General features: G+C 44.0%; 2 protein-coding genes across 3 annotated transcripts; both read left to right on the top strand.

Annotated features, from left to right (window-relative positions):
- Window positions 1–18,771: 18,771 nt before the first annotated feature.
- On the top strand, window positions 18,772–21,173 carry LOC129856990 (uncharacterized). Its single transcript, XM_055924870.1, has 3 exons — window positions 18,772–18,895; window positions 19,847–20,033; window positions 20,232–21,173. Exons 1-3 carry the CDS (start codon window positions 18,772–18,774, stop codon window positions 20,659–20,661), a joined length of 741 nt encoding a protein of 246 aa, XP_055780845.1. The 3' UTR covers window positions 20,662–21,173.
- A 6,600-nt stretch (window positions 21,174–27,773) lies between these two features.
- LOC129853893 (C-X-C motif chemokine 9-like) lies at window positions 27,774–34,898 on the top strand. 2 transcript variants are annotated; one of them, XM_055920383.1, is made up of 4 exons: window positions 27,774–27,974; window positions 28,177–28,306; window positions 28,551–28,634; window positions 33,861–34,898. In XM_055920383.1, exons 1-4 carry the CDS (start codon window positions 27,908–27,910, stop codon window positions 34,006–34,008), a joined length of 429 nt encoding a protein of 142 aa, XP_055776358.1. In that variant the 5' UTR covers window positions 27,774–27,907; the 3' UTR covers window positions 34,009–34,898. The 2 variants fall into 2 exon arrangements, with proteins under 2 accessions (XP_055776358.1, XP_055776351.1); XM_055920376.1 differs by having other exon boundaries at window positions 27,787–27,974; window positions 33,858–34,898.
- Window positions 34,899–65,332: the final 30,434 nt, after the last annotated feature.

Raw genomic sequence — 65,332 nt, 5'->3', positions numbered from 1 at the left:
CAACAGAGACAAAGTAAAATAAAACAGCACTCACACATACCTGCGTATATATATATATATATATATATGTTGGTGAATGTTGGTGATCTATGTATTTCAGAATTACACTGTACGTTCCATGTGTGGAACCTAACTTCTTAGTTTAAACTGAGCTTTTTTGTTTAATTTCTGGAAAATGGTGTACGTATGTATGTGTGTGTATGTATGTATATGTGTATGTATGCGTATGTAGGTATATGTATATATATATATACCTACATACGCATACATACACATATACATACACACACATACATACGTACACCATTTTCCTCTCCCCGCTCGGCGCTTCTCTCACCCCATCCCGATCATTGCGTCTCTCAATACATACATTTTAAACAAACTTACAAACAGAAATTAAACAAAAAGCTCAGATTAAACTAAGAAGTTAGGTTCCACACATGGAACGTACAGTGTAATTCTGAAATACATTGATCACCAACATTCTAAGAGAATCCTTGCAGCATAATAGCTGATACCTCAGGTTCTAGGTAATTTAGATAAGGTTCCCATACTTTGTAGAACTGATCTGTTTTAGAATGCAATGTACATGTCAGATATTCCAGAGGCACCCATTCAAATAGTATCTTATGCCAATCTTTAATAGAAGGAACCTTATCACTAATCCACTGTAAAAGGATGTTTTTCCTCGCTGCAAAGGTAAGGATGTTGTAAAGCCTCTTCTTACCCACAGAAGTAACATGCCTACTAGGGAGACCCAACAGTGAAGAAACTGGGTCCAATTCTAGATCAACCCCTAGGATCTTCTCAATTTCTTGCAGAACACCAGACCAGTATCTTTGTATTTTGGTACATGACCATAAACAATTTGTTAGGGTGCCTGTATCAGTTTTGCATTTAAGACAGTGAGGAGAAGAGGAAGAGGGGCTGAAAGCATGTCTGCGATTTGGGGATATATGCAATCTGTGTATTATTCTTAACTTCTTCTGGCTGCAGGGGCAGTATTGAGTAACTTGGATAAAGGTGCCCATTTCAAACCGCCTCGTACTCAATTCTTGCTCGTACAATATGCATATTATTATTACTATTGGATAGAAAACACTCTCTAGTTTCTAAAACCGTTTGAATTATATCTGTGAGTCAAACAGAACTCATTTGGCACAAACTTCCTGACCAGGAAGTGGAAAGTCTGAAATCGAGGCTCTCTTCTAGGTCCTGCCTATAAATGGGCATGATACGTATTAGTATACATGCACTTCATAGACCTTCCCCTGGATGTCAAGAGGCGGTGAGAGAAGAAATGTAGTGTTTATCTTGGTCTGAAGTGGAATACAAGCTTTTTGTATGACGTGTCCCCCATTTCCGGTTTTCTGGAGAGCGCGAAGAGGGACTTGGATTTGCCTTCTGTTTAGCTGCCGTTATAGGCGACTACTATCTCCGGCTTTGATTTTATTTGATACATTTGACCATATCATCGTAAAGTATGTTTTTTCAATATAGTTTAATCAGATTATTGAACATTTTTTGGGAGTTTTGCCGTGTTCCGTTCTCTGACTTTGTTGACGATGGAGAGATTCGTGCCACTTGGCTAGTGTGCTTGCTAAATCGAGAGGGAAAGTGGCCGTTCTAAATCCAAACAACGATTGTTCTTGACAAAGGACCCCTTGTCCAACATTCTGATGAAAGATCAGCAAAAGTAAGAAACATTTTATGATGCTATTTCATATATCTGTCGTACATGTGAACTAGTCGTGGGCGCCCAACTTTTGGGTACTCTAGCTGTACCGAAGCTGGATGTCGTAATGAAGTAATTTTTTAGAATTCTAACACTGCGATTTCATTAAGAACTAATGGATCTATCATTTCCTATACAACATGTATGTTTTAGTTATGTTTATGAATAGCTATTCGGTCAGAATATATGTGTCAGAAAAAGTGTCCGAAAAAAATCTGGGCGTTGTGGGAAAAAGTAGCTAAGTTAGCACAATGTATAACCATTGATTTCGGCTCTAAATATGCACATTTTCGAACAAAACATAAGTGTATGTATAACCTGATGTTATAGGACTGTCATCTGATGAAGAAAATCAAGGTTAGTCAAAAATTATATATCTTTTACTGGTTTGTTACGATCGCTAACTTTTACTGCTGGGGAAGGGCTTGTGTTTTTGGCTATTGTGGTAAGCTAATATAACGCTATATTGTGTTTTCGCTGTAAAACACTTGATAAATCGGAAATATTGTCTGGAATCACAAGATGCCTGTCTTTCATTTGCTGTACACTGTGTATTTTTCATAAATGTTTTATGATGAGTATTTAGGTAATTCACGTTGGTCTCTGTAGTTATTCTAGTTGCTTTGGTGAGAGTTGTGATGGTGGCTGCAATGTAAAACTATGATTTATACCTGAAATATGCACATTTTTCTAACAAAACATATGCTATACAATAAATATGTTATCAGACTGTCATCTGATGAAGTTGTTTCTTGGTTAGTGACTATTTATATCTTTATTTGGTCGAAATTGTGATAGCTACCTATGCAGAAAAAAAATGGTGGGAGAAGAGTTGTCTTTTGCTATCGTGGTTAGCTAATAGAAATACATATTGTGTCTTCCCTGTAAAACATTTAAAAAATCAGAAATGATGGCTGGATTCACAAGATGTGTATCTTTCATCTGGTGTCTTGGACTTGTGATTTAATGATATTTAGATGCTAGTATTTACTTGTGACGCTATGCTAGGCTATGCTAGTCAGCTTTTTTACTGATGGGGGTGCGAAAGAAACCAGCTCCCTGGTATACAGAAAATACCCGAGCTCTGAAGCAAGCTTCCAGAAAATTGGAACGGAAATGGCGCCACACCAAATCGAAGAGCCCTCACTGCTGCTCGATCATCCTACTTTTCCAACTTAACCTGTTGGGGATGGGGGCGCTGTTTAGACTATTTATGCTAATGTGGCTAATTTTTTAAACGGCTTCCCACAAAATCCTTGATCGTACAATATGCATATTATTATTATTATTGGATAGAAAACAGTCTATAGTTTCTATAGGAGTTGAAATTTTGTCTCTAAGTGGAACAGAGCCCATTCTACAGCAATTTCCCTGACATGGAGTCAGATTTGAGAAACGTTGGCCACTTTTCTGAAGTCATTTAAACGGGCACTGTCGTTGCTATGACTATACGGACACTTCTTACGTCTTCCCCTGGATGCCTTTACGTGATGACGATTCCAACGGGCTCGATTGCTCGTTCACAGGCCCTACAAATGAAAAAAACCTTTAGCTAGCAAGTCTTTTCTTGCTGCGTAACGCGCGTGGAAGACACCGACCCTCTCCTGTTCCAAGCATTAGTTTAGCCTGTTATATTTCTCCGGTCATCTTTTCACTCGTTATAGGAGTTACAAACATCACAAAGTAGTTAATTTAAAGCGTTTTATAGCAATTTATATCCGTTTAGTGCGATTTTGGGACATTTATTTTTGCAACGATGTGAAAAGTTGGTCACGCTTTTCAGTTCATCCCGAACGTAGTTGACATTTCCACATGGCAAGAGGACAGCTTTCCACCAAAAGACGATTTCTCCCAAGAAAGGATCCTTTGCCCAAGATACTGATGGAAGAACAGCTCAAGGTAGGACATTTTTATTATGATAAATCGTGTTTCTGTCGAAACATTTTAGTGGCTTAGGACGCCATGTTTTTTGACGTAGCTTCGCTTGGCGCAAACTGTATTGAAAAGTAAGGATAAATTAAAAAATGTAATAACGCAATTGTATTAAGAATTAAATTGTCTATCAATCCCTGTCCACCCTATATTTTTTAGTCACGTTTATGAGTATTTATGTATAAGAGTAGATCACTGTCTAAGTGGCGCAAGGACGTTTTCTTTACCAGCTTGTCTACATTTCACATTGTCTAACCATGATTTTGGTGGCTAAATATAAACATTTTCGATCAAACTGTATATGCATGTTGTAATGTGATGTTACAGGAGTGTCATCGGAAGAATTCTGAGAAGGTTAGTGAAAAAATTAATATCTTTTGGCGATGTTGACTTTTATCGCTCACTTTGGCTAGAATCAATGCTGGGCTGCTAATTGCTATGTGCTAAGCTAATATAACGATTTATTGTGTTTTCGCTGTAAGACACTTAGAAAATCTGAAATATTGTCTGTATTCACAGGATCTGTGTCTTTCGATTCGTGTATGCTGTGTATTTTTACGAAATGTTTGATGATTAGTAGTTAGGTAAACACGTTGCTCATTGTAATTATTCTAGTCCATTTGTGATGGTGGGTGCAATTGTAAACTATGCCATCTACCTGAAATATGCACTTTTTTCTAACAAAACCTATCCCATACCATAAATATGTTATCAGACTGTCATCTAATGAGTTTTTTTGTTGGTTAGGGGCTATAAATATCTTAGTTTAGCCGAATTGGTGATGGCTACTGGTGTTGGTGGACAAATAAAAGATGGTGGAATATGCTAATGTGTTTTTAGGTAATAGATGTACATCTTTACATATTGTGTCTTCCCTGTAAAACATTTTAAAAATCGGAAATGTTGACTGGATTCATAAGATCTGTGTCTTTCATTAGCTGTATTGGACTTTAATGTGTGAAAGTTAAATATTTTAAAAAAATATTTTTTTTGAATTTCGCGGCACTGGTTTTTCAGTGGGGGGGGGGGGGGAGTGCCGCTAGCGGCACGCTGATCCTAGACAGGTTAATTGAGGAAAATAAGAACAATCTAAAAAAAAAAATAAATTGATACTGTTGCAAAGCTAACTAAAAAGCAGCATTCCCCAAATGAGGATGGCTTTGAGGAAAAGATCATGATCATTAGAAAGCAAATTACGGACTCCTCTTTAAATCTGCGTATTCCTCCAAAGCTTAGCTGTCCTGAGTCTGCACAACTCTGCCAGGATCTAGGATCAAGAGAGACACTTAAGTGTTTTAGTACTATATCTCTTGACACAATGATGAAAATAATCATGGCCTCTAAACCTTCAAGCTGCATACTGGATCCTATTCCAACTAAACTACTGAAAGAGCTGCTTCATGTGCTTGGCCCTCCTATGTTGAACATAATAAACGGCTCTCTCTGTCCACCGGATGTGTACCAAACTCACTAAAAGTGGCAGTAATAAAACCTCTCTTGAAAAAGCCAAACCTTGACCCAGAAAATATAAAAAACTATCGGCCTATATCGAATCTTCCATTCCCCTCAAAAATTTTAGAAAAAGCTGTTGCGCAGCAACTCACTGCCTTCCTGAAGACAAATAATGTATATGAAATGCTTCAGTCTGGTTTTAGACCCCATCATAGCACTGAGACTGCATTTGTGAAGGTGGTAAATTACCTTTTAATGGCATCAGACCGAGGCTCTGCATCTGTCCTCGTGCTACTAGACCTTAGTGCTGCTTTTGATACCATCGATCACCACATTCTTTTGGAGAGACTGGAAACCCAAATTGGTCTACACGGACAAGTTCTGGCCTGGTTTAGATCTTATCTGTAAGAAAGATATCAGTTTGTCTCTGTGAATGGTTTGTCCTCTGACAAATCAACTGTACATTTCGGTGTTCCTCAAGGTTCCGTTTTAGGACCACTATTGTTTTCACTATATATTTTACCTCTTGGGGATGTCATTCGGAAACATAATGTTAACTTTCACTGCTATGCGGATGACACACAGCTGTACATTTCAATGAAACATGGTGAAGCCCCAAAATTGCCCTCGCTAGAAGCCTGTGTTTCAGACATAAGGAAGTGGATGGCTGAAAACTTTCTACTTTTAAACTCGGACAAAACAGAGATGCTTGTTCTAGGTCCCAAGAAACAAAGAGATATTCTGTTAAATCTGACAACTAATCTTGATGGTTGTAAAGTCGTCTCAAATAAAACTGTGAAGGACCTCGGCGTTACTCTGGACCCTGATCTCTCTTTTGACGAACATATCAAGACTGTTTCAAGGACAGCTTTTTTCCATCTACGTAACATTGCAAAAATCAGGAAAAAAATTAATCCATGCATTTGTTACTTCTAGGTTAGACTACTGCAATGCTCTACTTTCCGGCTACCCGGATAAAGCACTAAATAAACTTCAGTTAGTGCTAAATACGGCTGCTAGAATCCTGACTAGAACCAAGAAATTTGATCATATTATTCCAGTGCTAGCTTCCCTACACTGGCTTCCTGTTAAGGCAAGGGCTGATTTCAAGGTTTTACTGTTAACCTATAAAGCGTTACATGGGCTTGCTCCTACCTATCTTTCCGAGTTGGTCCTGCCGTACATACCTACACGTACGCTACGGTCACAAGACGCAGGCCTCCTAATTGTCCCTAGAATTTCTAAGCAAACAGCTGGAGGCAGGGCTTTCTCCTATAGATCCCCATTTTATGGAATAGTCTGCCTACCCATGTGAGAGACGCAGACTCGGTCTCAACCTTCAAGTCTTTACTGAAGACTTATCTCTTCAGTAGGTCATATGATTGAGTGTAGTCTGGCCCAGGAGTGTGAAGGTGAACGGAAAGGCTCTGGAGCAACGAACCGCCCTTGCTGTCTCTGCCTGGCCGGTTCCCCTCTCTCCACTGGGATTCTCTCCCTGTAACCCTATTACAGGGGCTGAGTCACTGGCTTACTGGTGCTCTTTCCTGCCGTCCCTAGGAGGGGTGCGTCACTTGAGTCGGTTGAGTTACTGACGTGATCTTCCTGTCTGGGTTGGCGCCCCCCCTTGGTTTGTGCTGTGGTGGAGATCTTTGTGGGCTATACTCGGCCTTGTCTCAGGATGGTTAAGTTGGTGGTTGAAGATATCCCTCTAGTGGTGTGGGGGCTGTGCTTTGGCAATATATATATCTTTCCTGGTTGGCCCTGTCCGGGGGTATCATCGGATGGGGCCACAGTGTCTCCTGACCCCTCCTGTCTCATCCTCCAGTATTTATGCTGCAGTAGTTTATGTGTCGGGGGGCTCTGGTCAGTTGGTTATATCTGGAGTACTTCTCCTGTCTTATCCGGTGTCCTGTGTGAATTTAAGTATGCTCTCTCTAATTCTCTCCTTCTCTCTTTCTTTCTCTCTCTCGGAGGACCTGAGCCCTAGGACCATGCGTCAGGACTACCGGGCATGATGACTCCTTGCTGTCCCCAGTCCACCTGGCCTTGCTGCTGTTCCAGTTTCAACTGTTCTGCCTGCGGCTATGGAACCCTGACCTGTGCACCAGACGCGCTACCTGTCCCAGACCTGCTGTTTTCAACTCTCTAGGGACCGCAGAGATACTCTTAATGATCGGCTATGAAAAGCCAACTGACATTTACTCCTGATTATTATTTGACCATGCTGGTCATTTATGAACATTTGAACATCTTGGCCATGTTCTGTTATAATCTCCACCCGGCACAGCCAGAAGAGGACTGGCCACCCCTCATAGCCTGGTTCCTCTCTAGGTTTCTTCCTAGGTTTTGGCCTTTCTATGGAGTTTTTCCTAGCCGCCGTGCTTCTACACCTGCATTGCTTGCTGTTTGGGGTTTTAGGCTGGGTTTCTGTACAGCACTTCGAGATATTAGCTGATGTACGAAGGGCTATATAAAATAAACTTGATTTGATTTGATTTACTACTGTCTAAAAAGACTTCAAATAGGAAGGGAGCTACTTGTTCAGAAAGTAATTTGTAAAATATTGATGTAATTCCATCAACACCTGGTGATTTATTGTTCTTTAGATGTTTGATAGACTCTATAATCTCTTCAACTTTGATGGGTTCATCAAACTGTTTAGATTCTATATCACTGATAGAGTGAACATTATTCAGTGAGTCAAAAAACACATCTGTGGATTCCTGACAGTACGTAGAGCTATACAATTTCCGGTAAAAATTGCTGATTAATCCGGTAAAAATGTAGTGATTAATTTTTGGTAATCTGTATTAACACCATCAATGTTTAATTTATGGATAGTGTTATTTGTAGAGTGAAATTTCTCAAGTCTAAAGAAATTGGATGAACTCTGTTCTCCCTCCTCAATCCATTTGTTCCTAGATCTAATAAAGGCTCCTTCTGCTTTTAATCTATATATATTATCCAGTTTATTTTGTAACTCAATCAGTTCCATCTTCTCCTCCCCTGAGAGGCCGGCTGGGGACCTCTGAGAAAGGGAGGTTATCTTAATGATCACCTTTTCCTCCTCAGCTCGTGGTCTTAGAAAGATTACTACCATATTTTCTAAGTTATTTGGACACCTCAAATTTAAAGAGCTCCCAGTTCTTGCAATAAGATTTTTGTTCACAAGCCCTTTCCCAAAAGTGTGAAAGCAGATCTTTAACCTCAAACTTAACTATATTTACATTTACATTTACATTTAAGTCATTTAGCAGACGCTCTTATCCAGAGCGACTTACAAGTACATACATTCATACTTTTTTTTGTACTGGCCCCCCGTGGGAAATGAACCCACAACCCTGGCGTTGCAAGCGCCATGCTCTACCAACTGAGCTACACGGGGCCCCCGTGTAGCTCAGTTGGGCATCGAGCTATTTAATCATGAGCTATTTAATCATGAGCTATTTAGCTTCCAGTAGGATGCTCTACCAAGGTTAGTATCAGGGGTAAATATTTTGATATCAATGTAAATGGCCCTATGGTCTGTGAGGGGAGCAGTACAAATATTTGTAGTAACACACTCACTATCTATCAATACATTTGGATATAAGCCAAAAATCTATTCTGGACTGTCTGGAACCTGTTGTGTTACTCCAAGTGAATGATCTGTCGGCCGGAAACCTCTCTCTCCATATGTCAGTAAGATCAAACTTTTCCATAAAAAGCATTAAACCCAAATTCTGATTGGTTGGCCTACCTGGGTGCCATCTATCAGTTGAATTATCTATAGTAATGTTAAAGTCCCCTTCTATCAATAATAACGAATTCGGAAATTTAGATAACCAATAAAGTATATGTTTTTCTATAGATTCAAGCAACTCATCATTCTCATGTTTGGTGTTGTAGCTGTATAAGTTTACCGTAATTGTAAAGGTTTTCTTCCAGGGGTGAAGGAGAGGACCAAAGTGCAGCGTGGCTAGTGTTAAACATGTTTAATTAAGAACAAGTGAAACACTACAAACGTACAAAATAACAAATGTGCAAAACCGATACAGACCTATCTGGTGCAGAACACAAACAGAGACAGGTAACAAACACCCACAAAATCACAACACAAAACAAGCCTCCTATATATGAGTCTCAATCAGAGACAACGACTACCATCTGTCTCTGATTGAGAACCCACACTAGGCTGACATAGAAACAGACAAACTAGACACACAACATAGAATTCCCACCCAGCTCACGTCCTGACCAACTAAACACATACAAAACAACAGAAAACAGGTCAGGAACGTGACAGACCCCCCCCTCAAGGTGCGAACTCCGGGCGCACCCCTAAAACTCAAGGGGAGGGTCTGGGTGGGCATCTGTCCGCGGTGGCGGCTCCGGCGGTGGACGAGGGCACCACTCCACCATTGTCTTTGTCCACCTCCTTAGCGTCCCTTGAGTGGCGACCCTCGCCCCCGACCATGGTCCAGGAACCTTCACCAACTCCCCTCTACAATAGAGGAGACAACTCAGGACAGAGAGGTAGTTCAGGACAAAGAGGTAGCCCAGGACAAAGAGGTAGCCCAGGACAGAGAGGTAGCTCAGGACAGAGGGACAACTCCGGACTAGTGGCAGCTCCGGACTGTGTGGCAGCTGTGGACTGAGTGGCAGCTCATGACTGGAGGGCAGCTCATGACTGGAGGGCAGCTCATGACTGGAGGGCAGCTCATGACTGGAGAGCAGCTCATGACTGAAGGGGAGCTCATGACTGGAGGGCAGCTCATGACTGGAGGGCAGCTCATGACTGGAGGGCAGCTCATGACTGGAGGGCAGCTCATGACTGAAGGGCAGCTCATGACTGAAGGGCAGCTCATGACTGAAGGGCAGCTCATGACTGTAGGGCAGCTCTGGCAGCTCCTGACTGGCTGGCGTCTCTGGCAGCTCCTGACTGGCTGGCGTCTCTGGCAGCTCCTGACTGGCTGGCGTCTCTGGCAGCTCCTGACTGGCTGGCGTCTCTGGCAGCTCCTGACTGGCTGGCGTCTCTGGCAGCTCCTGACTGGCTGGCGTCTCTGGCAGCTCCTGACTGACGGACGGCTCTAGCGGCTCCTGACTGACGGACGGCTCTAATGGCTCGGGACAGACGGGCGGCTCTAATGGCTCATGGCAGACGGATGACTCAGAAGGCGCTGGGCAGACGGACGGCTCAGACGGCGCTGGGCAGACGGACGGCTCAGACGGCGCTGGGCAGACGGACGGCTCAGACGGCGCTGGGCAGACGGACGGCTCAGACGGCGCTGGGCAGACGGACGGCTCAGACGGCGCTGGGCAGACGGACGGCTCAGACGGCGCTGGGCAGACGGACGGCTCAGACGGCGCTGGGCAGACGGACGGCTCAGACGGCGCTGGGCAGACGGACGGCTCAGACGGCGCTGGGCAGACGGGCAGTTCAGGCGCCGCTGGGCAGACGGGCAGACTCTGGCCGGCTGAGACGCACTATAGGCCTGATGCGTGGTGCCGGAACTGGAGGTACCGGGCTGAGGGCACGCACCTCAGGGCGAGTGCGGGGAGGAGGAACAGGGCTCTGGAGATGCACTGGAAGCCTGGTGCGTGGTGTAGGCACTGGTGGTACTGGGCTGGGGCGGGAAGGTGGCGCCGGATATACCGGACCGTGAAGGAGGACACGCGCTCTTGAGCACCGAGCCTGCCCAACCTTACCAGGTTGAATGGTGCCCGTTGCCCTGCCAGTGCGGCGAGGTGGAATAGCCCGCACCGGGCTATGCTGGTGAACCGGGGACACCATTCGTAAGGCTAGTGCCATGTATGCCGGCCCGAGGAGACGCACTGGAGGCCAGATGCGTTGGGCCGGCTTCATGACATCCGGCTCGATGCCCAACTTAGCCCTACCAGTGCGGCGAGGTGGAATAGCCCGCACTGGGCTAAGCACGCGTACTGGGGACACCGTGCGCTTTACCACATAACACGGTGTCTGACCAGTGCGACGCCCTCTCACTCCACGGTAAGCACGGGGAGTTGGCTCAGGTATCCTACCCGGCTTTGCCACACTCCTCGTGTGCCCTCCCCCAAGAAATTTTTGGTCTGACTCTCGGGCTCCCAACCGCGTCGCCGCGCTGCCTCCTCATACCAGCGCCTCTCTGCCTTCGCTGCTTCCAGCTCCTCCCTTGGGGCGGCGATATTCCCCTGGCTGAGCCCAGGGTCCTTTGCCGTCCAGGATCTCCTCCCAAGTCCAGGAGTCCTGGGTTTTTCCCCACTGCTGTCGCTGCCCGTTTGCACTCCGCTTGATCCTAGATTGGTGTGTGGTTCTGTAACGATCGTCGTAATCCTCCTCCTCGGACGAGGAGGAGAGGCGAGAAGGATCAGACCAATATGCGGAGTGATTAGTGTCCATGATTATTTGTTAAATCGAAACTGAACACGAAACAAAAGAGCACCATGAACCAATCGACAAACAGTCCCGTGTGGCACGAATGCAGACACGCGATACAACCACCCACAAAACACACGTGAAACCCCGGCTGCCTTAGTATGATTCTCAATCAGGGACAAACGATCTACAGCTGCCTCTGACTGAGAATCATACCAGGCCGAACACAAAAACCCCAACATAGAAAAACACACATAGACCAACCCACCCAACTCACGCCCTGACCAACTAAATAAATACAAGAAAAAAAGAAAACAGGTCAGGAACGTGACAGTGCAATTGGCATGCTGACTGCAGGAATGTCCACCAGAGCTGTTGCCTGAATGACAATTTCTCTACCATAAGCCGCCTCCAACGTCATTGTAGAGAATTTGGCAGTACATCCAACCGGTCTCACATCCATAGACCATTTGTAACAACACCAGCCCAGGACCTCCACATCCGGCTTCTTCACCACTGGGTTTCAACTGTGGGTCTATACAACCAATGAATTTCTGCACAAATGGTCAGAAACCATCTCAGGGAAGCTCATCTGCGTGCTTGTTGTCCTCACCAGGGTCTTGACCTGACGGCAGTTCGGCGTCGTAACCGTCTTCAGTGGGCAAATGCTCACCTTCAATGGCCTCCCGCATGCTGGAGAAGTGTGCTCTTCACAGATGAATCCCGGGTTTCAACTGTACCGGGCAGGTGGCGGTGGAATTATGGTATGGGCAGACATAAGCTACAGACAGCGAACACAATTGCATTTTATAGATGGCAATTTGAATGCACCGTGATGAGATCCTGAGGCCCATTGTTGTGCCGTTTATCTGCCACCATCACATCATGTTTCAGCATTATAATGCATGGCCACATGTCACAAGGATCTGTACACAATTCCTGGAGGCTGAAAATATCCCAGTTCTTCCATGGCCTGTATACTCATCAGACATGTCACCCACTGAGCATGTTTGGGATGCACTGGATCGACATGTACAACGGCGTGTTCCAGTTCCCACCAATATCTAGTAAGTTCGACACAGCCATTGAAGAGGAGTGGGACAACATTCCACAGGCCAATATCAACAGCCTGATCAACAACCCCTACCTTTTTTTTGAGGTATCTGTGACCAACAGATGCATATGTGAAATCCATAGATTAGGGCCTAATTCATGTATTTAAATTGACTGATTTTCTTATATGAACTGTAACTCCGAAAAACATTTTTTTTGCATGTTTCGTTTATTATGTTGTTCAGTGTACTTTACAGACATACATTTTCATTTTGTAGTTGTCAGATTTACCAAACTTTTAAGTGGTCATCAATTAAGAGCAGTCGAAAAAGTAATGGGAGCATGGTTTTGTGAAAGGCAATTACTTCATATGAAAATGTACTGCAGTGTGAAATGTGTATTTCTAGATGAAACACTGATTAAGTTCGGTGGAAAAGTGACAATGATTTTGTGTGTTGTACAATTGAAGATGTACTTAGAATTTTTAAACAACTGGCTTTTTGATTATCTGTTTTGAGTTTTGTACTAAGACTTGTGAAAATGTACCACATACTTGTACAAATTGCCCTAAGACGATAAAAAACTGTACGGTACTGAAGTGAGAAAACCACATTATTTTTGTTGTAGTAAGAAAAATGTTTCCTCAATAAAGCAGATCAATCAATCAATCAAGTTTATTTTATATAGCCCTTCGTACATCAGCTAATGTCTCGAAGTGCTGTACAGAGACCCAGCCTAAAACCCCAAACAGCTAGAATGCAGGTGTAGAAGCACGGTGGCTAGGAAAAACTCCCTAGAAAGGCCAAAACCTAGGAAGAAACCTAGAGAGGAACCAGGCTATGAGGGGTGGCCAGTCCTCTTCTGGCTGTGCCGGGTGGAGATTATAACAGAACTATGCCAAGATGTTCAAAAATGTTCATAAGTGACAAGCATGGTCAAATAATAATCAGCAAAGTCAGTAGTAGTAAGTGTGAGTGAGAGTGCAAGTGTGTTTATTTTCCTTCGGTGGGGGGGTGGGGGGAAGTTGCTGTAGGATTAATCAAGATACTTTTTGAAGAGGTAGGTTTTCAGACATTTTTGGAAGATGGGCATATAATACTAATCACTTGTAAGCATAGCTCCATCTCTATGTGTGTTACCTTGTGGTTATAGAAGTGTCCGTTGTCCGTTGTGTGTGTCTTTGACCTTTTGGTGACCCCCATGAAGGAGGCATCACTCATGGTCCACAGTAGCTGGGGGATCTCCTCATTTTCCTCCTCCAGACTAGCTGAGGGAGACACCACAGAGAGTTAGAAATTCCTCTTCATTCTTCTTGTAACGGCAGCCTTCCTCCTCTTCACGAGAAGAGAGGGTGTGACAGGGATCGGACCAACACGCAGCGTAGCCAGTGCTCAACATGTTTAATAAAACGAAACTGTGAACACTTACAACGATACAAAATAACAAAATGTGGCAAACCGATACAGCCCTATCTGGTGCAGAGAAAACACAAAGACAGGAAACAACCACCCACAAACCCCAACACAAAAACAAGCCACCTATATATGATTCCCAATCAGAGACAACACAAAACACCTGCCTCTGATTGAGAACCATATTAGGCCAAACATAGAAACAGACAAACTAGACACACAACATAGAATGCCCACCCAGCTCACGTCCTGACCAACACTAAAACAAGCAAAACACACAAGAACTATGGTCAGAACGTGACACTTCTTGTACTTCTCAACCACCTCAGTCCACCTCAAAATGGTTTCAACTGAACTTAGAACCAGTAGAACTCCAACTCAAAAGTAATGTTCATATAGTGTGTGGACAGGCGGTAATTTATTTTATTTGTATGTATACATTTAAAAAAATGTAATAAACCAATGTATGTATCTATGTTATTTATGAATTTATTGATGGACAGTGCATTCAGAAGTATTCAGACCCCTTGAGTTTTTCCACATTTTATTACGTTACTGCCATATTCTAAAATTGATTGAACAGTTTTCCCCCCTTATCAATCTACGCACAATACCCCATAATGAGGAAGCAAAAACTGTTTTTTAGATGTTTTTTTGCAAATTTAAAATAAACTGAAATATCACATTTACATAAGTATTCAGACCCTTTACTCAGTACTTTGTTGAAGCATCTTTGACAGCTATTACAGTCTCGAGTCTTCTTGGGTATGACTCTCCAAGCTTGGCACACCTATATTTGCCCATTCTTCTCTGCAGATCCTCTCATGCTCTGTCATGTTGGATGGGGAGCATCGCTGCGGCGCTTTTTTCAGGTCTCTCAAGAGATGTTACACCAAACCTGGCACCATCCCTATAGCTTCACCTTAGAGATGGTGCCAGGTTTCCTCCAGATGTGATGCTTGGCATTTAGGCCAAAGAGTTCAATCTTTGTTTCATTAAAACTAGAGAATCTTGTTTCTCATGGTCTGAGAGTCCTTTAGGTGTCTTTTGGCAAACTCCAAGTGGGCTGTCATGTGCCTTTTACTGAGGAGTGGCTTCCTACTGGCAACTCTACCACAAAGGCCTGATTGGTGCAAAGATGGTTGTCCTTCTGGAAGGTTCTCCCATCTCCACAGAGGAACTCTGGAGCTGTGTCAGAGTGACCATCGAGTTCTTCCCTGACCAAGGCCCTTCTCCCCCGATTGCTCAGTTTAGCCAGGTGGCCAGCTTTAGAAAGAGTCTTGGTGGTTCCAAACTTCTTCCATTGAAGAATGATTGAGGCCACTGTTCTTGGGGAACTTCAATGCTGCAGACATGTTTTGGTACCCTTCCCTAGATCTGTGCCTCGACACAATCCTGTCTTGGAGATCTATGGACAATTCCTTCGACCTCATGACTTGGTTTTTGCTCTGACATGCACTGTCATCTGTGGGACCTTATATAGACAGGTGTGTGCCTTTCTAAATCATGTCCAATCAATTAAATTTACAACAGGTGGACTCCAATCAAGTTGTAAAAACATCTCAAGGATGATCAATGGAAAAAGGATGCAGAGCTCAATTTCAAGTCTCATGGCAAAGGGTCTGAATACTTATGTAAATTGTTATATATTTTTTCATACATTTGCAAATTTCTAAACACCTATTTTCACTTTGTCATTATGGGGTATTGTGTGTAGATTGATAAGGAAAACATTTAACGTCACAAAATGTGGATAAAGGGAAGGGGTCTGAATATTTTTTTAAATGCACTGTATTTAGAAAGTTTCCTTAAATCTTCTTATGCCTGCAATCCCGGTAACGGGATCGATATGACAACAGGGCGCCATTTTCAAAACATCAAAAATCGCATAATTAAAATTCCTCAAACATACATGTATCTCATACCATTTTAAAGCTATTCTTGTTGTTAATCCCACCACAGTGTCAGATTTCAAATATGCTTTACAGCAAAGGCACCACAAACGATTATGTTAGGTCACCACATATAGCCACAGAAAAACACAGCCATTTTTTTTTCCAGTGAAAGAGAGGAGTTTCAAAAACAAAAAAACACTAATAGGACTTCATGTTACACAATACATGTATGTTTTGTTTGATAAAGTTCATATTTATCAAAATATGAGTTCACATTGGCACGTTACATTCACTAGTTCCAAAAACATCCAGTGATTTTGCATAGCCACATCATTCAACAGAAATACTCACCATAAATGTAGATGATAATACAAGTTATACACATGGGATTATAGATATACCTCTCCTTAATGCAACCGCTGTGTCTGATTTCAAAAAAACTTTACGGAATAAGCCAGCTATGCAATAATCTGAGATGGCGCTCAGAAAAATTTGTCACAATTAGCCGCCATGTTGATGTCAACATAAACAAGAAATTACATGATAAATATTCCCTTACCTTTGATGATCTACATCAGAAAGCACTCCAGGAATCCCAGGTCCACAATAAATGTTTGTTTTGTTCGATAATGTCCGTTATTTATGTCCAAATACCTTCTTTTGTTAGCGCGTTTGGTATACATATCCAAACGCTCATTCTGGTCAGCGTTACATCGCACAAAAACTTCAAAAAGTTATATTACAGGTCGAAGAAACATTTCAAACTAAGTACATAATCAATCATTAGGATGTTTTTAACATATAGCTTCAATAAAGTTCCAACTGGAGTATTCCTTCTTGTCTTCATGAGAAATGGAACGCAAGTGGGTACCATGAGGATTAAGCGTGATCAGAAAATGGCTGACTGCCAGACACCTGAAATATTCTGCTATCATTCACTCCCACAACACCATAGAAGTCTCATTATAATTTCTATTGATGTTTGACATCTAGTGGAACCCCTAGGCAGTGCAACATCATTAATATCTCAAGGGGATTTCATTGGGGACTTCAGTGAATACATACAAAGCTCAGATTTCTCACTTCCTGTTTTGATTTCTCCTCAGGATTTTGCTTGCCATATGAGTTTTGTTATACTCACAGACATCATTCAAACAGTTTTAGAAACTTTAGAGTGTTTTCTATCCAATACTAATAATAATATGTATATATTAGCAACTGAGACTGAGGAGCAGGCCGTTTACTTTGGGCAACTTATTCATACAAGCTACTCAATAATGCCCCCCAGCCATAAGAAGTTTTAATCAATGCTTTTGATCACTCATCTAACTTGAGCTGTGCTCTACACGTGTATGTTTCCCCTCCCAGCTGAAATTACACGTCAGCATTTCTAAAGCCGTAATCCCTGTTCAGGTGTCTGTGTGTTTATCTGCACATGTGCTGTAGCAGGTGTGTATCCTAAAGATTAAATTATAGAGTAATCCGCCAGGTTACAGGATTGATAGAGCAGGATTACGTGTGTGTGCGTGTTGTCTGTCTGTCAATTTGCGTGTACTTACTGGTCAAGGCAAAGTCAGTTCTGTCGAATGTTGTTGTTAGATTCTGTCTGCTTTGGAAGAACCTGGGATCTCTAATTCCTACAACGACAAATAATTGACATTACTGATTGACACTCACATAGGCCTAGTGCTTTTCTCAAACTCAAAGTTGGTTAATTGGATGGGAGTAACTCAAACCCTCCACAAACAAGGTAATATAAATTTGGGAGTTTTTGTAAATACAAACAGTAAGGCTGGGTACACACACTACATAATTTATGGTCACATTACCCGTCACGGTGTAGGGTGAAGTTACTCCTAGACGCTGATCTTGGATCAGTTTAGCATTTTCCCACAAATTTTTTGTTGGTTAAGATTGGGGGAGGAGGGCGAAAACTTCACCCTGGAGCTACAATTCACATTACTGGACAAGATACTGGAGAGTTTCACCCTAGAACTTTGGGCATTTCTGGAATTAAATTGTTTTAATTTGAATCATGTCATACATAGGACAATCTTAATAAACCTATACACAGAACTGATAGAATATTTCACATTTAACCAAGATGTCCCAAACAACATACAAATATCATATCATACGACCATGAAATACTTGGTAGAAGTCTTGTAGTTAATAAATGTCTTAAAGCAGATGAATGATGCCTGTCTTCTAGTTTTTCTCTACTGACTACTGACTTAGACATCTCAGCCTCATTGCTAAATAAAGGTCTCCGAAGAATCAGCCATCAAGCTTATCTCAAGATGAACCCTTTCCCATCACTTAGTAGTCTAGATATGATACAATATGTGGAAAAGGGGAGTGAAAAGAGAAGAGAGGAGATGAATGACTGGAAAGAGGAAAGAGAAGAGAGGAGAGAGGGAAAATGAGAGAGAAGATAGGGGGAAAGATATAAAAGTGGTGAAAGGGGAGGCTGAAATGGTAGATACTCACAGATAACACACACACCATTACTACACTTCCCCCACACCTTTTTCCCTCTAACGAGAAGAAAAGAAGAAATCCTGGGAAGTGGGAAGGTTAGGGGTCACAAAGAGAAGGATGTGGTCACCACAACCTCTCAACATGTCTGTGTGTACTTGTTGACTCCTCTGTAGCGGAGTCTCTCGTTGTCGTTGTGAATCTGCAGTCAGGGGGGGTCGCCTGACTCTTAAGACCCATAACTTAAGACCCTTAACTCCTAACAATAAACCTAACCCCTAACCCCAATTCGAAACCTAACACTTATTCTAACCTTACACCCTCTAGAAATATCCCTTTTCCTTGTGGGGACTGGCAAAATGTCCCCAGTTGGTTGAATTTTTGGTTCCCACCCACCACACACACATGGACACACAAACACACACATAATAATCATCAGTCAGCAGCGTAATAACAATCATGGTTATTCCTGTATCAGAAAGGATTTCCTGCTGGACGGGGGCCATGCTGGCTCAGAGTCAGGTGTACGTGCAGCGCCAGGCACAGCCAGTTGCAGGTTCAACCCTCTCATCTGGGGGAAACTGTAAGTGTCTGAAATACCCGACTGGACAATACTGAGGTCATGTCTGGGAGAGCAGTAATCATCAGACCAGCCCGTGTGCTGCTGTATGACACTTACTCGCTTACAGGTATGTTTTAATGACACATACATATATACCAGACTGTTTGAGGAAGACACTTAGTGGAATTTGAATTCCGTTCAGTCAGGTGGAGGCGGATTGTGGTTTGATCAATCCCAACATGGTCAAAGGCTTCATATTTAGAGCCTAAAACGACCTCATATTATACATCTACAGTTATACATTATATCAGTTCTCACAGAATAATAGCATTCTCTGAACTGAAGCATTGCGAGAGTAACAAGTCGCTTAAGGTGGTGATCATCTAAGATAAACAATAATAAAAAAATTCTGATAGGCCCTGCATTCAGTATGTACTTAATGTATGTTAAAATGAAAGGAATCTCGCTAGTCATGGATAAGAATAAGAATGTGATTTTAATCCTATAATCCTAAAATCAAAGCATTAAAATGGAAAGATTCCCGAGAACTCGGCTGGAAAAAGGACCCTCAATTTGTTTTTAGTTACTGTGTGTCTGTGTGTGTATGCGTGAGAGAGAGAGAGAGAGAGAGAGAGAGAGAGAGAGAGAGAGAGAGAGAGAGAGAGAGAGAATGTGTGTGCGAGAACGAGTGCATGATTATTCCAGGCCCTAATTGTTTCTGAAATGTAAACAGTCAAGGCAGCTGCACCAATGAACCTTGGTCAACTTCCCAGCCTGCCACACACACACACACACACACACACACACACACACACACACACACACACACACACACACACACACACACACACACACACACACACACACACACACACACACACACACACACACACACACACACACACACACACACACACACAGGTTAGTGGCTATATTTATCCTCCTCAGCCTTGGCTTGCTCCCTCCATGCAGTGTGTCTGTATAAAAGGCCCCGCCTCCCGCTCTGCTTTTACTCTCACTCAAGCGGCCAGTCACACACTCGCTCTGCGGACCAGCTACAGCTCTGTCAGTCTCAGAGTGGATTATTACTGTCACTGCAGCAAGCAGCGAACCAAGTCTATATTTTGTCTGTCAGACTGACAACTGCACTTAATCACAGGTGAGCTCATCTCCAATATCACTGCTCATATCTTCAGCTAGGTCTGCAATTTGAGGATGTGGTACCGTTACCACTGGTCAATGTTATTTTGTTTAGACATACAATTTAACTGGTTTTAAGTATAATCCCTTTTTTTATCATATATATGTGCTCTTAATATTTTAACCCTCCTGTCTCTCGTCTCTTTTTCCTCTGTAGTATGAAGCATAGACGGCTGCTTCTGTCTCTGCCTCACCTGCCCACCATCATTGAGACCCTGGAAGACTCTGATACCCTGGGGGTCCCGGGCCACCTAGCACATCCAGCCCAGTCTGTCTCCCAGTCTCCATCCTTGTGCTCCCAGTCCCTGGAGGAGTATATGACCAGTATCCAGGCGCTGGCCAGACCAGTGGTGCACCCTAGCTGTGGCCCTGTGAGGCTCCAGAGGACGGGCAGGCCTCGGCTGTTCTCCAAGCCCCAGATGAAGCACTCTGTCTCAACTTTGCTGCCCCGTGGTTTCCCCCGGGCCAGCCGGACTAGCACACCCACAGGTCAAGCCCGAGAGCAGCTGTCAGGCAGGCTGGGGATGGAGAGGGAATGTGGGGGGAAAGATCCCATGGAATGGCTGTATGGACAAACACACACATAAACCGAGACAAGGACACACACCAAGCAGGACACAAATGAGGACATACTAGTTCAGGGGAGAATGATCCAGCAGCTCTGTGGGTGCTCAAACCTGGAATATTAAATATCAGGGAATACTCTAACTGGCTGTAACCAATGATGTGTGGCGCTGTCCCCAAATGGCCCACTGATGGGTTCTGAGCTGGACTGGATTAAGCTGGTCTGGACTGGACTAGATGTTGTTTCACTGAATTGTGACACTATGCTGGATATAATGCAGGGACTCTGTAAACATTAATCCAGTAAAACCAATCTGTGGAGTTTAATTTAAGAGATTATTCTATTTTGTAATAAAATACTTTTGTAACAATATTGCTTGTATTCACTGTTTTTACGTTTGCATAGCTAATGTTTTAGGAACAATAAAGATTCCAAACTGAATGTCGAAATGTCGAAATGTGATACCAGTGCTTGATTTGGGCCAGAACACATCACATGGCACCTAATAATAATAAACAGTCCCGGCACCGAAAATGAGTAACTGCAATTTCATTCCACTTCTGATACAAATGTTACTTCTGAGATTGTGTCCTTGTGCCACTGATAAATCATGCTGACTGAGACAGTGCAGCCAGATGTCAATTTAGAAATGTAGAATTCAGTCATAACTGGTTCAACTCCCCTCCCCATATACAGTCGTATGAAAAAGTTTGGGCATCCCTGACAATTTCCATGATTTCCATTTATAAATAATTGGGTGTTTGGATCAGCAATTTCATTTTGATATATCAAATAACTGATAGACACAGTAATATTTCAGTAGTGTAATGAGGTTTATTGTTTTAACAGAAAATGTGCAATATGCATCAAAACAAAATTAGACGGGTGCATAAATTTGGGCACCCCAATAGAAACATCACATCAATATTTAATAGAGCCTCCTTTTGCTAAAATAACAGCCTCTAGACGCTTCCCATAGCCTCTAATGAGTGTCTGGATTCTGGATGAAGGTATTTTGGACCATTCCTCCTTACAAAACATCTCCAGTTAAGTTAGGTTTGATGGTTGCTGAGCATGGACAGCCCACTTCAAATCATCCCACAGATTCTCAATGATATTCAGGTCTGGGGACTGGGATGGCCATTCCAGAACATTGTACTTGTTCCTCTGCATAAATGCCCGTGTAGATTTTGAGCAGTGTTTGGGTCGTTGTCTTGTTGAAATATCCAGCGCCGGTGTAACTTCAACTTTGTGACTGATTCTTCAACATTATTCCCAATAATCTGCTGATATTGAGTGGAATCCAGGCGACCCTCAACTTTAACAAGATTCCCAGTACCGGCACTGGCTACACAGCCCCACAGCATGATGGAACCCCCACCAAATTTTACTGTGGGTAGCAAGTGTTTTTCTTGGAACGCTGTGTTCTTTTGCCGCCATGCATAACGTCCCTTGTTATGACCAAATAACTCAATCTTTGTTTCATCAGTCCACAGCACCTTATTCCAAAATGAAGCTGGCTTGTCCAAATGTGCGTTTGCATACCTCAAGCGACTCTGTTTGTGGCGTGTGTGCAGAAAAGGCTTCTTCCGCATCACTCTCCCATACAGCTTCTCCTTGTGCAAAATGCACTGAATTGTTGAACGATGCACAGTGACACCATCTGCAGCAAGATGATGTTGTAGGTCTTTGAAGGTGGTTTGTGGGCTGTTTTTGACCGTTCTCACCATCCTTCGCCTTTGCCTCTCCGATTATTATACTTGGCCTGCCACTTCTCGCCTTAACAAGAACTGTGCCTGTGGTCTTCCATTTCCTCACTATGTTCCTCACAGTGGACACTGACAGCTTAAATCTCTGCGATAGCTTTAAGTAGCCTTCCTCTAAACCATAATGTTGAACAATCTTTGTTTTCAGGTCATTTGAGAGTTGTTTTGAGGCCACCATGTTGCCACTCTTCAGAGGAGAGTCAAAGAGAACAACAACTTGCAATTGGCCACCTTAAATACCTTTTCTCATGATTGGATGCACTTGTCTATGAAGTTCAAGGCTTAATGAGCTCACCAAACCAATTGCGTGTTCCAATTAATCAGTGCTAAGTAGTTACAGGTATTCAAATCAACAGAATGACAAGGGTGCCCACATTTTTGCATAGCCTATTTTTCACATCTGATTTAATTTCATACAACTTAATATTGCTACACTAAAAATCTTTGTCTGGACAATACCCCAGTACTCGGCGTTTATTAGAAAATGAATGGCATGCCACTGTGATCATTTTCTGTGACGACCGAGTAAATTATTATGCAGCCTCAGAGGGGTGCCCAAACTTTTTCATACGACATCATGTGGTCATGTGCCTGATGTGTTATCTCCCAAATGTCAGGATAATCAGGAAAACTGAGGTCTTGTCTGGAGGAACAAAACAATCTCTATCTCGGTGGCACCCACCACATCTGATCTGTGGAATGCCAGCTGTAGGTTTTTTATCACCAAGCAAACACTTAATCGGTTGCCAGCCCAAGCTTCAAAATACTTCTCTCAGTTAACTCAGAAAAGGAGAGAATCATAAGAACCTTACTCTACTAAATAAAACAACCATTTGGTGCATAAATATAACAATCTTGTAATCCTGCTACCACACCACACAGTCGTGGGTGAACAGGGAGTACAGGAGGGGACTAAGCATGCATCCCTGAGGGGCCCCAGTGCTGAGGATCAGCGTGGCAGATGTGTTATTGCCTACCCTTATCACCTGGGGGCGGCCCATCAGGAAGTCCAGGATCCAGTTGCAGAGGAAGGTGTTTAGTCCCAGGCTCCTCAGCTTAGTGATGAGCTTTGTGGGCACTATGGTGTTGAACACTGAGATGTAGTCATTGAACAGCATCCTCACTTTTGTCCAGGTGGGAAAGGGCAGTGAAGTGCGATTGAGATTGCGTCATCTGTGGATCTTTTGGGGCGGTATGTGAATTAGAGTGGGTCTAGGGTTTCTGGGATGAGGGTGTTGATGTGAGCCATGACCAGCCTTTCAAAGCACTTCAAGGCTACCGGCGTGAGTGGTACAGGGTGGTAATCATTTAGGAAGGTTACCTTCACTTTCTTGGGCACAGGGACTATGTGGTCTGTATGAAACATGTAGGTATTACAGACTCGGCCAGGGAGAGGTTCACTGAAAGTGTCAGTGAAAACACTTGCCAATTGGACCGCACATGCTTTGAGTACCCATCCCGGTAATCCGTGGGGCCCCGCAGCTTTGTGAATGTTGACCTGTTTAAAGGTGATCATACATTCGTCCGGGACAGCTGATGCTCTCATGAATGCTTCAGTGTTGCTTGCCTCAAAGCGAGCATAAATAGGCATTTAACTCATCTGGTCAGCTCGTGTCACTGGGCAGCTCGAGGCTGGGTTTCCCTTTGTAGACCCTAATAGTTTTCAAGCCGTGCCACATCCGACGACCATCAGAGTAGGATTCAATCTAGTCCTGTATTGACGCTTTGCCTGATTGATGGTTTCTCTGAGGGCATAGAAGGATTTCTTATTAGCATCCAGATTAGTGTCCCGCTCCTTGAAAGCGGCAGCTCTACCCTTTAGCTTGGTGCGGATGTTGCTTGTAATCCATGGCTTCAGGTTGGGAAATGTACGTACAGTCACTGTGGGGACGACATCGTCAATGCACTTATTGATGAAGCCGGTAACTGAGGTGGTATTCTCCTAAAACCATTGGATGAATGCCGGAAAAATATTCCAGTCTGTGCTAGCAAAACAGTCCTGTAGCGTAGCATCAGTGTCATCTGATCACTTCTGTGTATTGATCGAGTCACTGGTACTTCCTGCTTTAGTTTTTGCTTGTAAGCAGGAATCAGGAGGATAGAATTATGGTCAGATTTGCCAAATGGAGGATGAGTGAGAGCTTTGTATGCCTGTCTGTGTGTGGAGTAAAGGTGGTCTAGAGTTTTTTTTTTATTAAGTAAAACATATTTAAGTTTGCCGGCATTAAAGTTCCCAGCCACAAAGAGTGCCACTTCTGGAGGAGCATTTTCTTGTTTGCTTATGGCCTGTACAGCTCATTGAGTGCGGTTTTAGTGCCAGCATTGGTCTGTGGTGGTAAATAGACAGCTACAAATAATATAGATGTGAACTCCTTAGGTAGATAGTGTAGTCTACAGCTTATTTTTTTTAATTTTTTATTTTATTTTTATCACCTTTATTTAACCAGGTAGGCTAGTTGAGAACAAGTTCTCATTTGCAACTGCGACCTGGCCAAGATAAAGCATAGCAGTGTGAACAGACAACAACACAGAGTTACACATGGAGTAAAAAATAAACAAGTCAATAACATGGTAGAAAAAAAAAGAGAATCTATATACAATGTGTGCAAAAGGCATGAGGTAGGCAATAAATCGAGTAATTACAATTTAGCAGATTAACACTGGAGTGATAAATCATCAGATGATCATGTGCAAGAAGAGATACTGGTGTGCAAAAGAGCAGAAAAGTAAATAAATAAAAGCAGTATGGGGTGAGGTAGGTAAATTGGGTGGGTAGTTTACAGATGGACTATGTACAGGTTAGCTGCTCGGATAGCAGATTTTTAAAGTTGTTGAGGGAGATAAAAGTCTCCAACTTCAGAGATTTTTGCAATTCGTTCCAGTCGCAGGCAGCAGAGAACTGGAAGGAAAGGCGTCCAAATGAGGTTTTGGCTTTAGGGATGATCAGTGAGATACACCTGCTGGAGCGCGTGCTACGGGTGGGTGTAGCCATCGTGACCAGTGAACTGAGATAAGGCGGCACTTTACCTAGCATAGCCTTGTAGATGACCTGGAGCCAGTGGGTCTGACGACGAACATGTAGCGAGGGCCAGCCGACTAGGGCATACAGGTCGCAGTGGTGGGTCGTATAAGGTGCTTTAGTAACAAAATGGATGGCACTGTGATAAACTGCATCCAGTTTGCTGAGTAGAGTATTGGAAGCTATTTTGTAGATGACATCGCCGAAGTCGAGGATCGGTAGGATAGTCAGTTTTACTAGGGTAAGTTTGGCGGCGTGAGTGAAGGAGGCTTTGTTGCGGAATAGAAAGCCGACTCTAGATTTGATTTTGGATTGGAGATGTTTGATATGAGTCTGGAAGGAGAGTTTGCAGTCTAGCCAGACACCTAGGTACTTATAGATGTCCACATATTCTAGGTCGGAACCGTCCAGGGTGGTGATGCTAGTCGGGCGTGCGGGTGCAGGCAGCGAACGGTTGAAAAGCATGCATTTGGTTTTACTAGCGTTTAAGAGCAGTTGGAGGCCACGGAAGGAGTGTTGTATGGCATTGAAGCTCGTTTGGAGGTTAGATAGCACAGTGTCCAAGGAAGGGCCGGAAGTATACAGAATGGTGTCGTCTGCATAGAGGTGGATCACAGCCGGATGTGATGTAGCCTGGATTCGAACCAGGGACTTCAGTGACAGCTCTTGCACTGAGATGCAGTGCCTTGGAACACTGCACCACTCGGGAGCCCTTGCTGACATTGAGGGAGAGGTTGTTGTCCTGGCACCACACTGCCAGGTCACTGACCTCCCAATAGGCTGTCTCATTGTCAGCGGTGATCAGGCTACCACGGTCCTGTCGTCAGAAAACTTAATGATGGTGTTGGAGTTGTGCACGGATGTGCTGTTGCCTACCTTCACCACCTGGCGGCGGCCCGTCAGGAATTCCAGGATCCAGTTGCAGAGGCAGGTGTTCAGGGTCCTGAGCTTAGTGATAAGCTTGGAGGGCACTATGGTGTTGAACGCTGAGCTATAGTCGATGAACAGCTTAGGTGTTCCTCTTGTCCAGGTGGAGGAGGGCAGTGTGAAGTGCAGTACATATTGCTTCATCTGTGGATCGGTTGGGCACAGGGACTCTGGTTGTCTGCTTGAAACATTTAGGTATTACAGACTGGGTTAGGGAAAGGTTGAAAATGTCAGCGAAGACACTTGCCAGCTGGTCAGCGCATGCTCTGAGTACACATCCTGGTAAAAATTATGTTTGGATGTTAACAAAGGCTTCTATGGAGACGTTGTAGAGGGAAAAGTGTACAATAGTCACACACAGTAGCAAGGTGTTTTATATGAATTACACCAAGATTTTCCTCTGTACAATCTACAGACTAAAAGTGTATTACAGGAGACTACCTGGAATGCCTAAAAAGAGGCAACACGCCTTCCACTTCCTACATTTCTTTGTGCTAAATTTCAAGATGGTCATGGAACTTTTTTTATTATATTTATATTTTCCCAGGGAAGTACCTAGCTCTCCGTGGGGAAAAAATAGGGAATAGGGCATAATGAAAGTTGGTTAAAGTAGAAATCATGTGACCTGGCTGGGACAGAGCCAGATGAGTCAGTGTAATGTGTGTGTGTGTGTGTGTGTGTGTGTGTGTGTGTGTGTGTGTGTGTGTGTGTGTGTGTGTGTGTGTGTGTGTGTGTGTGTGTGTGTGTGTGTGTGTGTGTGTGTGTGTGTGTGTGTGTGTGTGTGTGAGCTGAGCTAAGAGACACAACATGCGTCTTTTGGGCATTCTAGTCACTCCAGTATCCCTGCACATTGTCATAATTATACTGGCACTGACCTGTATATAACTTTCATTCTCGTGTTGTTGTTTTATTCTCGTATTTATCATGTGTTTGATTTATCTATATTATTACTTGTATTACTGCATTGTTGGGAAAGAGCTCGCAAGTAAGCACTTCACTGTATGTTTTACACGTGCTGTATCCTTTGCACGTGATAAATAAACTTTGAAGTCACTGTGCACACAACCATCAGTCAATAAATAAACCCTTCATTGTCCAGATAAAAGACAGCCGGTCTCAAATAGAATGGAAGAAGAGGATTTTGACACCCACCATCTCAGATAGTTCTGAAATGGTTTCTGTAGTCAGAAATGCAAGATAAGCATTCCTGAAAGATTATTTTGTTGAAATTAAATTTTTATCTCTGAATAATTAAGCTTAAAGCAAAAATAGCAATGTCCTCTGGGTTATTATTATTTAGGCCTCCTGTAAACCTTTCATCATTTTTAATAATCTTCTAGAGACCAAGAGTGTCCTTGATAGTCGTGATCTCAGTATCCTTTGGAAATCCCGCCTGATCCTGACTTTGGCTGAGAGGGAGAGAGGGAAATTCCAGTAAGAATGTGAATAGGGCAGTGTACTTGGAAACCCCAGATGTTGGCGTTAGGGGTAGTGTGTGTGGGTACATAAGGGAGGCTCAGGCAGCTCTACGGCTCAGTTCAGGTCTCAGCTGCAATATGAAGCACTCTGTCCAGTCTGTCTGTCTGCTGACTAGCCTATCACTTTACTGTCTACTGCTAACAGGTAAGAACCATACACACACGCACAGGTCCACACAGGTTTGGGTTACAGTTTGTATAAGCGACACTGTGTTAGTTGTGTTATTTCTGATCTGTCGGTCAATCTGTAGTGTGACTCCAGAAAGACTGATAGAATGTTATTTTCCTATGTGGTGTGTGACATGATGGCATGATATATTTCACTTAAATCACAATTGGCTCTACAGTGGGGGAAGGTGAGGGGCAGTTTGTCCCAGGGAGGTGTGAGTGTTATGACACAAAGACAACTGTCAGGAGACCACTGTCTGACCTCAAAGTCATGCTCAAAGGCCACACCTGCAACACTGACCAGATCATGTAAGTATCAGATCACACTTGCACACACACAAATGCCCACACCCAGACGTACACACACACTTACATGCACTCACGCACACAGTTAAAAGATATTGAACATCATAGCTATTTCATGAAACAAGGAGTGTGTGTGTGATAAAGCATGTACTTCCCCCTCATGTTGCAGTTTGTGTGTAAAGATTAAGTATGTGTGTCCCTTTGTTAGAGTGTGTGTGTTAACTGTGTGTTTCTCTGTGTGTTGTAGAGTGGTAGAAAAGAGGACCAGTGAGCCTGTGTGTGTGAATCCAAAGGGACCACTGGGAAAACAGCTGCTGCGCTGCTGGAAAAAGTAAAATACATTTTAACATACAGTACTTTATTTATTTCACTTCAACCTTAATTTACTGTACTTTACTTTATTAACATACACAGATATTTATAGGACATACTTCTGAAAGACAATCTAGAACGGGGCACTCCAACCCTGCTCCTGGAGAGTTAACATTTTTTTTTTTACATTTTAGTCATTTAGCAGACGCTCTTATCCAGAGCGACTTACAGTAGAGTGCATACATTTTATTACATGTTTACACACTGAGACAAGGATATCCCTACCAGCCAAACCCTCCCTAACCCGGACGACGCTATGCCAATTGTGCGTCGCCCCACGGACCTCCCGGTTGCGACAGAGCCTGGGCGCGAACCCAGCCCAGCCTGGGCGCGAACCCAGAGACTCTGGTGGCGCAGCTAGCACCGCGAGGCAGTGCCCTAGACCACTGCGCCACCCGGGAGTTTCCCTGTAGGTTTTCACTGCAACCCTAATCTAGCAAACCTAATTCTAATAATTAGCTGGTTGATAACTGAGAGGAAGAGACGAAACGAGAGGTTTTACTCTGCCCAAAATCTGTCCATGAAAATAAGCCCATGAAGTGAGAAATTTTTGTATAGAGGTCAATTAGAGTGTCAAATTTGGCAAACAAAAAGTGAGGCTTGTTTGATCTAATAAGTGTTTCATAAGGATTCAGTTGCTATGAATGCACTGATATACTGTAAGTGGACGCATATGGCATTTCGGCAACTTTGGAAAAAAAAGACTTTATGTTGGAGTAGTGCCTGTTTTCTTAGAGATAGACTCATCATGGATATAACCCGTTTTAGCATGGACATTGAGAGCTTCCACCACTTTACAGTAGTCAACTGGGTGGGGATTCCTATGATTTGGGAGCAATAAGCCAATGATTGCAATCAGGCTACTTTAAAATTAGAGTGGTCACTTGACTATCTTGTCAGTATAATTTAAAAAAATCCCGGTTTTCCAAAAGCATCTTAAGGCTAAGTTCATCGTTAGAACCTTCGTAGGCACATCGTTAAATCTCTGAGCTGTTTCCCAAAACCATTGTTACTAAAGTTGCACTTGAAAACACTTGTTATTTACCGACTGCCTCAGAACAGCTTTTATGTTTAGAAGATCTCCTCTAAACATAAACATATTGATTCTATCTGTCTCTCTGTGACCACTGATAACTTCAGAAGTTGACATACAACGTTGCCAAAGTCTTTGCAATTGTTATATACAAGCAAAGGGTAAAAACATACTTGAAATGAAAACAGAGATGACTGCATTAAAATATACATACAGTAGGCCTATATATTTCAATCATATTGAAATAAATGTAATGTAATATTCAATCAATTTAGTTCTATTTTGCTAGTTGTAGGCTACTGTTTATAATTTTTGCCTCAAATGTGCGCAAAGATGTGCCAAATATTCGATTTAGAGCATGGTCAAAGTATTAGAATAAGATGCCTCAATATTTTTAGCCACAGGTGATCATTTCTCTCCAGGAGCTGATCTGTCATCAGTATCTAATGCTTAAGTAAAATTTTAATCGAGAATGCTGATCCGAGAGCAGCGCTGCCTTTCTTTCAATCCCATCAGTATCAACACATGCTCTAAAGACGCACTTATTGAAAGTTCTCCCTACGTGGTGTTTTGGAAAACAGCCTTTATAGAAACGCTGCATCGTTAAAACACTCGTAAGCTTAAGTTCCATCGCTATTGGGAAACTGCATAGACATGGCTAAAGGTTGTGATCACGGACTCTGTAGCCATTGTGAGCAAGACCTTTAAACAGGTCAACATTCACAAGGCCATGGGGCCACACGGATCACCGGGATGTGTATTGGACTCAGAGCATGCGCGGACTAACTGGCAAGTCAAGTGTCTTCCCTGACATTCTCAACCTCTCCCTGACCGAGTCTGTAATGCCTAAATGTTTCAAGCAGACCACCATAGTCCCTGTGCCCAAGAAAGTGAAAGTAACCTGCCTAAATGACTACCGCCCAGTAGCACTCACGTCGGTAGCCATGATGTGCTTTGAAAGAATGGTCATGGCTCTAATCAACACCATCATCCCGGAAACCCTAGACCCACTCTAATTCACATACCGCCCAACAGATCCACAGATGACGCAATCTCTATTGCACTCTACACTGCCCTCTCCCACCTGGACAAAAGGAACACCTATGTGAGAATGCTAATGATTGACTACAGCTCAGCGTTCTACACCACAGCGCCCACAAAGCTCATCACTAAGTTAAGGATCCAGGGCCTAAGCAACTCCCTCTGCAACTGGATCCTGGACTTCCTGACGGGCCACCACCAGGTGGTAAGGGTAGGCAACAACATGTCCGCCGTGTTGATCCTCAACACGGGGGCACCTCAGGGGTGCATGCTTAGTCCCCTGCTGCACTCCCTGTTCACCCACGATTGCGTGACCAAGGACGACTCCAACACCATCCTTAAGTTTGCTGACGACACAATGATGGTAGGCCTGATCACCGAAAATGATGAGACAGCCTATAGGGAGGTGGTCAGAGACCTGGCAGTGTGGTGCAAGGATAACATCATTTCCCTCAATGTGAGCAAGAAAAAGGAGATAATCATGGTCTACAGGAAAAGGATGGCTGAATATTCACATCGACGGGGCTGCAGTAGATTGGGTCGAGAGATTCAAGTCCCATCGTGTCCACATCACCAACAAACTATCATGGTCCAAACACACCATGAAAGTTGTGAAGAGGGCACGACAATGCCTTTTCCCCCTCAGGAGACTGAAAAGATTTGGCATGGGTCCACAGATCCTCAAAAAGTTCGATAGCTACACCATCAAGAGCATCCTGACCGGTTGCATTACCGCCTGGTATGGCAACTGCTTGGCATCTGACCGTAAGGCGCTACAGAGGGTAGTGCGTACAGCCCAGTACATCACTGGGGCCAAGCTTCCTGCCATCCAGGACCTGTATACTAGGAGGTGTCAGAGGAAGGCTACCGCATGGCAAGCAGTACCGGAGAACAAAGTCTCGGTCCAAAATGCTCCTTAAGAGTTTATACCCCCAAGCCATAAGACTGCTGAACGATTAATCATATGGCCACTAGGACTATTTGCATTGACACCCCCCACTCCCCTTTGTTTTTACACTGCTGCTACTCTTTATTATCTATACATAGACATTTTACCCCTACCTACAGGTACAAATTACCTTGACTAACCTGTGGCCCCGCACATCTGTACCGGTATCCCTGTATATAGCCTCGTTATTGTTATTTTATTGTGTTACTTTTTAAAATTATATTCAGTAAATATTTTCTTAACTCTATTTCTTGAACTGCATTGTTGGTTAAAGGCTTGTAAGTAAGCATTTCATGGTAAGGTAAACCTGTTGTATTCGGCGCATACGACAAATACAATTTGATTTATTTGCATTTTTCAAAACACATGGATTCTCCCTTTAAAAAGTGGAGGGGGTGAATATCAACAGCTGCTGTACATTATAAGCACATACCAGTTCCTCTAAGTGACTATCAAAGTACTGAATAAGTTGGCTGAGTGAGCATTTGGAAAGAAATCCCCCCCAAAATCTGTGGGAGTTCCCCCCCAACCAACCCACCTCCAGTTTTTTACTTGTTGATGGCTACTTCCCACTAAGGGGATCTATGCCAACATATGTTTTTGGTCCTGTCTGGACCGGCCTTGATTTCAACGTCCACGGACGTGACTCCCCAAAAACACGTCACTTTGATACAAGTGACTTTGTTGCAGGTTAGGAGAGCATTTTCGCTAAACCTAACCCTTTTCCTAACCTTAACCTAGTTCTCCTAATCTGCTATGTTAATTATCCTAACCTGCTGCGTAAGTTCTCATAACCTGCTACAAAGTCATAGCTGTATCGAAGTGATGTGTTTTTGGTTCAGATTTGGTCCGATACGGACTGGTCTTGATTTTGCCCAAAAATAGACATATATATTTGGGTTAGTAATTGATCTATTTCAGAGCTAGCACACCTGATTCAACTTGTCAACTCATTCTCAAACTCTTGAATCTCACCTAGCTTTCTTAAGATGAATGCACTAACTGCAAGTCGCTCTGGATAAGAGCGTCTGCTAAATGACTAAAATGGAAAAAAAAGAATAGCTAGTTCAGAGTTACAGCAAAATTGTGAAACATCTGAGGGTCCCCAAGGAGAGGTTTGAGAACCACTATAGTAGAGCACAGCAGAGTGCAGTACAAAAAAGTTGAGAAGGTATTTTCAAAATTCATTCAGAACAGAAAAGATGTATTTTCAACGTCCGGAAAAATAAAATAAAAAATAAAATATCCGCATTTTCAACATCCGGAAAATACGTATTTTCACCTTTCATTCAGAACCTAAAATGAACCTAAGTTAAAACGTCTGGAAAATATGTCTTTTAAATGTCGATTTGCTTACTTGGCTCAGATTTTTGGCTCAGATAACTTGACACCACTGTTGATCAGTCAGCACAAATTTGTGTCTGTCTCATGTTTTGATCTAGCTAATTAGCGAGCTAGCATGTGTACTAACTGCAATGCACAGCCGATGTGCCAGTTTCATGTTCATTGGACGGGTTTAGATTCAACATAGCCAGTAAGACAATTTGTTTTATCAGCCACAATTTGTGTTGTGAGAGGCTGGTCTTGGTTGAGGAAATGTAGGCTAGCAAGCAGTTGTTTGTAGCTAGCTAGGATATAGTCAAAATTTAGTTGTGGTTTACAATCTATACAGCTATGTTACAGACAGTCTCAATGTTCTATAGCTACTGGCTAGTAGGCTAGCTAACTGGCTATAGCAGCCAAGGATGTTCACTTGCTTATTTGTTTGTGCTCTGATTTAGATTACACAGATAATTTCAGCCATATGAAAACCTTCCATTGCAAGTTTTAGCTAGTTTGGTAGCTTCCTTTGCTTGTAACTTGGTACTCATCTGACTGGTGTTAGCTCGCATATTGGAGCGACTATAATACAATATGCTGCAGAGTAAATACTGTCGTGGGTTTGATCAAATTGAGTCATTAGTTTCAGTTTGACTATGAGTCAGATCATAAAATCCTGTCAACAGTTTGTGATACAAAGAGCCCTCTGTTCAGCAACAATCTCTTTGCTTCTCTATCCCGCTCATCCCTCTCTTTTATCTCTCTCCCTTTCCCCTCTCTGATAGTAACTGTACTAAACATATCAATGTATTCTCTCTCTCTATCTCGCTCTCTCTCAGAAGGGGTGGAGTGGATGTGAAGAAGTGTCTGAGGAGGAAGAGGAGAGACAAGGGGAAGCAAGGACAGAATAAACAGAAACAGAGGAAACTCAGGGGAAAATCTAAAGAGAGCAAAAAAAGATGGACTACACCAATCCCTGCCTCAGGGTGACCACAGAGCCAGCACCCATCTGTTCTCCTGACCAGCAGACTGCAGGGTTTCTAGATAGTCTAGAAATCCTAACCAGATCAAGACAAAACAGAGACATTACAGATTCCAGTGGCACTACAGAAAGCAGATAACCTACAGATACCAAATAATACAGATACCAGAGAAATGTCAGACACCAGAGGTTCTACAGACACCAGAGGCACTACAGACACCATGTTATAGACATGGCTGACAATCAGAGACCTGGCCAGCTTAGCCACACATACACAGTTCCTGAATAAGGCAAAAGTGTTGTGTTGAATGAATATTATCAATGTATCTAATTAGCATAAAAATCATCCCCATACAAATCCATCAATTTAAGTCAGAGATATTGGATGCGTCTCTATCCACCTCATCCACCGATGTTGCACTTCCGCATCTGCAGTGAAAGGTGCAGTGAAAGGTGCAGTGAAAGGTGCAGTGAAAGGACATCCCGAAAATCAGTCTTCTCACAAAATCGTCTGTAGAGGCCGAACGGTGTGGCCTACAAACGATTATGACCTCTCTATGGAAAGATGAGACTCTCATGAACACAATGTTCTCAGTTTTACACTATGACCCCCACAAGCGCATTGGGAATGTCTGAAGTCAGTACACCAATCTGCCATCTTCTGTCTGTAGCGTCCGAACAGTTTGTGCTACACATTAATATGACTGCAGTGTTTTTGCTAGTCTACACTGTAACCCTAGGCCAGATAAGGCAAATGTGTTGTGTTGAATGAATATATCATCATGTTCTGTTACAGACATTGTTGATTAACTGTTTATTGTAAACACTGTATTTATTGCTGTATATTATTACTTTTAACATTTTTTAAGGAGTTTTGTAATAAATAATCAAACTAATAGTGTGACTGACTGTTGTTGAATATGTTCTTGTTTTCCACAGTCATTTTAACAGGTACAGTAGCCTATTCCTGTAGTTCTGTAGTTGTTTACCTATCTGTTATTTGTCCCGCTCTCTCTCATTCTCTCACTTTCCAACACTCCCTCTCTTTCTCCAACCACCCTCTTTCTTTCTCTCACTGAGGAATTACGTAATAGACTGTTTACCATGAAGGGAAGTTCACTCACAATTTACAACCTCTTTTTTATCAACTAAAGGATCTCATATCAGCTACAACAGGAAAGTAAATATTACACAGCACACATCTCCTCTATCAAATATTATCATATATACAAAACACATCTCCACAACCAAACATTCTATAAATGATTCTGTTTTATAAATGTTTCTGTCCTGAATGAGTGAATTATGCACATGTGTGATTAGATTTATGTTATCTCCCCAAGCTAATGCCCAAACTTTAGCTCAGCGAGTTAACAGTATTGTGGTGCGCTGATGACCTTGGTTAAAACCCAGTTGGTCACATCCACACCATGGCACATGATAGCAGTCTTGAGTCTTTATACCTGTCACTGAAAGAGTTAACAGAGAATCAAGGCAGAACTGAGAAAGTTACACTGGCTGAGCTATGGAAAAACACAGGAGCGAAAAGGAGAAAACAGTGAAGTGTTATGTGTGTGTATTATAGATATACTGCAGTTCCTGTGGTTTACTGGAAACCATGTGACTGGGACCTGACTGGATATGGGCATGCAGGAAACAAGGGGTGAGAGGTACACATTCACAATGCAGGCATATGCATATATGCATGCACAGACACAGTGTCTGTAGTGTTTGTGTGTGACCCTCTCACCCTTTGTTTCTTGCATGTTCATATCCAGTCAGGTCCCAGTCACATGGTTTCCAGTAAACCACAGGGCTCCTGTGAAACCTACTTTACCTGCAATCAGGAGATCTGGGGTCACACACACACACACACACACACACACACACACACACACACACACACACACACACACACACACACACACACACACTCCAACACTGTGTGTGCGTGTGTGTGTGTGTGTGTGTGTGTGTGTGTGTGTGTGTGTGTGTGTGTGTGTGTGTGTGTGTGTGTGTGTGTGTGTGTGTGTGTGTGTGTGTGTGTGTGTGTGTGTGTCTGTGCATGCATAGATGCCCGTGTCTGCAGTGTGTGTGTCTGTGTGTATGACCCCAGATCGCCTGTTTGCAGGTCAAGTAGGTTTTCCATAAAGCATATTTAATACTGTATTTATACACACTTTTTAGCATAGCCAAGTAACATTTGGGGTGAGGAGCGACTAGAATGGTACCGCTGAAGATCCTCTCCAGTTTCCATATGGAATCAACTGTCACCTCTGACATCATCACTAACATTATGTCAATCATTCTTTCCATCCATCCATCAACGATTAACTAACACACAAAGACAGTAACACAGTTGTTTGGTAATTTGGTACTGGGAAGAACTTAAATTGTAACCCTAAATCTACCTCCAAAGCTTAAAATAGCCTTTTTCCTCAAGGGGATGTGGGAAATGTCTCTACAAGGGAGAATGTTCCTTGTTTTACTATCCTTGTGGGGACTTTTGGGGATTTTAAGTCCCCACAAGGATAGAAGAACCAACCCACACACACACACAGCAGGTCACATATACAGTCAGTCCACATTTTTCATTGTGAGAATCAAGTAAACATACAACACACTGATGTTTATCCCAGTGTAGTTTTTTACACTTATTTTTATATTTATTTATTATTATTTTAAGAAAATGTACCCCTTTTTTTGTGATATCCAATTGGTACCTACAGTCTTGTCCCATCGCTGCAACTCCCATATGGACTCGGGGGAGGCTAAGGTCGAGAGCCATGCGTCCTCCGAAACACGACCCTGCCAAGCCGCACTGCTCGCTTAACCCGGAAGCCAGCCGCACCAATGTGTCGGAGGAAACACTGTACAACTGGCAACCAAAGTCAGCTTGCAAGCGCACGGCCCACCACAAGTAGTCTCTAGAGCGCAATGGGACAAGGACATCCCAGCCAGCCAAACTCTCTCCTAACCTGGGACGACGCTGGGCCAATTGTGCGCCGCCTCATGGGTTTCTCGGTCACGGCCGGCTGTGACACAGCCTGGGATCGATCCCAGGTCTGTAGTGACGCCTCAAGCAATGCGATGCAATGTCTTAGACTGCTGCACCATTCGGGAGGCCCATATCCCAGTGTAGTTCTGATGCTTCCATGCCTTTGAGTGTTTCTCATTGGGGTTAGTGTGAGGACACTGACACCTAGTGGTGAAATCCCAAACTGCACTGGAACTAATGATCAGTCTAACCCAGGCCTCTCCAATCCTGTTACTGGAGGTCTACCATCCTGTAGGTTTTCACTACAACCCTAATCCAGCACACCTGATTCTAATAATTAGCTGGTTGATAAGCTGCATCAGGTTAGTTACAACTGGGGTTGGAGTGAAAACCTGTAGGAGGATAAGTAGGATCAAGATGGCGCCGACAGAGAGGGTCGCCTCGCTTCTAGTCCTTAGGAAACTATGCAGTATTTTGTTTTTTTATGTATTATTTCCTACATTGTTAGCCCAGAAAATCTTAAGTATTATTACATACAGCCGGGAAGAACTATTGGATATCGGAGCGACATCAATTTACCAACATTCCAAACAGGAATACGACTTTCCCAAAGCGGATCCTTTTGCACATTTGTGGCCTGCTGGAGGTCATTTTGCAGGGTTCTGGCAGTGCTCCTCCTTGCACAAAGGCGGAGGTAGCGGTCCTGCTGCTGGGTTGTTGCCCTCCTACGGCCTCCTCCACGTCTCCTGATGTACTGGCCTGTCTCCTGGTAGCGCCTCCATGCTCTGGACATTACGCTGACAGACACAGCAAACCTTCTTGCCACAGCTCGCATTGATGTGCCATCCTGGATGAGCTGCACTACCTGAGCTACTTGTGTGGGTTGTAGACTCCGTCTCATGCTACCACTAGAGTGAAAGCACCGCCAGCATTCAAAAGTGACCAAAACATCAGCCAGGAAGCATAGGAACTGATAAGTGGTCTGTGGTCACCACCTGCAGAACCACTCCTTTATTGGGGGTGTCTTGCTAATTGCCTATAATTTCCACCTTTTGTCTATTCCATTTGCACAACAGCACGTGAAATTTATTGTCAATCAGTGTTGCTTTCTAAGTGGACAGTTTGATTTCACAGAAGTGTGATTGACTTGGAGTTACATTGTGTAGTTTAAGTGTTCCCTTTATTTTCTTGAGCAGTGTATATTCTTATTCCATCCCTTTACTTAGATTTGTGTGTATTAGGTAGTAGTTGGGGAATTGTTAGATTACTTGTTAGATGTTACTGCACTGTCGGAACTAGAAGCACAAGCATTTCGCTACACTCGCAATAACATCTGCTAACCATGTGTATGACCAATAAAAATGTAATTTGAGGGTAGCTCTCCAGGACCAGGGTTGTTTACCACTGGTCTAACCCACAAAGCAGGGCTCTCCAACCCTGTTCCTGGAGAGGTACCATCCTGTAGGTTTTCGCTCCAAGACTAATCTAGAGCACATGATTCTAATAATTAGCTGGTTGATGAGCTGAATCATGTTTGTTACAACCTACAGAAGGGTAGCTCTACAGGAACAGGGTTGGAATGCCCTGCCATAGGGGTTTCCCAAACTCAGTCCTGCGCCCCCCTTGTTTGACATTGCAGCCAAATGTGCAGGCGACTGCCGACTGACTGATCTACAAAGAACCTTGCATCATAAATAACTACTCATTGTAATGTGTAGATCAGTCAGTCACAATTTACCCATGTTACATTATGGTCAGAGATGGGCAATTTGTATTACACTGGACTGAACTACACTCCAATGTATACTGAACAAAAATAGAAAAAAAACATTTTACTGAGTTAGTTCCAATAATTTTATTTAACTAGGCAAGTCAGTTATGAACAAATTCTTACTTTCAGTGACAGCCTAGGAACACTGCCTTGTTCAGGGGAAGAACTACAGATTTTACCTCAGGGATTCAATCTTGCAACCTTTCGGTTACAAGGCCAACGCTCTAACCACTAGGCTACCTGCCGCCCCATATGGAAATCAGTCAATTGAAATACATTATTTAGGCCCTAATATATGGATTTCACATATCTGGGAATACAGATATGCATCTCTTGGTCACAGATACCTTAAAAAAAGGCAGGGGTGTGGATCAGAAAACCAGTCAGCATCTGGTGTGACCACCATTTGCCTCATGCGGGGTGACACATCTCCTTTGTATAGTGTTGATCAGGCTGTTGATTTTGGCCTGTGGAAGGTTGTCCCACTCCTTTTCAATTACTGTGCGAAGTTGCTGGATATTGGCGGGAACTGGAACACGCTATCCTTCACGTTGATCCAGAGTATCCCAAACATGCAGGCCATGGAAGAACTGGGACATTTTCAGCTTTGTTTCAGAACATTCAATTCTCTGGCAATAGCTCTGGTGGACATTTCTGCAGTCAGCATGCCAATTGCACGCTCCCTCAACACTTGAGACATCTGTGGCATTATGTTGTGTGACAAAACTGCACACAACATAAAATGTTGCCTTTTATTGGTCGCCGCACAAAGTGCACCTGTGTAATGATCGTGCTGTTTAATCACCTTCTTATATGCCACACCTGTCAGGTGGATGGATTATCTTACCAAAAGAGAAACGCTCACTAACGGGGATGCAACAGTAGTGAAAAAGGTGTCTTGTCAACATGTCAACCATCGTCTGACAGCTGCACCCGATTGACCTGATTGCCTTATTACAGTTTTGTTTAATTGCTTAAGCACGATTTTCAAAACAGGGCCCATGTTTTTAAAACACTACACACAATTAGCACAACCACACACCCAATTAGCAAAACACTACCTTTGCAAAATTAAACACTCTTGTAAAAACTATACACTTCTTTTTAAAAACCACACTTTGTTACCATATGAAACACACACGTTTCACATTACTATACTCTGTTTGCACGAGTTACACTCTGCTGTGATAAACCTAAAACACTTTTAGCACTTCTACTTCCCTATGATTAGAGTAGGCTACTATCAACAAAGTACAAACACAATGTATATTCACCAAACACTACACAAGACCAATGTTGCAGACTGAAGAAACTCATTTATTTCTCAACACGCCCAAAATGTTGACATGGAGATTCATAATACTGTAACCAAACGTCACTTTACGTATTGTAAGTTTAAAAAAAATAACTAGACATTGTCTCTTCGCCTAGCTGGATCTGGCCAGAGAATTTCATCAACATCGCATGTTGTCATTAGCAAGACACCTTGGAAAGAAACGTCTTGAATGACGAATCCATCCTTGCATTGCTGCTACCTCCATCTGGTCACAGGCCTCCTCCATGGCTTGAATGAGCGGTACCTCAGCCTGGAGACTGAGATCATATACCTTCCACCGCCATGCCGAGAAAAACTATTCTATAGGGTTGAGGAATGGAGAGTATGGTGGAAGATATAGGACGGTGAAATGTGGATGTTGCTGAAACCAGTTCTGAACCAGAGCAGAGCAGTGGAAAGACACATTGTCCCAGACAACAATGTATTGCATATGTTCGATTTGATTTGCTGCTGTTATGTTGTGCAATTGGTCCAAGAATGTAAGTATGAGTGCTGTGTTGTAAGGGCCCATATGGGCATGGCGGTGGAGGACCCCATTCTGTAATAATTTGACAGTCAGTGCTTTGGTATTGCAAGGACGTGACTTCATGATAGATTTTTATGTGTAATGTATGTTAAGTGAGTTTAGTGTTTTGCAAATCACTGTGTGTAGAGTTTTGCAACAAGTGTGAGGTTGACAATGTGCTTATGTGACAATGTGACAATGTGCAAATATGGGCTGATGTTTTGCTTCTTGAGTGTAAGGTTTTGCTAATAGTGTACTACTTTTAATTTTAGTGTGTAAGCAATCCAAGAAAACTGTAGTATGGGTATCCTATGATAATTAACACGGAACACAATCTATTTCAATCTAATTCTGCCCTGTGAAGAAGAAGAGGTAAGAGGTAAGATACAATCATTCTGTCACTTATAAAAGCTAATGGGTCTTGGTTTGATTGTTTGTTGGACTACTGAAATGTAGCTATGTTATCATAAACCGCGGTGTAAATTCCATACGAATGTTTTAGCTCTGGTAGAGTCCAGCGATAATGGAACAGCTGACATTTCTACTGAAACGAGACTGTATGGTAATTTGAGGGATACCTGTGTGTGTGTGTGTGTGTGTGAGAGAGAGAATCAGGCTCTTCTCAAACTAAAACCAAAGGGTGGTATATGTGTAAAGTTGGCATCATAGGCTAATGAAAACAGGGTTGGGTCATTTATTGATAATTCTCAGAGAAAAGGAGCTTAATGTTCCAAAAGATGCACACACACTTATGCATACACCCAGAGTACAACACTATTGAGAAATGTGTGGGTAACTATGCAAATTCTGGAGTTGAGCAGGATATAGTGAAGACAAAAGGTCCGACCCCCCCCCCCCCCCCCCCCCGACACACACATACTTTTTTTTTGCAATTGGGCAGAGAAATGTACAGTTTTAAAGCTAATGTAATGCTATTTTACACATTTTGCCATGAGGCTGAGATAAAATGTTGCTTATTTAGAGCTCAGAGATTCTTGAAAGATGGGATAATCTCAAAAAAGATTACACAAATAATTGAATTAATATTAACAATATTTAAAATGTATATTTTTATAAACCAAAATAAACTATCACACTGTGTAAAGGAACAACCTCAATGTTTTATATATACACTGCTCAAAATAATAAAGGGAACACTTAAACAACACAATGTAACTCCAAGTCAATCACACTTCTGTGAAATTAAACTGTTCACTTAGGAAGCAACACTGATTGACAATACATTTCACATGCTGTTGTGCAAATGGAATAGACAAAAGGTGGAAATTATAGGCAATTAGTAAGACACCCCCAAAAAAGGAGTGATTCTGCAGGTGGTGACCACAGACCACTTCTCAGTTCCTATGCTTCCTGGCTGATGTTTTGGTCACTTTTGAATGCTGGCGGTGCTCTCACTCTAGTGGTAGCATGAGACGGAGTCTACAACCCACACAAGTGGCTCAGGTAGTGCAGTTCATCCAGGATGGCACATCAATGCGAGCTGTGGCAAAAAGATTTGCTGTGTCTCTCAGCGTAGTGTCCAGAGCATGGAGGCGCTACCAGGAGACAGGCCAGTACATCAGGAGACGTGGAGGAGGCCGTAGGAGGGCAACAACCCAGCAGCAGGACCGCTACCTCCGCCTTTGTGCAAGGAGGTGCACTGCCAGAGCCCTGCAAAATGACCTCCAGCAGGCCACAAATGTGCATGTTAACAACATGTTAACAACATGTTAACAATGGTGGTTGACTGACTAGTCCATCTCTGTACCCCACACATACAATTATTTGTAAGGTCCCTCAATCGAGTAGTGAATTTCAAGCACAGCACAGATTCGACAGATTCGAAGTTCAGGGAGGTTTTTCAATGCGGTGCAGAGAAGTTTACCGATTTGGTAGATGTGTATAAAAAAACAAGCTGAATATACCTTTGAGCATGGAGAAGTTATTAATTGGGCTTTGGATGGTGTATCAATACACCCAGTCACTACAAAGATACAGTCCTTCCTAACTCAATTGCCGGAGAGGAAGGTAACTGCTCAGGGGTTTTGCCATGAGGCCACTGGTGATTTTAAAACAGTTACAGTTTAATGGCTTTGTTAGAAGAGAAATGATGGATCAACATTGTACTTACTCCACAATACTAACCTAAATGACAGAGTGAAAAGAAGGAAACCTGTACAGAATTAAATATATTCCAAATCATGCATCCTGTTTGCAATAAGGCACTAAAGTAATACTACATAAAAGGTACCCATTTTGTTCTGAATACATAGTGTTATGTTTGGGGCAAATCCAACACGTCACTGAGTACCACACTTCATATTTTCAAGCGTGATGGCTACATCATGTTATGGATATGCTTGTCATTGGCAAGGACTAGGGAGATTTCTTTGAGGGAGGATTAAAAAGAAATGGAATACAGTTCAAAACAGGCAAAATCCTAGAGGAAAACCTGGGAGACGAATTCAAATTTCAGCAGGACTATTGCCTAAAAAATACAGGAGTTGCTTACCAATGAATGTTCCTGACTGGCCTAGTTAACCTCTACTTCCTCACAAACCCGGGTCTGGGAGCACCCCCATCAGTAAAAAAAGCTGACTAGCATAGCGTCACAAGTAAATAGTAGCATCTAAATATCATTAAATGACAAGTCCAAGACACCAGATGAAAGATACACATCTTGTGAATCTAGCCATCATTTCTGATTTTTAAAATGTTTTACAGGGAAGACACAATATGTAAATCTATTAGCTAACCACGTTAGCAAAAGACACCACTTTTTTTACTCCACCATTTTCTTACTGCATCAGTAGCTATCACAAATTCGACCAAATAAAGATATAAATAGCCACTAACCAAGAAATACTTTCATCAGATGACAGTCTGATAACATATGCTATACAATTGTAACGTTCGTCTGGTGGTGTATGAACGGACCAAGGCGCAGCGGGTGTTGAATACATAATGAATTTATTAGACACGAAGAACACTGACACGAACTATACTTGAATATTTACAAAATAACAAACAAACAACGTAGACTGACCTGAACATGCAAACTACATATAACGAAGCACGCATGAACAGGAAAGAACGAACGAGACGAGACAGTACCGTGTGGTGCAATAAACACAGACACAGCGACAATCACCCACAAACAAACAGTGAGAACAACCTACCTTAATATGGCTCTCAATCAGAGGAAACGCCAAACACCTGCCTCTAATTGAGAGCCATACCAGGCAACCCATTAACCCAACATAGAAAACACATAACATAGACTACCCACCCAAACTCACGCCCTGACCAATTAAACACATACCAAACAACAGAAAACAGGTCAGGAACGTGACAGGACCCCCCCCCTCAAGGTGCGAACTCCAGGCGCACCCCTAAAACTCAAGGGGAGGGTCTGGGTGGGCATCTGTCCGCGGTGGCGGCTCCGGCGGTGGACGAGGACACCACTCCACCACTGTCTTTGTCCACCTCCTTAGTGTCCCTTGAGTGGCGACCCTCGCCCCCGACCATGGTCCAGGAACCTTCACCAACGCCCCTCTACAATAGAGGAGACAACTCAGGACAGAGAGGTAGTTCAGGACAAAGAGGTAGCTAAGGACAGAGAGGCAGCTCAGGACAGAGAGGCAACTCTGGACTAGTGGCAACTCTGGACTGTAGGGCAGCTCCGGACTGTAGGGCAGCTCCGGACTGTAGGGCAGCTCCGGACTGTAGGGCAGCTCCGGACTGTAGGGCAGCTCATGACTGTAGGGCAGCTCATGACTGGAAGGCAGCTCATGACTGGAAGGCAGCTCATGACTGGAGGGCAGCTCATGACTGGAGGGCAGCTCATGACTGGAAGGCAGCTCATGACTGGAGGGCAGCTCATGACTGGAGGGCAGCTCATGACTGGAGGGAAGCTCATGACTGGAGGGTAGCTCATGACTGGAGGGCAGCTCATGACTGGAGGGCAGCTCATGACTGGAAGGCAGTTCATGACTGGAAGGCAGCTCATGACTGGAGGGCAGCTCATGACTGGAAGGCAGCTCATGACTGGAGGGCAGCTCATGACTGGAGGGCAGCTCATGACTGTAGGACAGCTCATGACTGAAGGGCAGCTCCGGACTGAAGGGCAGCTCCAGACTGAAAGGCAGCTCCGGACTGAAAGGCAGCTCCGGACTGACGGGCAGCTCTGGCAGCTCCTGACTGGCGGGCGGCTCTGGCAGCTCCTGACTGACGGGCAGCTCTGGCAGCTCCTGACTGGCGGGTGGCTCTGGCAGCTCCTGACTGGCGGGCGGCTCTGGCGGCTCCTGACTGGCGGGCGGCTCTGGCGGCCCCTGACTGGCGGTCGGCTCTGGCGGCTCCTGACTGGCGGGCGGCTCTGGCGGCTCCTGACTGGCGGGCGGCTCTGGCGGCTCCTGACTGGCGGGCGGCTCTGGCGGCTCCTGACTGGCGGGCGGCTCTGGCGGCTCCTGACTGGCGGGCGGCTCTGGCGGCTCCTGACTGGGGACGGCTATGGCGGCTCCTGACTGGGGACGGCTATGGCGGCTCCTGACTGACGGACGGCTCTGGCGGCTCCTGACTGACGGACGGCTCTGGCGGCTCAGGACAGACGTGCGGCGCTGGACAGACCGGCGGCGCTGGACAGACGGGCGGCGCTGGACAGACGGGCGGCTCAGGCGGCGCTGGACAGACGGGCGGCTCAGGCGGCGCTGGACAGATGGGTGGCTCAGGCGGCGCTGGACAGACGGGCAGCTCAGGCTTGCCGAGGCGCACTGTAGGCCTGGCGGGCGGCTCTGGCAGCTCCTGACTGGCGGACGGCTATGGTGGCTCCTGACTGATGGATGGCTCTAGCGGCTCCTGACTGACGGACGGCTCTAGCGGCTCAGGACAGACGGTCGGCTCTGATGGCTCAGGACAGACGGGCGGCTCAGGCAGCGCTGGACAGACGGGCGGCTCAGGCGGCGCTGGACGGACGGGCGGCTCAGGCGGTGCTGGACAGACGGGCGGCTCAGGCGGCGCTGGACAGACGAGCGGCTCAGGCGGCGCTGGACAGACGGGCGTGGTGCGTGGTGCCGGAACTGGTGGTACCGGGTTGGGAACACGCACCTCAAGGCGAGTTCGGGAAGAAGGAACAGGGCGTACTGGACTCTGGAGATGCACAGGAAGCCTGGTGCGTGGTGTTGGGACTGGTGGTACAGGGCTGGTGCGAGGGGCTGCCACTGGCGGACTGGTGCGTGGAGAAGGCAGCAGATAGACCGGACCGTGGAGGCGCACTACAGGCCTTGAGCACCGAGCCTGCCCAACCCTACCTGGCTGAACGCTCCCCGTAGCCAGACCAGTGCGGCGAGGTGGAATAGCCCGCACTGGGCTGTGCTGGTGAACCGGGGACACCATGCGTAGGGCTGGTGCCATGTTCCCCGGCCCGAGGAGACGCACTGGAGACAAGATGCGTAGAGCCGGCTTCATGGCACCTGGCTCGATGCCCCCTCTAAGCAGGCATAGCCACATAGCAGCACCTCGTCTCAACCGGGCTATGCCTGCTTACCAGGGACACCGTGTGCATCTCTGCATAACACGGTGCCTGCCCGGTCTCTCTCTCTCCACGGTAAGCACGAGGAGTTGGCTCAGGTCTCCTAACTGGCTTAGCCACACTCCCCGTGTGCCCCCCTCCAAGACATTTTTGGGGCTGCCTCTCTGGCTTCCAGCCGTGCTTTCGTGCAGCCTCCTCATACCACCGCCTCTCCGCTTTCGCTGCCTCCAGCTCAGCTTTGGGGCGGCGATACTTACCAGTCTGTACCCAGGGTCCCTTGCCGTCCAGAATTTCCTCCCAAGTCCATTGCTCCACAAAGCGCTGTTCCTTCCTTTCATGCTGCTTGGTCCGGTTGTGGTGGGTTATTCTGTCACGTTCGTCGTTTGGATGAAGAGAGGAGGACCAAGGCGCAGCGTGATAAGAATACATTCTTCTATTTATTTAACGAAACAAAGAACACTTAAAACTTCTACTTCCTCAGAAACCCGGGTCCGGGAGCACCCCCACCAGTAAAAAAGCTGACTAGCATAGGCTAGCATAGCGTCACAAGTAAATAGTAGCATCTAAATATCATTAAATCACAAGTCCAAGACACCAGATGAAAGATAAACATCTTGGTAATCAAGCCATCATTTCTGATTTTTAAAATGTTTTACAGGGAAGACACAATATGTAAATCTATTAGCTAACCACGTTAGCAAAAGACACCATTTTTTTTACTCCACCAGTTTTTGACTCCATCGGTAGCTATCACAAATTCGACCAAATAAAGATATAAATAGCCACTAACCAAGAAACAAATTCATCAGATGACAGTCTGATAACATATTTATTGTATAGCATATGTTTTGTTAGAAAAATGTGCATATTTCAGGTATAAATCATAGTTTACCATTGCAGCCACCATCACAACTTGACTAGAATAACTACAGAGAGCAACGTGTATTACCTAATTACTCATCATAAAACATTTCTTAAAAATACACAGCGTACAGCAATTGAAAGACACAGATCTTGTGAATCCAGACAATATTTCAGATTTTTTTTTACAGCGAAAACACAATATAGCGTTGTATTAGCTTAGCACAGTAGCAAACCACACAACAGCATTGATTCCAGCCAAACATAGCGATAACGTATTCACCACCAAAATATATTAATTTTCACTAACCTTCTCAGAATTCTTCAGATGACAGTCCTGTAACATCATATTACACAATGCATATAGAGTTTGTTCGAAAATGTGCATATTTAGCGGCACAAATCGTGCTTATACAATGAAAATAGTGTCCAACTACTCAAGCAATCTGTCCGGCGCCATCTTGGAAAGACACCTATTCTTATCGAAAACTATTCATAAACTTGACTAAAAAAATACAGTTTGGACAGCAATTGAAAGACAAATTAGTTCTTAATGCAATCGCTGAATTACATTTTTTTAAATTAACCTTACTGTGCAATACAGGGTGCAATACAGGGTGCAATACAGGGTGCGATAACGCAAGGCTACACGGCAAATAATGGCGTCTTATGCATTTTACTTTTTCAACAGAACAACGAATTATCAGCATAAATAGTTCTTACTATTAGCTGAACTCCCATCAGAATCTTGGGAAAGGTGTCATTTGGCCAAAAGAATCGTTGCTGGGTTGGAGAATGTTTCCTTCCACGTTGCAATTAGCAGTACACAATGGCATGCGAGAGAGAGATACCCAACTCAATACAACGTCAGAAAATGAAATGCCCGAAAATCGCAATATACTGACATAAACTGATATAAATCGGTTTAAAATAACAAGATTATGATGTCTTTAAAGCCTATATCGAATAAAAACAGAGCCGGATATATCTTGGAGCTCAAACCAGAGCTTCTAAAACGACATGCCAAGACCCTCTCTGCGTCAGCGCGAAGATCCAAAAGGGTGGACACATCGATTCCAATCAATTTATAGACTTTCGGCTCTGCGTAGAAACTCCATTTCAAGTCTCCCTATTCGCTAACAACCAGAGGAAGGCGTATGCAGTGCATCTCAACCAATAGAGGACAGGCAAATTAATACACAGGTCTCAGAACAGCCAGCAAAATTCTGCATTCTGACATACACATAGGAAAATTGCTCTAAGTCGAGTTCTGTTTCACCCACAGATATAATTCAAACGGTTTTAGAAACTAGAGTGTTTTCTATCCAATAGTAATAATAATATGCATATTGTACGAGCAAGAATTGAGTACGAGGCAGTTTAATTTGGGAACACCAAGAAAGAAATAGTGCTAACAGCTCCCCCTATTGACAAGAAGTTAAACAAACTATGCAAAACAACAAACGAACGTGAAGCTATATATTAAACACATACATCCCCGATGTCACACCCTGACCTAAACCAAAATAATAAAGAAAACAAAGATAACTAAGGTCAGGGAGTGACAGCTACTGAGATCTTTTATAGCAAAGATCCACCCCCCTAGTCGACATGACAAACTACAGAAAATTAGGAACAGTTCACAAAGGAAGACTTTTACTTGAGAGAGGAGTATCCCATCGCTATAAATTATCATTCAGTTTGATCCCTAAGACGAGGTTCTAAGCCCGTTCCTGGTTCTTCATAGCACAAAAACACCAACTAATCCAATGGCATAACTCAATTGTCAACTCTAGATACTCCCATCTCAAGTAAACCCCCTCTTGACCCCACTCCTGGACAAGCTCACTGAGGGGAGTGAGCCTCTAGGTCAAACACTATCCCAGGATAAGTGCAACATCAGAGAGGACATACAATGGTTCCAGACACTGCCATACACCTCCCCCAATAGAAAAGGAGGGAGTGACATGGGTACAGATATTGTGGAGACAAGTAATTGGTTCCCCATTAATCACTCCATCCCTTCACATGGTTTAAGAATAGGTAAAGACACATTCACATATGAAAACAATATTCCATCCTGTCCTCTTCCCTTTCTGATATTCTGCCTAGCACCAAGGACATGTGAAAGACAAGCCTGACCTTTCCCCTCTCTGGGCACCAGTTGACTGAGCCCCAGCTGAGGGAAGAAGTGCAATGCCAACACCAGAGTCCGAAGGGATACATTCTAATAACAAGTATATCACATAAGCATATTATGCAGATAAAACATCTTAATTATCTGTGTTACCCAACTAATTCTGATTCATCCGTCACAGACGGGTCTAAGTTTGAGGTGTTCGGATCACAAAGAACATTCGTGAGACGCAGAAAAATGAAACGATGCTGGAGGAGTGCTTGATGCAATCTGTCAACCATGGTGGAGGCGATGTGATGGTCTGGGGGTGCTTTGGTGGTGGTAAAGGGGGAGATTGTACAGGGTAAAAGAGATCTTGAAGAAGGAAGGCTACCACTCGATTTTGCAACGCCATGCCATACCCTGTGGACGGCGCTTATTTGGAGCCAATTTCCTCCTACAACAGGACAATGACCCAACGCACAGCTCCAAACTATACAAGAACTATTTAAGAAGCAGTCAGCTGGTAATCTGTCTATAATGGAGTGGCCAGCACAGTCACCGGATTTCAACCCTATTGAGCTGTTGTGGGAGCAGCTTGACCGTATTGTGCGTAAGAAGTGCCTATCAAGCCAATCCAACTTGTGGGAGGTGCTTCGGGAAGCATGGGGTTAAATCTCTTCAGAGGACCTCAACAAATTGACAACTAGAATATCTGCAAGGCTGTAATTGCTGCAAATGGAGAATTATTTGACTAAAGCAACGTTTGAAGGACACTATTACACCGCGTGCACATTTATTAGGCAAGTGAGTATTCTGATCTTACCATTATTTCTATGCACTGTGGCAAACCAGGAGGTTTGTTCAAGACGTTTACACAGATCAGACACAGACAGAGTATGATTAGCTCGGTTTCAAGGTGTTTATTAAATAATAAATCAAAAGAAAAGGATAGGTCTCCCCCATGAGACCCTCTCCGGGATACCGTCTTCTGTGCTCCGGGTCTTGCTGTATCCGGTAGGGTACACAAACTCAACCCCCTTGTCTTGGAGACGGCTCGGGTACCGTCTCCAACTACACGGAAGTCACGTTACTTCCCCCAGTCCTCTCCTCGACGAGCCTCCCCCTGGTGGCTGACCTGCTGTACGCCACAGCACATTTTCCAACTCCAAACCATATAAACTTGGACGCTTATTGGATTTAATCATTTTCAGGTGATATGTATTTGTGTAATGAGGGCGGGTGTGGTGAAAGTGAATAACACCCTATATCAAGGTGTGCATAATTATTAGGAAGCCTTATTACCTCAGGTAAAATGGGCCAAAAAGTGATATAACTGACACTGAAATGTAAAAAATTGTAAAATGCCTTTCAGACGGATGCAACACTCTTGAAATAGCTCAAATATTGAGGTGTGACCACCGGACAATCAAACGTTTTGTTGCGAATATTCAACTGGGTCGCAAAAAAACGCATGAAGAAGAAAAGGTGCAAGTTAACCGCAAAAGACTTGAGAAGAATTAAACGTCAAGCTACCAGGAACCCATTAAACTCACAGACATTATTTGAACATTTTTAGAAACTTTAGAGTGTTTTCTATCCAATACTACCATTCATATGCATATCCTAGCTTCTGGGTCTGAGTATTAGGCAGTGTCACGATCATTTTTAGGAGAGAGAGAGGACCAAGGCGCGGCGTGTGAAAAATACATCTTCTCTTTATAAAAAGAAGGAACAAAAAAACGAGACAAAACAACAAACAGACGACCGTGAAGCTATATAAACAGAAATGGTGCTGACACTGACCACTACACACTGACATAGACAATTCCCCACAAACAGCTAAAGCCTATGGTTGCCTTAAATATGGCTCCCAATCAGAGACAACAATAACCAGCTGTCTCTAATTGAGACCCAATTCAGGCAACCATAGACTTTCCTAGATACCTACACTCAACCATAGACACAGCTAGACTTCTATACTAAACATAAACTCAACTACTCTAATAAACCCCCTAAACTTTACAACCACCCTAGACACTACAAAAAACACATACATTCCCCATGTCACACCCTGACCTAACTAAAATAATTAAGAAAACAAAGAATACTAAGGCCAGGGCGTGACATAACCCCCCCCTTAAGGTGCGAACTCCGGGCGCACCAGCACACAGTCTAGGGGAGGGTCTGGGTGGGCGTCCGTCCACGGCGGCGGCTCCGGCACTGGTCGTGGTCCCCACCCCACCACAGTCACTACCCGCCTCCGTAGCCTCCTCCAAATGGCCACCCTCCACATTAACACCACTGGACTAAGGGGCAGCACCGGACTAAGGGGCAGCTCCGGACTAAGGGGCAGCACCGGACTAAGGGGCAGCTCCGGACTAAGGGGCAGCTCCGGACTGAGGGACGGCAGCTCCGGACTGAGGGACGGCAGCTCCGGACTGAGGGACGGCAGCTCCGGACTGAGGGACGGCAGCTCCGGACTGAGGGACGGCAGCTCCGGACTGAGGGACGGCAGCTCCGGACTGAGGGACGGCAGCTCCGGACTGAGGGACGGCAGCTCCGGACTGAGGGACGGATCCTGGCTGGACGGCTCTGGCGGATCCTGGCTGGACGGCTCTGGCGGATCCTGGCTGGACTGACGGATCTGGCTGCTCATGGCTGGCTGACGGATCTGGCTGCTCATGGCTGGCTGACGGATCTGGCTGCTCATGGCTGGCTGACGGATCTGGCTGCTCATGGCTGGCTGACGGATCTGGCTGCTCATGGCTGGCTGACGGATCTGGCAGATCCTGTCTGGTTGGCGGCTCTGGCAGATCCTGTCTGGTTGGCGGCTCTGGCAGATCCTGTCTGGTTGGCGGCTCTGGCAGATCCTGTCTGGTTGGCGGCTCTGGCAGATCCTGTCTGGTTGGCGGCTCTGGCAGATCCTGTCTGGTTGGCGGCTCTAGCAGCTCCTGACTGACGAACGGCTCTAGCAGCTCCTGACTGACGAACGGCTCTGACGGCTCGGGGCAGACGGATGGCTCAGACGGATCGCTGGGTAGACGGATGGCTCAGATGGCGCTGGGTAGACGGATGGCTCAGATGGCGCTGGGTAGACGGATGGCTCAGATGTCGCTGGGTAGACGGATGGCTCAGATGGCGCTGGGTAGACGGATGGCTCAGATGGCGCTGGGTAGACGGATGGCTCAGATGGCGCTGGGTAGACGGATGGCTCAGATGGCGCTGGGTAGACGGATGGCTCAGATGTCGCTGGGTAGACGGATGGCTCAGATGGCGCTGGGTAGACGGATGGCTCAGATGGCGCTGGGTAGACGGATGGCTCAGATGGCGCTGGGTAGACGGATGGCTCAGACGGATCGCTGGGTAGACGGATGGCTCAGATGGCGCTGGGTAGACGGATGGCTCAGATGGCGCTGGGTAGACGGATGGCTCAGATGGCGCTGGGTAGACGGATGGCTCAGATGGCGCTGGGTAGACGGATGGCTCAGATGGCGCTGGGTAGACGGATGGCTCAGATGGCGCTGGGTAGACGGATGGCTCAGATGGCGCTGGGTAGACGGATGGCTCAGATGGCGCTGGGTAGACGGATGGCTCAGATGGCGCTGGGTAGACGGATGGCTCAGATGGCGCTGGGTAGACGGATGGCTCAGATGGCGCTGGGTAGACGGATGGCTCAGATGGCGCTTGGCAGATGGGTGGCTCAGATGGCGCTTGGCAGACGGGCGGTTCAGGCCCCGCTGTGCAGACGGCAGACTCTGGCCGGCTGAGGCGCACTGTAGGCCTGGTGCGTGGTGCCGGAACTGGTGTTACCGGGCTGGGGACACGCACCTTCAGGCTAGTGCGGGGAGAAGGAACAGGGCATACTGGACCCTGGAGACGCACATTAGGCCTAGTGCGTGGTGCCGGAACTGGTGGTACCGGGCTGGGGACACGCATCTCAGGGCTAGTGCGGGGAGCAGCAACAGGACGCACAGGACTCTGGGGACACACAGTAGGCTTGGTGCGTGGTGTAGGCACCGGTGGCAAAGGGCTGGAGACACGCACCATAGGGCTAGTGCGTGGAGGAAGCACTGGTGGTACTGGGTCGGGGCGGGGAGGTGGTGCCGGAAATACCGGACCGTGCATGCGTACTGGCTCCCTTGAGCACTGAGCCTGCCCAACCTTACCTGGTTGTATGCTCCCCGTCGCCCGACCAGTGCGGGGGGTGGAATAGCCCGCACCGGGCTATGTAGGCGAACCGGGGACACCATGCGTAAGGCTGGTGCCATGTACGCTGGCCCGAGGAGACGCACTGGTGACCAGATGCGCTGGGCCGGCTTCATGACATATGGCTCAACGCTCAATCTAGCCCGGCCGATACGTGGAGCTGGAATGTACCGAACCGGGCTATGCACGCGTACAGGAGACACCATGCGCTCTACTGCGTAACACGGTGTCTGCCCGTACTCTCGCTATCCACGGTAAGTACAGGGAGTAGGCGCAGGTCTCCTACCTGACTTCGCCACACTCCCTTTAAGGCCCCCCCCAAGAAATGTTTTGGGTTTTACTCACAGGCTTCCAGCCTTGCTTCCGTGCTGCCTCCTCATATGGCCTCCTCTCGGCTTTAGCTGCCTCCAGCTCTTCACGAGGGAGGCGATATTCTCCCGGTTGTGCCCAAGGCCCCTTACCATCCAGTATCTCCTCCCATGTCCATGAATCCTGTGTAGGTGGATCCTGTTGCCGCTTGACACGCCGCTTGGTCGTAGATTGGTGGGGAATTCTGTCACGATCATCTTTAGGAGAGAGAGAGGACCAAGGCGCGGCGTGTGAAAAATACATCTTCTCTTTATAAAAAGAAGGAACAAAAAAACGAGACAAAACAACAACCAGACGACCGTGAAGCTATATAAACAGAAATGGTGCTGACACTGACCACTGCACACTGACATAGACAATTCCCCACAAACAGCTAAAGCCTATGGTTGCCTTAAATATGGCTCCCAATCAGAGACAACAATAACCAGCTGTCTCTAATTGAGACCCAATTCAGGCAACCATAGACTTTCCTAGATACCTACACTCAACCATAGACACAGCTAGACTTCTATACTAAACATAAACCCAACTACTCTAATAAACCCCCTAAACTTTACAACCACCCTAGACACTACAAAAAACACATACATTCCCCATGTCACACCCTGACCTAACTAAAATAATTAAGAAAACAAAGAATACTAAGGCCAGGGCGTGACAGGCAGTTTACTTTGGGCACCTCAGTCATCCAAACTTCCGAATACTGCCACCTAGCCTTAAAAGGTTAATTCAGCTGGTGGCAACACCAGATACTGACTGTTACTTTTGATTTTGACCCCTACTTTGTTCAGGGACACATTATTCAATTTCTGTTAGTCACATGTCTGTGGAACTTGTTCAGTTTATGTCTCAGTTGTTGAATTTTGTTATGTTCATACAAATATTTACACATGTTAAGTTTTCTTCTCTAAAATCAAATATGTACCATTGAGTAAGTTGAGGAATATAAACTCCAAGGTATAAAATTGGATCGTCAATTATCATGGTCAAGTCATATTGACAAAGTTGTTGTGAAGATGGGGAGGGGTATGACTGTTATAAAAAGATGTTCTGAGTTTTTGACACAAAAATCAATTGTGCTAGTTGTTAAGGCTCTGTTCTTGTCCCATCTTGATTACTGTCCTGTAATATGGTTGTGCTGCAAAGAAAGACCTAGCAAAACTGCAGCTGGCTCAAAACAGAGCAGCACACCTTGGCCTTAACTGCAGATACAGAACTAACATCATCAACATGCATGCCAGTCTTTCCTGTTTAAGGGTTGACAAGAGATTAACTGCTTCTCTTCTGGTTTTCATGAGAAATATTACTGTTATGAAAATTCCAGATTGTCTGCATAATCCAATAACATTCAGCTCAGACACCCACACATATCCCACAAGACATGCCACCAGGGGTCTCTTCAGAGTCCCAAAGTCTTGATCGAATTCACGGCAACGCACAGTATTAGATAGAGCCATGATTTTACGGAACTACCGTCCATCTCAAATTACTCTTGAAACAGCATAATTAACTTTGATAAACCGATTAAACAACATCTGGCGGGGACTGTGAGGGGACATGCACGCACAAGACACACTCTAACACACACATTTTTGGTTGTATTATTTGTATAATTTTTTTGTATTGTTTGTATATTTTCAATTTGTGTGACTGTCCTTGTCTATCAATGTTTTGTTACTTACAATGTTTTGTGTTTTTGTGGACCCTAGGAAGATTAGCTGATGCTTCTGAAAAGGCTAATGGGGATCCAAATAAACAAACAAATAGACACAAACTGTTGTTACAGAGAGAGGCATACTATATCCATGCCTTACAAACTGAGTACCCTAGATGCCTGAATGAAGCACTTCTGTTGGGTTGCTTCCTGTGAGCAACAGGTGTGCAGTTCTTTGTTTTTCTTGTGGAAAAAAGTTGAAAATGTATGTAAATAATGAATGTAAAGAATGATTGATTGTGAAAAAATAAAGAAGCAGTAGTACAATGTGACGCCGTGTATACATATGGGTGAATGCCTAGTTATCCAAACACTGATGAAGGCTTTCCCCCGAAATGCGTTCGTTCGCTCTGACCTCTGCTGCTAAAAAAATACATTAAAACTTAAAGAATATTTGATGATGATGATGATGATGACTGCTGAGTATGATCAACACTCTGGCATGTACAAAGCCATGTAAATCATCTGTAAAGTGTTCAACAGACACCCACACTATATAGAGTCAAAGGGAATTGTCCCAGTAATTAAAACTCCTCAAACACAGAAAGCAGCGCCTATAAAATAACTGAAATCTGCTGTTTATTGTCCTGGCTGTTTGAACTCCCCAACATCTAGGTTCACATGCACGCACACACATACATGCACACCTACACACTAACACACACTTGCATATACAAATGTATGAACACACACTACTTGAACATCCCTACAGCTTAAGCATCAGACTCTCCCCAGAAAACATTGTTATTCCACCAACACGCTCTTCTCTCCTCTCCCTTAACACTCATCTTCTTATTCACCCCTAATAACCTTTTAGAAGTGGAGTCATGTGGAGTAGAGCTGTGTGTCTTTGTACAGGCCTATATGAGATAACTTGATAAATCTGTCATGTCTAAAGAAGTGTCCATGTAGGCCTGGCATATTGCTATATTGCTATAAAGCAAGACTCTTCTAGCATGTAGAATGTAGGATTTGTAGCAGAGCAGGGGGCAGATGGATTGGATGATTGGGTTCAAGATTCAAGTTAAGAGAAAGCAATTTACTCATATTAGAGAGACACACATGCACGCACACATGCTCACACAAAATAAACATACACTTGCACACACACACACACCACACGTCTGTAATTACCCAGAGAAGCACCGTAATATAAACCGTAACATAAGCCTGGTTCAAGGCCTTTCTCTTTGGTATTAAATCATCATCATATACACCTTTTTCAAATGACAGTGTTTATTCTAGCTCAGAGTGTGTTGGTCTGGGTTATGGCTGGGCTGGGCTGATCCTCTGCTAGATGAGAGTGGTTCCTTGTTCAGGTGCTGGGGTTCCTTTCAACAAGGCCTGTTTCAGCCTGTTAGAAACTTTCCCATCATCCCAGATATATCCCCTCTCATCCCGGGTGCCAGGCCTACTTGTATACATATGAGTAACTGTATGACGGAATGTGTCCAAAGTAAAGCTCAGTGTGTACACATGATACTAGTCACTACTCTTCTTGTCATATACTGACTGTAATTTACCATATGTGTAAATCTAGTACAGACAGTACAGGGAAGGAAACAGAAAAGAGTGTGAATTAAATCTGTAAGGAGAAGCGTGTTTTAAATCTGTATAACAAGTTGTACAAACATTGTCCTGTTAACTTTCATTATGATGACTATACAAAAAAATGTGAAAATGTTGTAAAGATTGTGTGTATTACTTTCTTGAGCTTTTCTATTCAAATTAAACAATATTCCAAAGTAAGATAGAAGGGGGGAGTATGGCGAGAGATAGAAATAGAGGAAAAGAGAGGGAGAAGAGAGAGATAAGATGGATGAGAGTGTTGCTTGTGTCACATTGGTAGCGTGCTCCTCCTGTGTGTGAGTGTCTAAGGACGTTCATCAAATGGATCAATCTGCCGCCTGGACACTGGGTCCCTCCCTGTCACTCTCACCCCTGACCCAGTCCTGACCATACAGAAGTAACAAGTCAGCACGTTCACTGCTGTGCTATAATCTCCATCCGTGTCTCTCCTCCCACTCCCTCTTGAAGCCTACTATTCAACACTTTCCCCTTGACCTCCAATCAGAGGTCATGCTCACCTGTACATGTTGCTATGACAACCAGTGTTTAGGGAGAGGGGCATAAGTTTAGCAGGACAACATGGTCTAACATTAGAGAGGGGAAGAGGAGAGAGGGGGTGGGAGAAGGGATGGAATGGAAGACAGAGAAAGACAGAGGGGGTAGAATAATAATGAGAGAGTGGTGAGACTGGAAAGGGTAAAGGGAGGGGGGATGGAGAGGAGGGTTATAGGAAGAGGGACAGAAGTTGAACAGGTCAGAAGGCTGTAACACAGTGTCGTGTGGGTTCTAATCTAGCATCGTGTGGGTGAGGTGTGAGAAACAGAGCTCTCATTGTGAGGTTATAGTAGCAGAGAGAGGAAAGGGTTTCCGTGAGGTGACAGATCCCTGAAGCCTAGTCTCAGCCTCACCATATTTGTCTAAACCATGTCTAAACTAATTAAAACTCACTATGGTAATCAGCCATATGACACGCACACATGCACATGCACATTCACACACATGACAATAAGTCATACTAGCGTTGTATCCAGCAAGGCAGTGAAAACCAGCATTCACCACACAGTACATACAGAGGATGTTGTGGAAAATATTGAGTCAAATGTTTGCACAGATACCGGAACTTATAGATTCAGTTAGACTTTATTACAAAGTAACAGAGCCGAGCAATTCCATGGAACAGCTGAATTATCTTATCACAGAGCCCTGCCTTTATAGTATTCCGTCTTTGCATAACATATAGAATCCCCTCCCTCTATATGAAAATAACTTCCCTTGACCTTTCTCCATCATTATCTTTCCGTCTCAGTTCTTGCTTGTTAACGCCCACGTCTCACGGCTGTCTAGGTTATAATGTTGGTGGGGCCCTGGTCATATATGTTCCATTCCTTATATATCCATTCTGTCTCAACACTTGAAAGTGGACAGTCTAGATACTGCTAATAATGGAAATGTAATCATAGTCATGAGTTTTGCTCCCACATTGGGACTAACCCAGTCCCATACCAACAAGCATCAATCATCAAGCCCTGGGGGCAAACTTCCCCCTATCCGTTCTAACGACTGGGACTCCACAAACTCAAAGACAAGACCGGACCAAACATCTCCATACATATACAATGGAAAGGAGTAAAAGATCCAATCTGTACAAATACAAAGTAAAAGCAAACTTAAAATACAATGTAGAAGCAAGAGCATGTAGTACATAGCCTTGCCTGAGGGTATCTCAGTTATGTAGAATATATGGAAAATAATAAAACAGCACAAATAATAATAAAAATAAACAAAACAGTGTGAATAATAAAGTAAATAATAAAAACCCTTATAATGTCATTTTAAATTAAGACACAAACAATATCCTCCCTCTCAGACACCTCTCTAACAAAACAGATGATATCACAAATAAAAACACCTGTTAAAGGATTAAGGACATGGTCCGTAGACACTTGTAACCGGAATTCCCTATGTTACCTACAAGTTTAAGTAAACAACATTTTGAAGTTCTAACTTCATTTATCCATTATCAAAGTAACAGTGAAGATAAAATACACTCCATAGTAAGTGATTACAAGATTAGATATATTGTGGCAATCCTATTTTCAATCAAGCACATTCCTTATCCTTACATATAGGACATTCTCCTCTTTGACACATTGCACAGAAAAATGGTTCTGGGTAATGACGATGTCCATCTCTCTCATCCTTAGTACACCACTTGCAACATTTACCTTTACGACAAGGTTTGTGTACATGCGCAATTTTCAAGTCATTAGAGTCAGGTGCTTTATCAAAAACAGGAAAACCTTGATCACTATTATCATGGCAAGCATATCCTCCTCCTGGAGTAATCCCATAGAGACAATTCGGGTTACCAAAAGGACAATCAAGTGGTCCTCCAAGAGCCTTACAAGCTACACCATATCCATTTGTATATGGCCAGGAGCCGAAGGTACCGGGTTAACAACCACTGGAGGGCGGTATTGACATATCGCCATCTGTTTAACTGTAGGTTGGACCAACAGAGATTTCAACAGAGGTAGGATACAACAGAAAACAATTCCCATTGTCACAAGTGCAAGGCCTACCGTGATAGCCATTTTAGTAAACATTGCACCCCATTTACCTAAAGCTAAGTCCAACCAGTCCCAAGCATGGGTATGAAATCCTGCATTGTCCTTAACCTGTTGTCGCAATCCCCTCAGTTTGGTCATAGCTAAAGAAAAGGATCCATCTGGTGCAGTGTTATTGGGAATAAAAGTACACCATTCATCTCCAAACATCACACAGACACCACCTTTCTCAGCTAAAATTTAAAGCCGGTATATTCTGCCATGTCATTTTGCTGGTTGCCTGTACCTGTTCTCCTAAGGCTGTTAATGCAGAGTCAGTATAGTTAATGAATCTCTGTTGATTATAGTAGATATAATTTATCCTTTCTAAGTTTTTATTAGGTGGTATCCAAATAAATATTGATTCAAACCCGTATTTAACCTAATTTTTTGCTTTGTATTCATTATGGAACTCCCTTCGGCTGTCCAATTGCATCTAGGTATACTTTTGGATCTGATTCATAGGCTCTCCTTACTCTATGCTTTACAGACTCATCCTGCTGTGAGTTAATAATAGACACCTGTTGTATCGCTCTAACTAAAGCACAGAAACCTGTCCAGTCTTCTGGTAAAACATTCAAGAGTTTGTTCTGCCCACACATCCAGAAACTATCAGCTATACCTCTATCCTGATTCTTTAACATTGTAAGAGATAGTGTTACTTGAGTTATATTACCACATTTACCTTTGTGATTCACAATCATTCCTTTCTCATCAAATTTACGAACTCTTGCAGTTTTTAAAACTCAAATTGTTTTACAATCAACTGTAATTCAGATCTTATGTCATATGCTGCGCATTCATGTTCTCCCAACATAGTTTTGCTTAAATCTGCAATGGCACTATTTCTAGAAATCTTTATTTAGACCTATACTTGTTTTTTTAAAGGTCGAATGGTCTCATCACAAAGGCATTTTGGTCAAATGAGTTACATATCTCATTGCTGGACATGATGCATTCCTATGGGATTTTACATAGAGTGACATGTACAGGGCAGGTTTCTGGTCACATTTCTTAACATTACCACGGTATATAATAGTATATTATGTATGATTGTAATCAGCAGACTTCTGGGAATACTTATAGAACACTTTTAGATGGTTCACATATAAAATATTGGAACTAGGCATGAAAACAAGTATTTAATTCGCTTTTTTTATTAAACATTTAAAGGGTACACACATATATATATATATATATATATATATATATATATATATATATATATATATATATATATATATATGGCATATTTGTGATATTTTATTGTGTTCTATAGACCCCTTCAATCATTTTAAGCAATCATTGGGCTTTATGTACCAATTATTTATGTAGATATGGCCATGTCACACCTGTTCAATATGGCCCCATGGAACTGGTTGGTGGCCATATTGGAAATGGCCACCAGGGGGGTAATGGACAAAACTTGTGATGACTCTATAGTCACAACAATACGTATTTAGCTGTGTGTAAAATTTGGTGCCTCTATCACAAAAGCCCCCCAAAAATTGCTTCGCCACTGGACTATTGAAGAAGATGTTTCTTCCTCAGTGTAGGGTCAGACCTCATGATGCGCAGATATCTTCCTCCAAGCATGTCTTTGCTGAACATGTGCATGTCACGCTCAGCATCGATTGGCTGATAAAAGTTAACGTAGGCATAGCCGAGGAAAAGATTGATCCGGCCTCACTGAACATCTCATTTAAGTCTACATTGTGACATTTTGGTGGTCACCAACATACAAGGAATACCTTTAAAAAAAAATCGAATTCCCACATGTCGAGGCTAGCTCAAATACACACAATAACAGGTGAATGAACAGGTGTCATGTGTTGAAACCCCCAGAACTCCCTCGTTTGTAATGTCATAAGTGATGTTGCATCAAATACAACTCTGCTGTGCCATCGTTCCTTTATTGCGTCATAGTCATGTAGTTTACAGGATTTACATTGCAAACAGAAACATTTAGGGCTTGTTTGTAAACTCACTCTGGCTATCTACTACGATTTCAGAGTACTCTCATCTGAGTGTGCCAGTGCGCAGAATAACTGGTGAATTTACGAACACTCAACACCCGCTCAACACCCTTCGATTATGGCCGGTGCTGTAAACATCCGCAAATACTCAATAATTTTTTTGCCAGCAGCACAGTTACCAATGCTCTAGATAACATGAAAACAGCCTAACCAGCTCTGCTAGGGCGAGTAAAATGGTCAGAGTAAGTTGTTCTCTCATTTATGTCTTGAAGTATCTAGGAAGTTAGCTAACTTTAGCCAGTTAGCTTGGGTGCTTGACTGTTGTTGTGAGGTCAGAAAGCTCGGATCAACACTACTCTTCAGCAAAACACTGAGTTTACAAACGGACAATCTGACAATGCTCTGAATTTACGAACGTCCAGAGCGTACTCTGAGCGCTCTTTGGGCACTCCAGAGTGAATTTACACACACGCCTTTAATAAATAAATATATATACATAAACTCAACATGTAAAGTGTCGGTCCCATGTTTCATGAGCTAAAATAAAAGATCCCCGAAATGTTCCATATGCACAAATGTTATGCACAAATCTGTTAACATCCCTGTTAGTGAGCATTTTTCCTTTGCCAAGATAATCCATCGACCTGACAGGTGTGGCATATCAAGAAGCTGATTAAACAGCGTAATCATTACACAGGTGCACCTTGTAATAAAAGGCCACGTGCAGTTGTCACACAACACAAAGCCACAGATGTCTCATGTTTTGAAGGAGCGTGCAATTGGCATGCTGTCTGCAGGAATCTCCACCACAGCTGTTGCCAGAATATTGAATGTTCATTTCCCTACCCTAAGCCTCCGACATCGTTTTAGAGAATTTGGCAGTACGTCCAACCGGCTTCACAACTGCAGACCATGCGTAACCATGCCAGCCCAGGACCTCCAGATCCGGCTTCTTCACCTGCGGGATCATCTGAGACCAGCCACCTGGAGAGCTGATGAAACTGTGGGTTTGCACAACTGAATAATTTCTGCACAAACTGTCATAAACCATCTCAGGGAAGCTCATCTGCATGTTTGTCGTACTCACCAGGGTCTTGACCAGAGTGCAGTTCGATGTTGTAACCGACTTCAATGGGCAAATGTTCACCTTCGATGGCCACTGGCACGTGGAGAACAGAGTGCCCGATGGTGGTGGCGGGGTTATGGTATGGGCAGGCATAAGCTACGGACAACAAACAATTGCATTTTATAGATGGCAATTTCAATGCACAGAGACATCATGACAAGATCCTGAGGCCAATTGTCACGCCATTCATCCACCTCCTTCACCTCATGTTTCAGATAATGATAATGCACGGCCCCATGTTGCAAGGATCCCAGTTCTTCAATGGCCTGTATACTCATCAGACATGTCACCCATTGAGCATGTTTGGGTTGCTCTGTATCGACATGTATGACAGCATGTTCCATTTCCCGCCAACATCCAGAAACTTTGCACAGCCATTGAAGAGAAGTAGGACAACATTCACCAGATACTGACTGGTTTTCAGAGCCATGCCAATACCTTTTCTTTTAAGGTATGTGACCAACAGATGCATATCTGTATTCCCAGTCATGTGAAATCCATAGATTAGGGCCTAATTAATTTATTTCAATTGACTGATTTCCTTATATGAACTGTAACTCAGTAAAATCTTTAAAATGGTTGTATGTTGTGTTTACGCTTTTGTTCAGTGTAAATAAATAAACAAACAAGTAATTAAATAAATGTATCGCCTCAATTATTATTTTGTAACAGTTTTTAAAGTCAAAGAGAGAAAGAGATGGAAATGAATGATTTGTTGTAATATCCTAAAGTCAGTTTATTTGGCTTAGCTGGCAAATGGTATTTGAATGATTTTTATTCCACCTGCCCCAGTTCCTGGAAGGATGTGGACTGCAGTGTGAGAGAATGGAAGAAGCTTGCTTCGTAGGGGACTGTTTCAGACTACTGTCAAGGTGTGGTGGTCTTTTCTGGTGCTTTTACAGTCGCCGAAGCATCACTCAGGTGGGTGCTACACTTTGACAGTGGATGATCCAGCTTATCTACGGATGAGGAGGAGGCGGCGTGGCTGATGAAGAGCTCCGGGCCTGTCTACTAGCCTATCTGACTGACATTTCTCTCTGCCTGTTTATCATCGATGCTCCCTACTCTCAAGCTACTGCTACTGACTGCCTTTATGAACAGCCTAGACATCTGAAGCTGTGGAAGACCAACTGCCAGATCCCTAAATGTGTTTTTGTTTTTGTGTTCAAAGCGACTTAGAGATTCTTGTTTGCAATTAAAGGCGAAATATATAGTTGAAGTCGGAAGTTTACATACACCTTAGCCAAATACATTTAAACAGTTTTTCACAATTCCTGACATTTACTCCTAGTAAAAATTCCCTGTCTTAGGTCAGTTAGGATCACCACGTTATTTTAAGAATGTGAAATGTCAGATTAATAGTAGAGAGAATACAGTTTTTCCTCTTTAATTTCTTTCATTCTCAGTGGGTCAGAAGTTTACATACACTCAACTATAATGTGGTAGCATTACCTTTAAATTGTTTAACTTGGGCCAAACGTTTTGGGTAGCCTTCCACAAGCTTCCCACAATAAATTGGGTGAATTTTGGCCCATTCCTTCTGACAGAGCTGGTGTAACTGAGTCAGGTTTGTAGGCCTCCTTGCTCGCACCCACTTTTTCAGTTCTGCCCACACATTTTTAATGGGATTGAGGTCAGGGTTTCGTGGTGGCCACTCCAATACCTTGCCTTTGTTGTCCTTAAGCCATTTTGCCACAACTTTGGAAGTATGCTTGGGGTCATTGTCTATTCGGAAGTCCCATTTGCAACAAAGCTTTAACTTCCTGACTGATGTCTTGAGATGTTGCTTCAATATATCCACATCATTTTCCTACCTCATGATGCCATCTATTTTGTGAAGTGCACCAATCCCTCTTGCAGCAAAGCAACCCCACAACATGACGCCGCCACCCCCGTGCTTCACAGTTGGGATGGTGTTCTTCGGCTTGCAAGCCTCACCCTTTTTCCTCCAAAAATAACGATGGGCATTATGGCCAAACAGTTCTATTTTTGTTTCATCAGACCAGAGGACACTTCTCCAAAAAAGTACAATCTTTGTCCCCAAGTGCAGTTGCCAACCGTAGTCTGGATTTTTTTATGGCTGGTTTGGAGCAGTGGCTTCTTCCTTGCTGAGTGGCCTTTCAGGTTATGTCAATATAGGACTCGTTTTACTGTGAATATAGATACTTTTGTACCTGTTTCCTACAGCGTCTTCACAAGGTCCTTTGCTCTTGTTCTGGGATTGATTTGCACTTTTCGCACCAAAGTACGTTCATCTCGAGGAGACAGAACGCATCTCCTTCCTGAGTGGTATGGCAGCTGCTACGTCCCATGGAGATTATACTTGCGTACTATTGTTTGTACAGATGAATGTGGTACCTTCAGCCATTTAGAAATTGCTCCCAAGGATGAACCAGACTTGTGGAGGTATACACTTTTTCTGCGTTCTTGGCTGATTTCTTTAGATTTTCCCATGATGTCAAGCAAAGAGGCACTGAGTTTGAAGGTAGCCCTTGAAATACATCCACAGGTACACCTCCAATTGACTCAAATTATGTCAATTAGCCTATCAGAAGCTTCTAAAGCCATGACATCATTTTCTGGAATTTTCCAAGCTGTTTAAAGGCACAGTCAACTTAGTGTATGTACACTTCTGACCCACTGGAATTG

This window comes from Salvelinus fontinalis, chromosome 1, assembly GCF_029448725.1.
Source record: "Salvelinus fontinalis isolate EN_2023a chromosome 1, ASM2944872v1, whole genome shotgun sequence".
NCBI classification, from domain to species: domain Eukaryota; kingdom Metazoa; phylum Chordata; class Actinopteri; order Salmoniformes; family Salmonidae; genus Salvelinus; species Salvelinus fontinalis.
The sequence above is the reverse complement of the archived record's forward strand: the minus strand, read 5'-3'. Positions and strand labels throughout refer to the sequence as shown.

Excerpts from the sequence above, each read along its gene's own strand:
- LOC129856990 (XM_055924870.1), top strand. The coding sequence starts at position 18,772 with ATGGTTATTCCTGTATCAGAAAGGATTTCCTGCTGGACGGGGGCCATG. Across the intron at positions 18,896-19,846 it reads CCTCTCATCTGGGGGAAACT|TGTGTCTGTATAAAAGGCCC; the intron begins GTAAGTGTCTGA and ends CCCTCCATGCAG. Across the intron at positions 20,034-20,231 it reads ACAACTGCACTTAATCACAG|TATGAAGCATAGACGGCTGC; the intron begins GTGAGCTCATCT and ends TTTCCTCTGTAG.
- LOC129853893 (XM_055920376.1), top strand. The coding sequence starts at position 27,908 with ATGAAGCACTCTGTCCAGTCTGTCTGTCTGCTGACTAGCCTATCACTT. Across the intron at positions 27,975-28,176 it reads TTACTGTCTACTGCTAACAG|TGGGGGAAGGTGAGGGGCAG; the intron begins GTAAGAACCATA and ends TTGGCTCTACAG. Across the intron at positions 28,635-33,857 it reads CTGCTGCGCTGCTGGAAAAA|AAGGGGTGGAGTGGATGTGA; the intron begins GTAAAATACATT and ends GCTCTCTCTCAG.